The sequence below is a fragment of the Prosopis cineraria genome, unplaced genomic scaffold, assembly GCF_029017545.1.
Source record: "Prosopis cineraria cultivar Desert tree isolate PC_DT_omini unplaced genomic scaffold, ASM2901754v1 PC8, whole genome shotgun sequence".
Classification (NCBI taxonomy): Eukaryota; Viridiplantae; Streptophyta; class Magnoliopsida; order Fabales; family Fabaceae; genus Prosopis; species Prosopis cineraria.
In genome coordinates this window covers 2,933,729-3,004,460 of record NW_026555339.1, presented here as the reverse complement: position 1 = coordinate 3,004,460, position 70,732 = coordinate 2,933,729, and the positions used below count along the sequence as shown (strand labels likewise).

The window sequence follows — 70,732 nt, the reverse complement described above, 5'->3', positions numbered from 1 at the left end:
AGAGTCTAGTTGGATCAGATAACAAGCACGAGATCGGGCAACGACCCGTTAACCCTAGCCCGATTCATGCTCTGCCAAAGGCGCGTCTCTTTCCCATTCCCTGAAACGCGAAGCACGACAGTAAGCAGAGTATTGAAGTACTCACGGAATTGAGCAATAATTCCATGCCCGAGTCCCCACACATGCACCCAGTACGCCCCCGCCCCTTCCCATCCTTCTACGATCACGCGCTCACCGACGGTCCTGATTCTCCTGGGTCTGAATTTGAACGCCGTGTGCGTTGACTCCCCGGTCAACATCTTCATCATGTAGTGGCAGTTAGGAAGCCCGTGATACCACCACTCCAAGTTCGGTCCTACCAGCTTCGTAACCTTCTCTCTGTCCCCGTGACGCAGTGCTTTATACAACATCTTCACTGTCTTTCTATTCTTGTTTTCTACCTCCGGCGCCACCGACGTGCTTCCGCATCCCCCCGGCGAGATCTCGTCGCAGGTCATGTATAATAACCCAAAGCCCAATCTAGTGTGAAGAGAGAATGACTGGGTTGTTTAGGTACATACATGTTGAAGAGTTTGATCTCTTTATATAGATTGGTGATAATTAATTAATAGCCTATTGTATTGCGGTTGATCATTAGAAAAAAAAAAGTATAGTTCAGAAATATACCAAAGGCGAGCGAAGCATGATTCTATCCTCAAATAAAGACAAAAACTTTGCCCAAGACCAGAATCTTCTGGTATATTTTAAACGAATAATGGAGCTGTGCGGTATATATTAATGGATCCGAAAGAATTATAGCCGCGTGTGCTGATTTGCTTGATTATATATTGGGGCAAAATGAAAGCAACCAACGGAGGTTTACAAGTGTCGAGTGATCTGGTTCCAATATTAAAATATGCACAAACTCTACTGATCGATTACAACAATATGAGCGCGAATCAACGTTAATTTATACCAGATGGATACATTATATCCATATAGATTCCTGATCTGCTTGGCTCACAGTTTTCTCCCTTGGATTAGTTGAATGTGTTACATATGCTGCTGTCAGATCAATTCAATTATGGCTGTCCTTGAAAGCAACACTGCTACGATATTTTGCATTAATTCGTGTTAAAAAAATGTGTCGTACAAGTAGTCCTTCAAGGTCACCAAGTCATCACGAATAAAAATCAAAACTGGTTGGAAGGGATGTCTCTGGAAAGCAACAGTGTAGCTAACTAAATAGTTTTATGACGACACAACGACGAGCTGTGCACAAACATTTATTGGGGACAGAGGAAAAGTAGATGGGAATATGATATGTATTTACCAGTTGATATTTTGTTGGGGGCGATGGGAGGAATTGTGGATGTAAAATAAACAAGGCCAAATAATGGCAATGGTGAAAGCAACTCTTCAGGGTCCTGCATAAAAAAAATCAGGTACGTAGATAGCTCTTGGCAATCTTGGATGGTTTGGCCGTTTGGGTGAATAAGGCAGCTATATAGGTAACCCTTAGAAAAGGGTGCAATGTGAAAACGTCGCTGGAAATGAAAACGAATATTCGCCTTTCAAAACCTTGGTGGTATGGTGGAATATTCGCCTATGCATGTGCTGGATGGAGAGCATGGGAGAGGAACTTCTCTAATTCTTTTCACTTCTTTCATCTCAACCATTCATATTATTTTTAATTTTAAAAAAATTATTTAATAAAATAATATGAATAGTTGAGATGAAAAAAGCAAAGAAAAATGAAGAGAGAAAAAAATGAAGCTAATATGAAAAATATGAGCTATTTGAAAGGCCATTGAGTATATATGCTACAAGGATCCAAGGTAATAAGCGTCATTATGAGTTAAATTAATTACTTTGAAAAGTTGGACCAGACGAACAAGCTTGGTCCAAATAAATCATGATCTATCGACAGACTTTTCTTGATAAAGATCAAAGAAAGAGGGGCTGAAGTCCATCCGTCAATTTGATTTTGACGAGGAGATGGGAAATTCGTATACATGCCTATTCTTATTTTTATTTTTTTTAGCAAACCATGCATATTCTTAGTTTTGCACTGGAATTCACTTATTTTACACCCAGGAACAACCCAAAAAAAAAAAAAGGAAAGCCGCTTTCATGACGCATTTTTTATTGTGTGTAATTAAAGGAAGATATTTAAGGAGATATGCACATGGTACGTATATTGATTAATTTTGATAAAGCGCACTTAAAACTACGGGATTAGGCCTTTAAAAAAAAAAAAAAGTTTGCTAGTGACTCCTATCTTGACAATGATCCATGAATTGACTATATGCAGAATCTGTAATTCAGAGTTTCTTATCATCAGAATATTTTATTTTTGTTATTTGGCAGCCCATATCAACATATCAATACATTATTAGTATACTACTCACTTTATTTAAAAATAAAAGACATTCTTAGTCAAATATTACAACTAAACAAAATAGTTAATCATCTTTAAAATCAATTAATACTATACTTTCATATTTACATTTATTTAATATAATATTTTATTATAAAATAAATATATAAAGTAATGTATTATTACGATGGGCACTTTTTGAAAAAAGTATAATAATGACAATTTGAAACACTAAAGCTATTTTATATTTTTCAACAACCAACTATTTAAAAAATATGTTATATTTTTAATAAAAGTAATATATTATTGATATATTGTACAAGATACGTAAAAAAATGCTATTTAAAAATCATAAATGATATCAACTTACTCAAGTGAACGTGAGACATGAATAATTATACAAGTATGTCTTATTTTCAAGGTACGTAAAACCGGACCGGTTATTGAACCGGTTATGGCACTGGGTCACAGGTTAGTGGTTCAATTAGGGTTGAACTGGGGGTTGAACCGGTGGCAAACCGGTCATGATTAAAATAATACAATTTAAATAAAAAGACATTAATTATAAAAATATTCAACTAAATTCAACTACTCAAAAGTCTAATAGTAATAAAATACAATATTTTAAATATCTATCATGATTCATTACACTTACAACTCTTCAATCTCAAAAGTCTAGAGAAGAGATGGAAATAGAGTTGGAGAAGAGTCAGAGACTGAACTGGAAAAGAGATGAAGATAGCAAAGACAGAGATAGAGCTGGAGAAGAGATGGAGATAGAGCTAGAGCCTGAAGAAGAGACGGAGACTAAGCTAGAGAAGAGACACTGATTAGGTTAGGGTGAGAGAGGAGAGACACAGATGAAAGGCCGAAATAAATGCTGTCTGAAAATCTGAATTGGACTTAGCGTGCTCTATCTCTAATTTTTTATTTTTTGACTTTAGTTTTACTTTTTTTTTGTTATCTTATTTCTAAATTCAGCACTCTGAAAAATAAAAAATGAAAAAAAAAATTCAAAAAAAATAATCCGGTTAACCCAGTCAACCCACTGAGTTATACTGGGTTGAACCCGGGTTAACCGGGTTACACCGATTTATTTCGTCACCGGTTTAGGAATAAACCCAGACCGGACAAGGGACCGGGTCACTGGTTTTCGGGTTGACCCGGCCGGTCCGGTCCGGGTTTCAATACCATGCTTATTTTATTTTTTTCCATAAAACACATGACATTCTGGGTGTGTTTCATAGAGAGCTAAAGAGACTTTAATGAGACATTTGCAACTTCATAGTGTGCACCAACAACTCTTGTAGAAAAATTAATCACTTTAAAATTGGAAATGAACAAATTCAATATAAAAAATTTGTAACTGTTTTTACAATAATAATGGCACTAAGAATAAAATTAAGTGAAGTTATACACACTAACAAATCTTATGAAAAAAATAACCACTTTAAATAGGCAATGAACAATTATAGTACATATAGAAAATTTATAACTCTTTTTAACATAATAACAATACTAAGAATAAAATAAAATGAAGCTATGCGCACAAATAATTCTAATAAAAAAATTAATCACTTTAAGATAAAAAATGAACAACTTTAGTGTGAAGAATTTAAAACTTTATTTATTATGATAACAACAGTTCAAATAAAAAGACAAGTGATGAAGCTCTGTACACCAACAACTTCTGCAAGAGAAGCATGGAAAATAAATAACTTTAGTATAAAAAATTTATAATTATTTTTATCATAATAATAATATTAAAAATAAAATCAAATGAAGATATGCACACAATTAACTCATATAGAAAAAATAATTACTTCATCATGGGCAATGAATAACTAAAGTATACGAACTTGCAACTCTTTTTACTATAATGACAACACTAAAAAAAATTAAGTAAAGTTACACGCACAAACAACTCTCATAGAAGAAGTAACCACAATCAATATGCAAAATAAACAACCTTAACATGAAAAATTTGTAAATATTTTTAACAGGCTTAAGCTACTTGGAATGATGAGATAATTTTAGTTTGTATTTTAATTTCATTTCATTACCCTTGGTCTGTAGTTAAATTTCAGACTTTAAGAGATTTTCTTTTTAATTATATTTGATCAATGGGTCTACACTGAAACTTTCCACACACACAAAAACATTTAAACTAAATTAAAAATATGATATTTAATTAAATTAAATTTATATTCAAAACTAAAACATCACTCTCTTCTTCGTTCATACACAAAGGTAATCCGTAATCGCCCTGTAGAGACACGCCAGAGTCTGCTTAGTGGCCACTCTCATCATTATCATTACCATGAATGTTCCGTATATTTGTGTCCGTGAGATCGTCCAGTTCTTAATATCCACGCAAATTGCGAAGAACGACGGTGACCTCAACAAAAAAAAAAAAAAAAGGATCTAATGAGTATCTTGAATTCAAATAATCATTTAATAAATGTCTCACATGATATGAGAATGACCATTGGATTGAACAACGATGAGATATTTTTTTTTTTGGCAGGAACGATGGGAGATTTTGTTATACGATAATTAGCAAACATCGATAATTCTTGGAGATGACAATATATATTAGGAGTATTCTAATTGTGAGGTTTGTTTTAATTTTTTTTTAAAAAATGGATCTTAATAATTTTTAAATGTTGATAAAATATGATTGTAAATTTGCAGTTGATATACTTATTGGCTAAATGTATTTAGTTCCATCAGAGTCCGTTTCTAATTAAAAATAAGAGATACCAAGCATGCAATATCTTAAACATTATAATAAATTAATAATATCGTTAACGACTCATCAATAACTGTCGATGACTTTCGACGTAACCATCAATGACCAGACTCAGAGTCCCACGCAGTTCTTAGAAGCGGTGAAGCCACCGTCCACCACAAGGTTATGACCACTAACATTATCTTGACTCGTCACTTGCTAAATAAAGAGCAGCCTCTGCAATGTCCATAGCTTTAAGCGCAGGACCCTTGAGATTAGCCATGGCCTTCACTATCTCCTCCAATTTCTCAACCTCTTCTTCACTGGGCACTCCCTTTGGCTCTGAATCATCCTCTCCTCTCCATCCATTAAGGAGCATGGAGGTCGCCACCCCAAAAGGAGATATACAGTTCACTCTTATCCCATACGTCCCCAGCTCACAAGCCGCGTTCTTGGTCAGCCCAACAATGGCATGTTTCGACGCAGTGTAAGCGTACGGTCCCATCCCACCCATGAACCCGGCTGTGCTCGACGTCGAAATTATGCACCCGCGCCGTGCCGGAACCATCACTCTCGCCGCGTGCTTCATCCCCAGTGCGGTGCCTTTCACGTTGACGCTCATGATGCGGTCGAATTCCTCTGGGTTGAATTCCATGATACTCATCCTGTTTCTTGACTGGCTTCCCAGAATTCCGGCGTTGTTGAATATTATGTCGAGGCGTCCGAAGGTGGAGACAGTGGTGTCCACGAGGCTTCTGACGTCTCCCTCTTTTCCGACATCGCAGTGCACGTAGGTGGCGGAAGGGGATAAAGAGGAGGCGAGTGCGGTGCCGAGTGCGTCCTCGACGTCGGCGATGACCACTCTAGCACCGTGTTTGACGAAGAGTCTCACCGTCGCTTCTCCGATTCCTCTGGCTCCACCTGTTATGATTGCGACTTGTCCCTCCAGCCTGTATAACAGAAACCCATATATCTATGAAACGATAAGCGTTTTTTTCTTAGAAGAAACTATCCATACAGCTATACAAGAGAAGATCAGGCCAGATACTAGGAGCATCTGGCTCCTTCGCTCTATTCGCACGCATGATCCATGTAGTGAGCCTGAAGAACTATATAGTTTGCATAGACATTAATCTCTCACTGAACATATATGTGATCGCAGAAACCGACCAATCTCATGTGATAATTCCTCTAACGACATTGAGGATAATGATAAACGGGTGATGTGTTACTGCGATTTTGAATTAACCATGGAGAGTAAGGTGAAATAGAGATAGCCAAACCTTTTTGGTACGAGGGAATCACCATTCTTTTCTGAAGAGCAGTTTTTGATGAGATTTTTCTCTGGCATGGGAGCAGCAGCGCAGATTTTGAGATGAAAGGGATTTAATTTAATTAGTAATAGTAATGGTGTGGATATGAAGAAGGCACAAGCTTATATGCAATAGCTCAGAGCCTAAACTACACATCCGCGCACACGTGGGCGCACACATGTAACTACAAAAAATAGAGTTAAAAACGTGATTCGTTGGAGCGGATTTCCTAATCCTTTGCGGAGGGGAATTCACGAGGGTGGTGTAGCTCAAAAGTCAAGTCTCCACTATTATACGAATCTCATTAAACATTAACCACTCGAAAGTAATCGTGCCAAATTAAAAGAACAGATCAGTACAAAAGGCTTCATCAGATTTTAATCCTAGACCACACTTTTCTTTTGTATTACTACATTTGCACACTTGCTTGAATTGTTCCTCATGCACTGTTCCTTTTATTTACAGCATAATTCCTTTTTTTTTTTCTTAATTAAAATTGGATATCATTACTAATAAAAGCAACTCACAGCGGAAACGCTAGTAACGGGAAAATAAAGAACAAAAGACAGTCAGTCCTTTATCAGCCACCATTCTGCTTAAAAAGATGGGTTGTTGATCAAGGAGAACAGAATTAGAATCGAAGTTGTGAGAGAACTTGGCAAGGAGGCGGGCATAATTAATCTCCTCCCTATACACACGTTTTGATACCACGTGCTGGTCCTGATGAAGCAAGGATCTTACTTCCTCAGCAATACGGATGGTGGACATCGAACCCTCCTAAAATTAGCCAGCGAAATTGCTTCTGTACAGTCCAAAGAAACACGCTTGCTTAAGTCCACGCAGCCAACAAACCCTCAGCCCATGTACAATAGTACTAATTAACTCAGCAATAGTTGGTGGAACGGAGTTGATTTTTCCACTGAAACCACATATCCACCTTCCCTGCTCTTCTCTCAATAGTCCGTCTCGCAGCCACTGCTTCCATTATTCCATTTCAAGCGTTGCCATGGCTTCATTTCTGTCATTACTCTTGCTCTTGTACCTAGTAAGTAGATCTTTGTCCACGCAAGCACTGAAGAAAGATGTAAGGCCGTTTTGGTTCTCCTGGGATTGATTTGAGCCGAAAGGCCTATTGTATATATGCTTTTATCAAAGTACCCTGCACTTTTCATTTTGACAATTATTTCATACGTTATATTAATATCATTTATCTCATATCATTATCAAAGTAAAGTCCAATTATTTTATACTTGACCGGTTTTTAAAATTTGCACTCATCTCAATATGTTGATATTCATTTGTTAAGGATTGAATTAGGCATGCTACATGCTTCCTATGTATGCTCTCTTTTAAGTGACGTTGCAATTTTTGAACCATTAGATCATTTTGATATTTCAATTTTTGTCGTCCGTTTTTTGACTGTATAATAACTTGCCTCTCGGTTGAGAAAATATCTTCATGCCATCTCATAAATGTGAAACGATCTGATTCTGAAGTATCTTCGCTTCTATTTTTTCTCCTGCCGAATCGAATGAAACTTTAAACAAAATGGGCAAATGCAAATCAAACGTGGTCCTAATAAGAACATGAACATTAAACACGTCTCTGTTTATTCTCGTGCCAAAGAGAATCTTAAATTAAACCCTGTGTATTTTGTGGCTAGTACCCAAAGCAAGCGAGAAAACGAAGCAAACAAATGGAGTTCACTCACCGGGGGCACGCAATAATTATGCTCTTGTTCTTTCTAATCCTTTTGTTAAAAAATAAATTTCTTAAAATGTCAATGAATTCTGACGCAAACATCACAAAAAAAAAAAATTGGACAAGTAAACAAACGCAACTTTTATTCCCTGCAATTTTAACGTGTTTTTGGTTTTTATAATTTTAACATGTTTTGCACAAGTCTTTATATTTTTTCATCGTTTTAAATTCTGTTAGTTTATTCTATTCACAATATCAGATTTTTTATTTTTGAATATATCCACAAGAATGTTAAGGTGGCATTAATAATGTCAAATATGTTGACATATCACTAACGCCTGAAGGGAGACAATGTCTGACACTGACAATGCCCTTTGGCGTCCAAGTAAGTAGCGGGGGTCAAGCATTTTTCCTCCAAATAATGTTCTAACAACGTCTGATTAAGTGGCGTCACTCCACGTATTGCCTTTGTCGCTTAAGATTTGGACTTTTTTTCCCCTTCTATGTTAACAATATTAGTGATTAGTCAAACAAATTCAATTATGTTAATGCTACATTATTGTCCTTCTGACCATATTTAAAAATAAATAGACTAACATTGCATACAGAATTAATTAGAGGAACATGAAATAATAAAAAAAACTACAATAACTTATACCAAGTCACAATGAAATTGTAGGGTTAAGAGTTGTGTTTTATTTAAAAAAAAAATCTATTGTATGTCTATTCATTATGATCATCTTTCACATTTGGGCCAATTCTCCTTGTTTTGAACGCCTCAAGGCATGAGGCTTGCGAAGAAAGAGTAGGCCTAAAATTGAAGCCCAGAAAGTTTGGACGTAAAATTCTAGGGCTCTATTCGATCCAAAATTGAATACCGTCGTATGTGAGCTTGTCGCAGAACTGAGCTTTTTGCCTTGCCCTCATTTCCTCGTTCGAACCGCGGAGATCATGCTTTCAGGGGACATACCTCCTAACCAGACTATATATGTTAAGAATCTCAATGAGAAGGTCAAGAAAGAAGGTTAACTTCCTCACTTTCGTTACTATTAGAATGATTACTGTTTTGATTTTCATGTATTCCGCTATTGTGAATTGTCGCGACTCAAATCTTGTTGGGTCGGATGACTTCTCTATCTTCTTTTGTTTTTCAAATTCTCTTAAAATGAATATCAAGTTCCGAAATAAACCACCCGAAACTACTTGCTGGTTTTTTAAAACTGGACTGAGTCATAAACTCTGGCGTTTGAATTTATAATTTCCTTGCATCGCGAATGAGACGACCGTGGCACTGCTGGTAAAGCACTAATTATGGAAACGTGTTTCAAATATTTACTGTCTTGTGGCCAATGTCCAAGTATGAGGTTTTATTTTGCTTTTAGAATAGTGGACCGGTCTCGTTAAGTTTGTTTGTCTATGGATGATGCTTGGGTTCCATGGTTTAAAAGATGCAATTCGCATGTTTATAACAACTTGTTGGCACTGACAGGTGATTGAAGCACGAACTTATTAGTGGATAATATTTCTATCTCGTGGTGTAATCTCACAGCTTGTAGTCTGGGGTAAACATAAAATGGTCTGGTTGTGTAACAATCTGGAAACATATAATGTGTGACGTCATGAATGGAATCTGATAAGTTGTGTGCCCACTGCCAAAGCCACAGGTCTTGCCTGACAAGTGCCCATGGTTTGTGCTTGAGATATTGACAATATATAGGATGTTCTCTGCTTCTGTTAATTTGTCATGTTAATATTTATGTTTTACTGTGAACCTATGATGGACTTTAGTAATAAATTCTGTTTTGGTATGGAAATAGCAGAGTTAAAGAGATCATTGTATTGCTTATTCTCACAATATGGAAGGATTTTGGATGTTGTTGCTTTAAAGACACCCAAGCTTCGGGACAAGCTCAAGCTTGGGTTGGGTTTGTTTTAGTGAAGTTACAGCTGCCAGTAATGCAGTGCGACAAAATGCAGAACTTCCCATTTTATGACAAGCCAATGGTAATCAATATTTGTCTCATGAGCACTTTATTTGCATTTGCATTCAGCCTTTTATATATATATATATCTTTAGCTTTTATAAGTGCTTGGTCAGGTTATCTTACTCTATCGTTCCAACTACTGTAGGTTTATGTATCTGTCTATTGTGTATCATTTTTATGCAAAAAAATAAAAAAAAAGCATGCATATGAAAACTATTACTTGTTTTGTCTGTCTGGTTTTTGGTCTAAACATCTACCAGGCCTTATGTTCCTATCCAAGAATAGGAAAGATTTGGATGATATACCGTCTGTTTCTTCTCCTTTTCTAACATGTTTCCATGTTATTGTGAGTTCTTTAATTTTTCTACCAGTAAATATTTAAGTATAGTATTTTTTTTGTTTTATGCAGCGAATCCAATATGCCAAAACAAGTCAGATTGCATTGCTAAAGAAGAGGGAAGTTATGTTCCAAGGGAAAAGAAGAAAAACAAGAGGAAAAAGGTGAGCAGTAGCATATTTTTGCTTTCTTTCAAGTCTGAACCTCCTTGTTTTTTGATTGCATAGGCATAGTGTACTTCATGTTATCAATTAGCATTATTGATTAGTAATTAATTATCAAAAAGTGGCAAGCCATCTTACACAGCTGGATCGTAGAATTTATGCATTGCAAGCAACACACAGTAAATCAGGGTTAATACTCTGTCCATGCTTTTTGGAAATGAACTTTGACATCTGTGTTATGCATAATTGAAAAGTTCGTTACTTGCCTTTTACCATCTTTATCTGATCTTCTACAAAAGGCTCAAAGTTAATTACTTGTTATTTGAATTACATGACATTCCATGTTCAGCTGAAAGAAAGCGACGCGCCGAAGAAGCTCAGCAATCTTCTGTGCCTAATGGTACGCATGGTGCAAGTAATGGTGGCCCAACGGTATGTTTCTTACCGTATACCAACCTCCGGTGCTCGCCCTCCTCCCCTCCCCCACACCCCTTTCTCTCTTTTAATATAAATATTTGTTGTTAGTATTTATTTGGTGAATCTCCTTTATTCTTCATTCTTCTGACAAACTTTGAGTCTTGGAGTAATCTGACATGATCGGAATATAACTTGTGAACTAAAATGTATCTGCTTTTTATTTGCAGTCTGCCTTCCGCCATGGATCAGGTGCTCAAGAAGCAGCTGCTCCAAACAATATTTTGTTTATAGAGAATTTGCCTCACGAGACAACCAGCAGGATGCTTGAAATGCTCTTCCAACAATACCCTGGTTTTAAAGAGGTGCGTCTGATTGAGGCAAAGCCAGGTATTGCATTGTAGACTTTGAAGATGAGGTACAGTCCTCCATGGCCATGCAGGCACTTCAAGGCTTCAAAATCACTCCTCAGAAACCCATGGTCATAAATTTTGCTAAAAAGTAGATCATTTTTCAGCTGCTAGTTGTATTTTTCCATCACTTGCCTGTGTGCAAAGGAGCACTTTCTAGTACTTTTGGATACTCTACTCAATATAGATAATTAAGAAAGTAGCTGCAGTAGCGGTAGGTTACGGGAAAGTAAGAAAGCTGCAGGTGGGGCTATGTGTAATTTGAGGATTCGACAAAACTGGCTGGTAGATTGAGAATTTAGATAGTGCTGGTGTAATGTCTGTGCGCGTATGTGTATTCAGAAATTTCATTTACACAATTTCATGTTTGCCTTATCGGTGAGGTTTCAGGAGTCGAATGTTTTCCAATTTGCCGGGTTTTCCCAAAACGGTTTATTTCCCGTACGATTGTTATCAATTCACATGCCAAGATGCTTTAAGCATGAGGGTGGGAATGTGAAGAGATTGAGAGCTCAAACACCAGTAGATGACTCCGAAATGCAGGAGTATGATAAAGAAGTGGTCCTACGAGAGATGATTATTTATTTTCAATTAAATTAAGACATTAAATTTTTTTATAATTTATTCATTCTATAACAAACTTTTGTTAATGATATTATTAGTATATTAAAATTTTCTTACTTTAATTTGATTGAATAAAAATTTATTAAATATATTATTTTATTTGTTGGGTCTAGAATAAGATAAGATAGGAGGAGAAAAAAAATGAAAAGAAAAAAAAAGTATTAAAGAATAATGATAATAGATAAATATCAAAAAAGTAGTAGTGGTAGTAATAATAATAATAAAGAAAAATTAATCTTTTAGTCCTTTAATTTTTAATTCACTTGTAATTCAGTCCTTTAACTATGATTCGCTGTGACTCAATCTTTCAATTATGACTCAGTCTCTCAACTTTTGAATCACTTATAAATTAGTTTTTAAACTTTAGTTAATTTTTTTTCATGTTAGCTTATCTCTCACATCAATGAGCAAGGAAAAAATATTTTAAAATAATATATGAGTATTTTTTTATCCCTCTTATTTGATAAGAAATTTTTTTAAAAAAATTAGAAAATAAGGACTAAGTTATAGGTGAATCAAAGTTGTTGAATGATTGAGTCCCAGCGAGTCATAGTTAAGGGACTGAGTTACAGATGAGTTAAAAGTTGAAGAATTATAAGATTAATGTTCCCTATTAATGATGATGATGATGATGATGATGATTTATAAAGAAAAAGGAGATGGAGAATTTAAAAAGTTAAAAAGTATTTTAAGGTTAAAAAGTAATGATTGATATAATTTAGAGTTCTTTTGAAGAAACTTTAAGGGATTCTAAGATTAAAAATATGTGAAATAAAATGAGTAAAATTTAACAAGAGTAGTTGTAAAGTTAAATATAATTTCTACAAGTATTTTGAATAACTAAAGAATAATAAATGATTAAATATACATTTTATGCAGCTCTAATTCATTGAATTATGTAGAGGTAATCCCACTATAGGAGTTTTTTAAGGGACTCCTTTTGGTTTGACGTTTGAGTTCGTAGGTAGCTATTTTTATAATAGTTATAATGAATTAAACCTTATATGAACATGTCTATTATAACGTATTTGTGAAAACTCAATCTAATGATGATAAAAGGAACTTGGAACCTTAAATAAATTGCTGCTTAGTACAATCATCTAGAATCATTACTTGACTGGAATTATAAGGAATTTAGGACTGGATATGCGATACTAATTGCGACATAAGATGGCTGTGATTGATTGGCATGTGCTAACTCTTGATGGTGATATTGGATTTTGTTTATAATGGCATGCCTAACTACTATGTCATATGCATATATTGGAATACACTATCACAGGGTGATTGTAAGTTAGAGTCGGTAATTTGGGCGAGCGGGCCAGGTTTATTCGGATCGGTCTCAATTCGGGCTAGGCTTAAAGAATCCTACTCTTTTTAAAAAGCCCATATAGTAAAGCCTGACCTTAACACCTTTGAGCTTTGGGCTTATTCGAGCCAGCCCGAATACCCAAAACTTTTTTAAAAATATTTTTTATTTATTATTTTAATTTTAATTTTTTTAAATAATTTTTATTATATTAAAAAATTATTTTTTTTTAAAAGGAATAAAAAAATAATAACTTATTAACTTTTTAGTTAAGTACTTAAGTAGCTCCATTACTATTTTGTTATATTATGTGTAATTTATTCATGAATATTCTTTTACTTGTAAAATGTAAAATGATGTCTTATTTATTTAAATATTTTCCTTTCATGGTTATATAAAAATATTTATATATTTTAATTGAATCATATTATTTTAATTATGATCAAGTTAATCTCAATTCAACTACAGTTAGACCACCAATTTAAAATTATTGTTCTAATTAATTCAAAATTTTTAATAACTATTAGATAAACTGTGCTTTTTGTTTTTAAAATATGAGAGAAATAGCCATCATTATATTATATAAAATAAAATTATTTAATTATAGGCAAAATACTATTTATTTAAATTTTTTCTTTAACCTTTTATATTGTTTAAGTCCTATATATAAAGGATATTTATTTTAATTTATTCTTAATTTTAACTAAGTCTGACGTGAATGATAATCAAATAATTATCTAAAAATATTAGTTTACTTATTATGTTTATTTAATAGTAGAGCCAGAATTTGTACATGCCCAAATTTTTTTTAAAAATTATTTTTAATTTAAAATTAATTATCTTATTTTATAAAAATATAAAATATAATTTTTGGACAAGAAAATGGTGTATATGACTCAATTTTCTAAAAAAAAGATTGAGTCTTAAAGTATAAAAATTAATATTAAAAATATTTTAATTATTATTTTGAGATATTTTAGTTGATTGAAAATTATAAAACTAGGAAAATATAATATTTTTATTTTTTTAAAAATAATTATAGTAATACACTCAAATATATGGTATTTTAAATAAAATGATATAAAAATTAAAAAATAATTTATATTTATTATATTATATATATTATTAAAAATGTATTTTTTCTATTCGGGTATTCGGGACAAGTCCAAACCCGATCGGGCTTGGCCCGAATAGGCCGACCAATAAAAAATATTATTTTATTTGACCTCAGGCTTAAATTTTTAGGCGGGTTCAGGTTGGCCCGTCGGGTTTGCCCAAATTACCGGCTCTATTGTAAGTGATAGGTTAAATTGAGGAAATAAAGTTGAATCATAATCATGCACTCATCCTTACGTGCATGCATCAGGAGGCTTTGAGTTGTATATGATTTACCCCAAGCCCTTCGGCTAAGGTCGGGTCAAGCTTGGTACTATTTGGGCATCCCTTATAGTTGAAAGGGAGAGGTTAAGGCTTGATGTGGAGCAATGGGGCTTTTGGCTGGACATCATCTCATATCACCTGAAATCTTAGAAATAATAAGGAAGAGATGAGGAAGGGAATAGAGGATAATAATAAATCTTTTAACTAACTACTTGTTTCATGAGTTTTTATAATTACTTATTAATGAAATATGATCATGTTATGATTGTTGTTAATAGTTTTAGTTATGTGAACTATGAGATTATGCTTAAATATATTATAGTATGCTTGCACAACTTTGATAGTGAATATGCTAGATTCATCCTTTTCAAGCATGTCAAATTGTATTAATTATAGATTAAAAGGGTAGTGATTTCTTTTGTTTTGCAACATGAGAATCATGTGAAGTGTTTATTTATTAAAATTCACAAGATCGAGTTACCTAACAGCTATGGATACACCGTAACTTTGAAAGGTTATTGAGACTTTGTTTCACCCTTTTTTTATTTTAAATGTTACAGGAACAATGAGTAGAGCCTTAGCTAAGGAACAAATGTAGAGATTTACAACTCTATGAGGAGCATGGCCTAGAGATGGGTCTTGTTTCCATACTTAGGATTCATTTTAATTTATTTTAATTTGACTTTATTGAATTATGAGATTTATTATGAATCATATGTTCTTTTAGCCTCTGGGCCCTAGAGTGAGAGGATTTGACCAGAGGTATGGTTGAATATTTTTCATTTATTTCTTTTTTATTCATCTATTTGACATTTTGTGATCATATAATTGTGGAATATGCTTTGAAGTGATGAACTCTATGACTGATTGTTAGCATGATTAGAGTGGGCAGAGCCTACACTAGGTTGTTGTGATTATTTTTCTTATATCATTGTGTGCTAGATTGTGTGTTGGAAAATTTGCATGCTCCCATATGTTTGAGGTCTATATATTGGTATTAGTTCTTTTCTTTCCTATTATGGTAGATTGAACGAGGGGAGATTCACTCTTTCTTTCCCACTATAGCAAATGTGGACTTGATTGTTAAATATTTGAAAATAATATTTTTAACCTTTTCTACTATGATATCCAATTATTATGTGAAAATATTTTTCTGCCATAATAAGAGCTCCTATTAATTAAGTTGGCTTGCCTAAAATATTATGATAGAGTTAAGGGCAATCATTTTTCTACTATGATAGGCTATAATATCTTTTTTTTTTTAAATCATGGTAGATAAAGTCTTTTATTATCATGATAGGAGATGATTAATTGTTGTCATATGATATGAGTTATGGTGTTTCAACCCATGTAATGATGAGTTGAACATTAACACCCAATTTAAGATTAAACAAGCAAACTCATTTAACTAACTAAAAAAAAGAAATAATAAAATTATACCTATCTATTTCGGGTTCGGTTCATTAAGCTCAACCTACCAAATTAACAAGTTAAATAAGCCAACTCCAATTGGAAACTTGCGTTCACACCCATGAAAAAGAGCGTGTGATATGTTACGGCTTTAGCCCACTCAGCTGATTCTGTACTCACCTTTCTCATTCCCTCACCCTGCTCACCTACTGCGCCTATGAGAGTATGGATTGTCACTTAGAGGATCATGATTCCATGGACACTGGAGAATGATACATAATTCCCTCTTCGTCTCCTTTCATTAAGTCTTTACTTGAAGAACACACAAAAAGTACTCTGCTTTCTCTTACTGGTTGACTATGAATTTTCAACATGCCGCTCTGTTATTTTTTCATATTGGATCCTCTTTAATATTCATCTTCGCTCAACAAAATCTTACAAATTCTTCTGAAAAAAGCTGAGCAAGAACATGGAACAACCACACACAAACACTACAATTTCTTCAATCTCCGAACAGAGGAGATCATTTTGATTATCCTCGACCTTCTCCACGATGACCTATTAGCCACAAAGTCATTTTTTCAGGCCTACAAATCCTTCTACTTCTCTCGAGTTTGCCTACCGTAAATTCATCAAACCATGTTCTTTTAGAGTTTCTTCCCAACACCTTCCGCCGTTACCCATCCATATCACAAATCGATTTCTCTCTCTGTCCTCGCGTGGAAGATGACACACTGAACTCAATCTCCTTGCTTAGAGTTTGTCCTTATGATTAATTGATCTTTCTGGGTCTAAATGGTTCACCTAGAAGGGGCTATCGAATTTGGCTACAAATTGCTTGTGTTTGTTGGATATTAATTTGTCGAATCAGACGGACCTCATGAACTCTTCTCTCAAGGCAATAAGGGAGGCCAATAAATTTAAAGAAATTGTGGTTGTCGAGGTGTAAAATTAATAATGGATAAGGGGGTTGGTTGTTTGGCAGTTAATTGCATAAAATTGAAGTCAATTTGATTAAGGCGGTGTGGGCTCGTCACTGATTATGGGGTTGATTTAATTGCTATAAAATGTAAGGAGATTTGGAGTTTAGATCTCTCTTACTTGCCGGTATCCATCTTTTACTCTGTTTCTCTTTAAGCCTTCGTGGAGTAGCAAGTGAGTGTAAATTAATAATGGATAAGGGGGTTGGTTGTTTGGCAGTTAATTGCATAAAATTGAAGTCAATTTGATTAAGGCGGTGTCATGAACTCTTCTCTCAAGGCAATAAGGGAGGCCAATAATTTAAAGAAATTGTGGTTGTCGAGGTGTAAATTCATAATGGATAAGGGGGTTGGTTGTTTGGCAGTTAATTGCATAAAATTAAAATTGAAGTCAATTTGATTAAGGCGGTGTTGGCTCGTCACTGATTATGGGGTTGATTTAATTGCTATAAAATGTAAGGAGATTTGGAGTTTAGATCTCTCTTACTTGCCGGTATCCATCTTTTACTCTGTTTCTCTTTAAGCCTTCGTGGAGTAGCAAGTGACCTGACTATGCATTTGCATTCATGACTGATTGGCTCAAATGGATTTCACTTGAATGTTAATAGTATAGCTTGACCTAGAAGTTTCCAACTCAGCATATTTTTATTATTTTGTGGGATGCTATAAATTTTCGATATGACCCTAGCAACTGTTAATATAAACTTAGTTGCTCAGGTGTCAGGTTTAGGTAGTGTAGAGTATAGACATTTTGCAACACTGATCAAATTAGTTACTTTAGCATTCGGCATCTTGGACTATAATTTAGTAGAAAAGAGCTTGATATGCTTACTCAGTTATAACTTTGGCTGTTGTAAGAACATGCTATCTTGATGACAAGTACTGGGTCAAAAGGCTGCAACGCTGTACAATCAAATATCATTATTTGTCAAAAGCCTGCGAGTAGTTTAGCGGTGAAAGATTTTGTGTTCCACTTGCTTTTTGGATGAAACAACTAATCATTCGGCCATCTTTCTTGCTTATGACAAAGCATATATGTGTGCAGTTTTTCCTTGCTTTCTTCTTCTTATAAACAACATATACATTTTACAACTTAGTCAACGTTCATTTGGCTGATGCTGCAGATCACAGAAAAATGTCTTGCTTCTATCTTCCAACTTGAACACCTAGAGGATTTAGTTCTGGAGCACTGCCTTGGCATTGATGATGATGGCCTTGTATCCCTTTAAAAAGTTGCCAATCACTGAAGGTACTTTTTTAATTGCCATTAGACTTGGGCAAATTAAAGTTCCCTATGCTATTAGATGCCCCAAGAAACACGACTTGGTGCTAAGTTGTAAAAAAAAGTCCACTTTTCAAAAGAGCCTAAAACTTGTGCAAGACAAAGTCCTTTAATGTTTCTATTTTTTATCTACAGGTGCTTAACTTGTCAAACTGTCAGAATATCAGTCACATTGGCTTATCTGCTCTAACAAAGGGTGTTCAAAACTTGGAAAAGATTATACTATCATACAGCCTCTCTGTGAGCATCTTGGTCCAATAATTATACCTCTCATAATTAATTTAATGTACTTTCCCTTGTGCCATGTTTAATAAACTAAATCTTTCATTTTTCAGTTCACTACTAATCATGCAAAATGTCTCGATGATTCTCCTAGGCTACAATCGGTTAACTTAGATGGTAGTCTTGTTAGATGTTCTGGGATAATGGCCTTTAGTAATTGGCATTCCTCACTCAAAGAACCGAGCTTAAGCAAATACAGATTAGTAACAGAAGAGCGCCTCTCTTTTACTGTGCAAACATACAAAGAACTAAGGATGCTGAACATAACATGTTGTCGCAATATAACTTATACATCAATGGACAGCATAACAAGTTCATGCCTGATGCTTACTTCCCTTGGGATGGAGTCTTGTACCCTCTCCAGAGATGCATTTTTGTTGATTGGAAGGTGCCAGTTCCTGAAGGAAATTAATGTCAGAGATACTGACATTGATGATGAAGGTTTCATTTGACCTTGAATTTACTGACTTTTGTATATTTCATTGAGTAATGATTTATGATGCTTGATTTGTGTAGGACTTGAGTCGATTACAAGATGTTCCAAACTATCTTTTTAAAGATTAGGGATATGTTTGAATGTAACTGATAAAGGACTTGGCTATATTGGAAGCAGCCGCTTAAAGCTTACTTCGCTTGATCTATACAGGTTTCTTAGTGCTCAACTTTAAAAGACATATTATCCCTTTTGAAATGTTGATCAGGGGTGTTTTTCCTGCATTTTTGTTTCACCTCATAAGGAAAACTTTAACTAAAAATTTAATTCTGTTTTGTTTACTTTCACAGGTTCTCAGAATTAATTGATGTGGCCATTACTGCAATTGCTGATGGTTGTCATTCACTTGAAGTCATTAACACTGCTTACAACCCCAATGTGACTGATAATTCATTTCTATCTTTGTCAAAGTGCTTGAAGCTTAGAATACTTGAAATTTGAGGATGCCCTTACATCTCATCCAGGGGACTCTCAACCATTCCTGTTAGATGCAGGCAACTGGCTTTTCTTGACATCGAAAGGTGTAGTAATGTTGATGATGAAAGGATGATTCATCTTACTCAACATTGCCAAAACCTTATTCAGGCAAGTTCCTTCTCCCTTAGTTGTCTTGTCTAAATTTATCAAGTATCACATCAACTCAAGTTTAAGTTGTAAATTTAACGTTAGTGAATAGTTTTATTATAATCTTCAAACAATATCCCTTTCATAAAAGTTTATTTGGTTTTAAATGTGGACAAAATAAAGGCCTACTTGCTTCATTTAATTTTAAAAAGGGCAAGAGTGAGTGGCTGATTTTGAATCCTCAGCCACTTAAATAAAGGCTTTGGTAGGACACTTGATGTTGTGATCTTTTACAAACACAACTATATTTAGAATTAAGTAGCACTCATTAATTTTCTTGTGTTGCAGATAAAATTGTCACACTGCTCAGTGACTGATATGGGGCTTTTAGCTCTCGCTAGCATGAGCTGCTTGAATTACATATCCATTTATCACTTAGAGAGGTTAACTTCAAATGCCCTAGCAGCTTTTCTTATAACATGTCAAAGTCTAATTAGAGTGAAGCTGGACACATCCTTTAAGTTACTACTACCTGAACATGTTCAAGAGTATATGAAAGTTTGGGGTTGTGTGCTTGTTTGGAGAAATAAAGAATCTCAAGCTTTAAGGTATTAACTCACTCATATTCATGTTTACAGGAATATTTTTTTGGGTTAGAGATATAACATTCCATTTATTATTCAAGCGGTCACTAGTTGAAAGCTACAAACGTATTAACAGGTGGGAATAGGTCCAAAAGGATAGGGCAGGATGTTGAGAGGAGTTTTGAAACTCCATAAGGTAAATATGGCATCCTAGTTTTTACTATTCAAAAAAAGTCAACTAAGATGATTTTATGGTTTAAGTCATTAAATATTATTATGCTGACAATGGCTACTCACATGATTTAAATGTTCAAAATTTTCAAGCAATACTATTTTATATCTATTAAAATGAATGGAAGGTGAGGGTTCTGGGAGCACAGTGCTCAGACCCAAAGAAAGCCGTCGATCAAGATATTTTTGTGCTAACTCAATCCAAATAGATTCATTTATTAGGGTTTGCCTTTAATAATTGATTCCATCATACTTTCACCTTGACAACCAATGGGAGATTAAGGTTGTGATTGTTGGGCATGTCTCAACGTAGGATGGAACTAAACAAAGCTTGACATGAGCTCCATCACACGTTTTCGTTACTACTGCTGAAGACTGGTGGTCAACATGGACACGATAATAGGCCTTTAGAATTTTTGACTTTGACTGTTTCAAGAGAACACTCTTTGGAGAAAGTAGGAGGGTCAGTTAAAACTGTTTTTATTTTATTATTCTAAAAACTAATGTTTTATAGAACATATTTTGAAAATAAAAAATAATAAAAATAAGTATTTTTTTTCATTATTTGTTTTATAGAATGATAATCTCAGAATATTTAAAAGTTTTTTTTTCTGTTCTTCAAAATAAAATTTTATTTTTTTATTTTTTAAAATATTTTTTAAAAATATATTATTAAAGAGATTTTTTTATTCTCTTGTTAGAGAAAATAAAAAATTATTTTTAAAACAGGTTTTTAAACGGGCCTGAAGCCTCTCTCTTCTCTCCTCTCTCTCTTATCAATGAATCAAAGATGAGTACTGGCCTACTGGGGAACCTGCTTTCTTACGTCACTCATGGGCGAACCGATGCAAATCTATTGTTTGTGTCACACTCGCACCCTTTGTGGCTACGTCTATTGGGTTCCTTAAATATAACTTGCAATATTTTCAGTTAGTGGCCAAGACTATTGCCTACTGGTACTTTTCCTCACAAACTCGGAATATCGGCACTCGTGGGAGACGAGTTCAATGCTGAAAACACCGTTCCCGACTGGAACTCTTATCTTTTTTTGAAAACAAAAAAATTGTCAAATAATGTCCATACCTTCGTGTATATATCAAAACCAGCATCACTAGGAAGATCAAGAGTTTGGCGTCATTAAAATGTAAACTTAACGGTACATCATCACAAGCTTATTTCTGCAATCAAGCTGATCCTTTGGGGTTCGGGTGATGAGAATATTGAATGAGCTGAATGGGGGGTGGGGGTCAACTTTGGAGCCCATTAGTTCTTCCGCAAAAAAAAAAAAGGTTAATGTAATCCTTATACAAAGAACGTATTCCATGCTCTGAGAAATGCAAATATTGGTCTTTGACCGATTCTTCGGCCAACAACTTCATGGAGGTCACGAGGACCGATCCCGTGTCCCAAATGGCAAGGCCAGGCTATGGACTACCAGCAGCAAATGTGAATTGAATAAATTTGGATCGATATAATGTTATATTTTTTTAAGTACAGGAGAGTAAGCTGAAACTAGCTTAAAAGTTTTTTTCAACAAGATTGATCTATTTTTTCTCTTTTGTGACATGGCTTTTGTGACATGGGTACAGTTCAGCCGAAAGAAACCAATAACACTGAGAAGCATATATTTAATTGATTGATTGATAGGGAATCTAAATTTGTCTAGATTATTAAGAGTATTGATTAGCGAAACGTTTTATTTGGTGGAAGAAGCTTTGATGATGTCATTTAACCACTAAATTGTGGTTATTAGAGAAGCGAGCAAATTGGGCGTCAGTCAAAAGAATATGGGTTCTGTTTTTTTTTTGCATGAAGGAAAAAAACAAAATGAGTTTATGAGTCTGCGTAGGTTGCTTTAAAAAACATTATCTCTCAAAAGCTTAGAACCCTCAAAAAGCGGCCACATGTGTGAATATGCAATCCATCGGGATCTGGATCCTCTCAGCGGCCACCTTCCTCGGCGACTTCGATCAAAAATCTCATCAATACATGTATGATGGCTTTTGAAAAAATGTGTGAATAATTTATTTTTAATTAGTAAAAAAATACATTTTAAAATATTATGTAAGAGTGAAAATAGACATGACCTATATCCAATTTTGACTAAATATATATAACTTATTTATATAAATATGGCTAATTATAAATTTAAATCTAGCATTTTTGTTAAATAGGTTAAGCCAAAATTTAAACAGAACAAATTGTACGTGTTTATAGGCCAGGCTAGATTTATTTAACAAAAAAGGCTGATTAACTTTTTACCCAAAAAAAAGCTAATTGCATTAAAATAAGTAAATAGACAATAAAAAACATATAACTTGGCCTGTCTAAATTTTAACATGGCCTAACAAAATGATCAAACTTAAATTTATAATTAAACATATTTATATAAATAAGATATGTTTGTTTGGCCAAAGTCTAACATATATTTTCATCCTACGTGATTTTTTAAAATATTTTTTATACTGTTTAAAAATAAATTATTCACTTATATTTTTAAAAGCTGTAATTTGATATGTACGTTGACGAGATTTTGATTATTGAATGGAATAAAAGGCTGAGGAATGTGGCGGCTGAGAGGATCCGGTTCCAGTCCATCGTTTCTAGATGTCTGTGAAGTACAATGTAGCTCGCTGGCTTAAGTGCGGCAACATGAGCCTTTATATATAAAATACACGAAATTATAACACTCCCACATCTCAAAAATATAATTTTTAACGATAAGATGTTTAAAAATATAAATTTTTAAAATTTTAATATATAATTTATGAGGCTTTTTTAGAAAAATATTTTCAGAATGTAATTAATAAGATTTCTCAATCAGTACATCCATTAAATATAAATAAATATAAAATTGTGCTCATAAACTCATTGATAGGTATATATTGTGTGAAATTTAATTTATAAAAATGGTAGGACCCAATTTAATAAAAAATAAAAATAAATTTAATTAAAAAAGAAAATAAAAAACTATAAAAAACTAAGCTTTCATATTTTGGAATTTATATGTTGAGTGTAATAATATATGAATGTAGATGAATTTAATTTTAATAATTTATATTTTAAATATATTTAAATTAAATTGTGATCATATTTTATATTTTAATTATTTAATTATATATTTTTAAATATTATTTATTAACATTGGTAAATTCTTACAAGTTTACGATTCAAATCTACATTAATTTGTATCCCCATCATGAGTTTAGTTAAGCTTGAGAGTTTAATAATCTTGCTTTGACTTCTAAAAAATATAATTTTTATAAGTTAGATGTTTAAAAATATAAATTTTTTAAAATTTTTAATACATAATTAATATATAATTTACGAGGCTTTTTCAAAAAAAATATTTTCAGAATGTAATTAATAAGATTTTTCAATCCATAAATTTATTAAATAGAAGTAAATACAAAAAAGATATATATAATCTTATAATAGAGGGAATATTTAATTAAAATCCTCGTCAATTGAGAAATTTAATAAAGAAAATATTAATAAAACAAAATCACTCCGGGAACATAAAATTAAAACAAAGATAGATTGATGCATAGCCTCTCTTGCTTAATATTGAAGCAACGCAAACTCACGAGCAAGTACTGGTCAAAAAAAAAAAAACTTTTTAAAATACAAATGTGTCTTGGATACGCTGGCTTGTCGAAGTATTATCTGAGATCGTCCTCACGAGCTAAAATAATATTATGAATTAAAAAAAAGAATGAAGGAATTATAAAATCTGGTTTTCTGTCAGTTTTATTTAGGAAATAAATGGGAATAAAGAGAACAAAATTGGTTAGTTTCCGTTAGGCGGTCAGACAAAAAATAGTTCAGGGGGAAAAAAATGACAGTAAAAAAGGATAATACAGCAATACAATACACAGTTGGGGCATGACACACAGATAGTTACAACTAATTTGTAGCAAATATTAAATTAAAAGATGTGGATCTTTCGATTTCGATGTATATAGGCGAGAAAGAGAGTTCTCGTACGTGTACGATGTAATTTCGTGATTAGTGCTTCCGTAGGAAGTACGTTCGCGGTGACGAAAACCAGACCCCACAATTTTTTGTTTTTGAATTTTTTCCACTCTGGATAAAGATGCGTTCCGGGAAGTGGGTTGCTTCTGGGGTTAATTTAAACGACGATTGAATTTTTTTTTTCAATAAAAGAAAATATATTATTGAAGAATCACAAAAGGACAAGAGAGGGGTGGATGCAGGGCACACAAGAAGGCGAAACACGCTGAACTGTTGGCGTGTGGATTGGAGAGAAGCCACTTGGAATTATGGGGGAAACCATCGCGAGTTGTTAAATTGTCCATATAGAGTGATTTCAATAATTTACATCTTAATTTAATTGTTATTATTTTCTTGAACATGTGTTTTACCATGTGAGAATCTCGCCAGAATAACAACTTAAATGAGAGGCATGCTGTGAAATACAAGCGTGACATGGGGAACATCCGCGACGCGTTACATGTCCTAATCCAATCCCCAGCAGGAAAATTATGAGATAGCATCGAAGTTTGTGTGGTCCTTGACACATCATACTGTGGTAAGGCTCCATGTACTCGTCTCCTTTCACAAGCAATGCTTGGCCATCCTCCCCCCCCCCCCCACCCCAAAAAAAAGGCAAAAAAAGTCACCTCATTTTGCCCAGTATCTCTCTTTTATAAACTGCTTGTTTCTCTCGATGGAAAAAAAAAACAAAAGAAAAAAAAGAAAAAAAGAACTGTTTGTTTCTCTATCTTTCCTAGATTCCTGCCTAGAAAACAATGCGATCGGCCGAAAGATCTTCACCCTTTCGACATTTTGGAATCTCATGGGCCACCAATTTTATGGTTCCATTTAGTGACATCATTTATCTTCCTGTCCTATCTTTGCGTAAATTAAATTATTCTTTAATAAAGAAATAGCCACATAAATCTGGAGCTGCAGGCACGAGACACGCCAGACATGATCTTAAGCTGCTCCGAACAAGTGTGGCAACTGTCAATCTGTCATCCATACTGTGGCTTCCAACAGCAGAAAAACATGGCATCTTCTCTCGGGCAGCGGCTACAGTTTCGCGATTTAGAAAACAAGACAATACTGTCACAAATCGAGAAAGCAAGACAATACTCTCACAAGAACCCCCCCTCCAAAAAAAAACAAGAAGATCTTGATTTTGTTATTCGTGAATCATCTCTGCCTTTGTTGCTCTCAGCCAGCCACCACCACCCAGTCAAACCCACGAGCTTTGACCGGCATTATTATAATACCAAGACTGTCCACCGTGGCATATTTTCCACGGTCAAACCTTCCCCACCTCTCCGCCTCCTTCCCAGAAAGTGCCTACTTCCCAATAGAAATCAAAGCCTTGCGCCATACGTGACCATCTTCTTCACCTCTTCCTGCTCTTCTTATTAAACCTTCTTTTCTTTATCTGTCTGAAACTTTTCCTCTCCACCCTCTCTGCTTGTCCTTCTCAATTCCTCTCTCTTATGGCATCTTCTTCTGGAAGCCTCGACACCTCTGCTAACTCCCGCTCCACCTTCACTTTCTCTACGCGTTCATTCATGAACACTTCTTTTTCCGACCTTCTCGCTTCTCCGGCCGCCGCCGACATCCCCGCCTCCGCCGTCGATAAGCCTCGCGGATTTTCGGATCGTATAGCAGAGAGGACTGGGTTGGGCATGCCCAAATTCAAGTCGACCCCGCCTCCTTCGCTGCCTCTCTCTCGTCCTGCCATTTCTCCTTCTTCTTACTTCGCCATCCCTCCTGGGATGAGCCCAGCGGAGCTTCTTGACTCGCCTGTTCTCCTCAATGCGTCTAACGTAAGTTTCACGCTCTTTCTTTGGTATTTTTGACTGTTTCGGTGCTCAAAAGATTAGCTCCGTTGAGAAATGAAACAGATATCTGAAGGTCTAGAGCGAGACTTGGTTTACTTTGTAATTTCATTTCTTGCATTTATTTGGATAATCTCTTAAACTGGTATATTAGATTTTGAAACAAGAGGCTTGATCAAAACATGGAAATTTAACCGTGTCAGTCCCTGTTCTAGATTTTTCTTTTTTGGTGATTTAGCACCTCCTGTTATTATAGTTTGCCCTATCGATTGTTTTGTGATTTTTTTCTCTTTCTTTATCCGGTAATTTGACCAGATGATGGAATTGACGCTGTTTGTTTCTTTTTTTTTATTTGTTTTGGTGTTTTTTGAATTCAGATATTGCCATCTCCGACCACTGGAGCATTCTCTGCTCAGGCCTTCAATTGGAAGAGCAGTTCTGGGCAACAGCAGCAAAATATCAAAGAAGAAGACAAGAACTTCTCAAGCTTCTCGTTTCAACCCCAACCCAGGGCTCCTCTTCCATCCACCACAACGTTTCCATCTTCAGCTGCCTCGAATCAAAATGTACGTGATTTATTTCGACGCAGATGCTCATCTGTGTTTTACTTTTTATAATCCTTGATCTCATGACCTTTCATCTATAGCAACAGGCATGGAGTTTTCAGGAAGCCACCAAGCAAGATAACTTCTCTTCAGGAAAGACCATAGTGAAAGCCGAGAACGCTTCAATACAGAGCTATTCCACTGAGATGGTCAGCAATGTCCAGACAAACCATAACAGTGGGTTTCAATCGGATCATAGCAATTACCACCCACAACCTCAGACCTTAAGCAGAAGATCAGATGATGGATACAACTGGAGAAAATATGGGCAGAAGCAAGTGAAAGGAAGCGAGAATCCTAGAAGCTATTACAAATGCACATATCCTAGTTGCCCAACGAAGAAGAAGGTTGAGAGATCTTTGGACGGGCAAATTACAGAGATAGTTTACAAGGGAACACATAACCATCCCAAGCCTCAGGCAACTAGGAGAAACTCATCAAATGCATCTTCTCTCGCCATTATTCCTGCTACAAATTCTGTGACCGCTGAAATGCAAGATCAGTCATTTGCCAGCCATGGTAATGGACAAATGGATTCAGCTGCAACACCAGAGAACTCGTCCATATCGATGGGAGATGATGATTTTGAGCAGACTTCCCAGAGGACTAGATCAGGAGATGAGTTTGATGAAGACGAATCTGATGCCAAAAGATGGTGAGTATTAATCTTATGAATAATTACACCATGACTTTCCTTGTTAGATTAAATTATTTGTGAAATTCACTCCATTACGAGATTAATTTTTCCGTTAACTTTCCAGGAAAATGGAAGGTGAAAATGAGGGTGTATCGGCAGCTGGAAGTAGAACAGTGAGAGAACCCAGAGTTGTAGTCCAGACAACCAGTGACATAGATATTCTAGACGATGGGTACAGATGGAGAAAATACGGGCAAAAAGTAGTGAAGGGAAATCCAAATCCAAGGTAAATTAAAAAGCTTCGCTTTTGCTATTCCTGAAAAATACAAACGTCTAAAAAATCTAACCTTTGGAAACTTGTTCTACTTTAAGTTCGATCAAAAATAGTAGTTTGATAAGCTAATCCATCACTCATGCTAATGCTTATAACAGTACTCAGTCTTTAGCTACATGATGAGTAGAGTAGTGGGCACCGGGTACTATATTCGAATATGCTTTTTTTCTGATTCTCTTGTCTTGGCTGACAAGCTCTGTGTTTACCACACGTGTGGAATTTCCTGTCTGATTGTTGAGTCTAATCGGTGTGAATTGTAGGAGCTACTACAAATGCACACACCCAGGATGTCCAGTGAGGAAGCACGTAGAGAGAGCCTCACACGACCTGAGAGCAGTGATCACAACCTACGAGGGAAAGCATAACCATGATGTCCCTGCGGCCAGAGGGAGCGGCAGCCATTCCGCGAACAGGCCTCCGTTGAACAATTCCACAAACAGCAACGGTGCAATCCCCACAGCCATAAGGCCATCGGCCATCGCACACAACGCCAACAATTCAATGAACAACGGTGGTATTCAGAATTACAGGGCAGCAGCGTCAGGACCAGAAGGTCAATCATCATCGCTTGCCCTAGGGATGATTCAGGGCCCAGGAAGCTTCGGGTTTTCGGGGTTCGGGAATCCGATGGGGTCTTTCATGAACCATAGCAATATTCAGCAGCAACCACAATCGGAGAACGGGTTTTCTTCCAGGGCCAAGGAGGAGCCCAGGGACGACGTGTTTCTGGAATCTTTACTGTGCTGAATTTTAACGAATTGACAGCATGGTGATGGAAGGTTCCGTTAAGTTTTACTTGACCAAAGAAGACAAAAAGGAGGAGATAGATTCCATTTATTGCATTATTTAATTTAAGTTTGTTGTTGTATATTAGCCACAGGATCGACATATACTGCTGTATATTGCCATAATTGTTGTATGTTCGCGCGCGCGGCGTTGGTAAAATTTTTTGATTGTTTTTAGGGAGAGAGCCTCCATGTAATCTTGCGGTTGTCTACTTTTTTTTTTTTTGGTTCTTGATCATGACGAGAAAGGAGGAAATTTTGAGGAAAAAATCAACAAGAGTGTTGTATGTACAAGTAATTGGGCAATAAGATAGAAGATGACAAAGGAGAGGGGGGCTGAGTCAAAGATGGAGGGCAGGGGACAATGTCAACTTTGGGGGGTTCGATTAAATTAACAAGAAAACAAAAGGAAGGGGAGGGAGGTGGGACATGGTAATGGTAATGGTTATGGTGATGATAGCCCACTTGGATGACGCGTGTGTGAATATGGGATAGACACTACAAATAGGCCAGATTCCAAGAATGGGGCTGTGGCCAGTGAACGGGGCGTTTGTCCGTACGACTCGGATTGAGACAGCCTTGCGTTCCTCTCGCCGCCCCTCCCCGTTCCTCTCGCCGCCTATCTGTTTCGTCTTCTTCCAACTATTTATTTCCGTCTTCGAGATTCAATTAAAAACTCTGCTGATGAGTGATGGGTGATTTATATGCATGTTTACTAGTATTGTTTAGACTCCAATGTATACTCTCATCATGGTGAATTTTTAGAATCAACTCGTCTAAATTTTGTTTATTAAAAAAAATTACTCATTCCCTGGCTAAATCTAGCAGTCAGTTAATTAATTCGAGTTAGGAAAATTAAGCAACTTAATTAGTTATAAAAAATGCATTGGGTCCCTTCCGGGACACCCATTCAAATTGAACAAGACAGAAAAAATTAGCATGGCTCCTCTGCAAGGATGGCATGCAAAAATAGAGAAACAAATGTATTGGTTCTTCTTTTATATTGGAGTAACAACATATCTTGTGCATCGTACACTGAAATCTATTTACAGTGACAAACTGGAAAAAGATATAAAAAAATGTGAATGTAATAATAGATATTTTTTTATTGTTCATAAATATTCTTCTACTAAAAGAAATTCTATTTAAGATGGGATTGAATATTAAGTATAATAACTGTTATTAATATTGTATACTGCTTTAATCTTATTTATAGAGTAGAGAGAAGATTTTTTTTATCCTATTTAAAAGTCATCTTATTAAGTTTTTAATACAATTTTTTTAGTTCTCATTAAATATTTGAGAGAGAAAATATATTATTCAATAAAAATAAAATTAAAAAATTTTAAAATAGGGTTAGTAAAATTTATTTTTTTTACATTTTTATAGAATATATTGAAAATAAGTTGTAAATAAAATTATAGAAATATTTAAATGCAAAAGCAGGACAGGCCGTCCAGGCCTCGACTAGCCCATGGATTTGGATCTAGGAGACGAGTAATAGTGATTGAGAGTCCTGTGGCCGATCCTATGTGAACCGACATTGTGATTCATATATTTCGAATAACATTATTTCGTATTAAAGAATATTGACCTGATTTGCATGAGCCGCCTCCTAGTTTTTAATATTCCGTGTTTGCAAGACCTGGGTTCTGTAAACGCCAAGTGGCCAACTCTAAAAAACTTCATCAATACGTGAGTTAACAGCGACAGCAAGACAAATAATAATAGATTAATGAGATAGTTTGATTTATTTTTCAGTATTATAAAATAATAAAATCTACGACAATTTGCGTTGTGTATAGCATAAGTTGTCAATATTATTAGCGATTAGTTATGAGATGCCGTTCAATGGAGTTAGGCAAAGCAATACAATAAGTCAGTAACTCCTTGCAATAGAATATTTATGCTTATTACGGATTTGAAATGAAAGAGCCGCTCCATGATATGCCGGAAAACAACTCCGACGAGATCTGGAGGCAGCTCTAAATTAAATCCTAATAAATACTTCAAAAGGGCAGGCATAAATCCAATGAAAAGGAGCTTTCACTTGATACTTTTCGGCTGAATCTTCGCACTTCACCTTAGAGTACTTTGTTAGCCCAATTCAAGCCCATTGACTGCCGGAAGTGACCTATTTTTGAAGCTGAACTACTTTGTGGCCCAAATCAGAAAGGGCTTCACTGTTGTGCTTGGCTGGAGAGAAAAGTGATATATGTACCTTATTTGGCTATAGAGAAAAAAATAGAAAGAACATAACACGTAACATTCACATATTTTTACCTTTAACTTTTTTTTTTCTAAATATGAAAAGATTTTGTAGAAAACTCCATTTTCAAATTTTCCCCTCAATTTTTAAATTTTTTATTTGCAGCAAAGTTAGATTTTGATTATGGACTTTTGTTAAAGAAACAGTATATTTAATTTTAAAATTAATTAGATAAGTGATAATTCTAAATTTTTAGTTAAGTTTCTTATATTTGGTTGTAGTTTCAAAATTTTAAAATTATTACATACTTAATAATTTAATAAATAAAATTATAAATTGGATAAAATAATTTTTGGTTGGTATTATATAAAATAATTTGTAATTATGTTTTTATTAATCAATAATGTATAAAAAAATTATTATTATTACATATAATGTGTTAAAATATTAAATTTTATTATACATAAATATTTTTATAAATAATAAAGTTATTATTGTATATATAAAAGTAATAAATTTTCTCTCCTTGTTTTTTCTTACTCAGTCAAAGCATGATAAAAAATTACATCCTTTTATTATTATTTTTTTTTTCATTTTTTGGCCTTTATGCTTTTCCGTGCGAGCCAAGCACAAGAAACATAAATCATAGTATCATACTACCAGTAATCAGCTGCGCCGCCATTAGTATGAATCTCCCACGTGTGCCTACATGATTTCCCAATCTTACCCTTAAAACTTGGCTTAATTTCCTATTTCTCCTATCCCGCTCCTGAGCCTGACAGTGACGCCTCCCTTTCTTCTGACATTGCTCAAGCTTTAAGCGAATGATTCATGGAGCCCCTTATAGTAAAGCGCAGCTACTTGAGGAATGTTCTTGTTCGTTCCTTTTTTTTTTTTTTGGGATCTCTCATCTTTTTCGCACGGTTCTCTCACATCATCACTGTGAAAGTCGGATCTTGCGCCTCCTCAATTCTGCTTCTTTCAGCAGCCCGAAAACATGTGTCTGCTCCTCCTCCTCTACTATCTCTAGTAAAGGTGGCAAATTGTCAAGTGAAAAATGGCTCAGTTGAATACAATGCCCTTAAATTCCAGGAATTGGTAGTTGAGGGGTTTCCTATTTGAGTCGACGCTCCCACCAACAAGGATGTCTTGGCTCTGAAAGAAGTTGGTGTCTTTGATTTTGTTAGAATCAGGAAGAAACCGTCTCATCCTTTGATCATTCTTGGAAAGGGACGCCGGCAACCCTTCAATAAGGACACCTTCGATGTCGTGTTTTTTTTTTTTTTTTTTGTAGCAATAGCCTGAAACAGTCAACTCGGTCAACGGAATTTGCTGTTGAGACCTTTAGGATGCTTAAGATCCGTGGGTTCTTTGTCATTCATAAGATGGCAGGTACAAATGATATATATAATTTCAATTATTTTCTTACTCTATTCTATTGCTGCGAATTTATCAGGTCTCGTTAACAGAAACATCTCTAGTGACAATTCAATCACCAGTGCTCCGTTCCAAGCTAGAAGCATCACTTGGTAGAAAATGTAAAACCATTAATATTAAAGGAGCCATTGAAGCCTTGGTCACGCTAAACAGATATATAAGGAACATAATACATTACTTCCATGGTTGACACCAGCTTTAAGGATAGGGGTATGTACATTGATATTGGAGCTAGGAGTTACGGCACTTTGACATATATCTAGAACAGTTTTTTTTTTTTTTTATTCCAGTTGTTATTCACGCTAGGTGTGTATAATAACAATCGGAATAAACAACTATTCTAGATATCTTAATGGCCAAACATTCCAATCTTAAGATTTTTTGTTTATTTCAGTTATTCAAATTAAGTTATTTTTATCATTTTTGCCTTTTTACTCCAACTTCATTTCTATACTGGTGGTAGCACTTTGACAAGATTCATGTCTGTTGTCCAACAGCAATGCTAAACGAGACAAAGTATTAGAATTGGCTTGACAGACTGCAAATGCAAGATCAATTGCGAGTGGATATGCAAGTTCCAGATAAAACTTACCTGGAGTGTGGACTGTGGAGTCATTGGTGGGGTCAATTTTTTAATATTTTGGGAGTATGAACGTGAGATCTCCTTTAATTAACCACACTTAACTCCATAAAGATAGTAATTAAGAGATTAATCCTCAAAGAGTTACCAAAGTTGTAAAATTATAAGAATGAAAAATTCTTAAATAATTAACAATGGGATCTAAAATTTAATATTTTTAATCTCAAACACATTTGAAATGCTCAAATTAAAGTTTGAAAATGTACGGAAGCTTAAAAATCACATGAGACCCAAAACAATGAATTTTTAAAACTCAAAACTGTTTTGTATAGAAAATAACCCATGCGCCATGACTCACTCGCCTCTATGCCATGTGTTGCGGCATGAGGCTTCACGCACCGCGACACATTGCACGAATTTGACAGCAACAGCTGCTATCATTTGACAACAATAGGAGTGAATTTCAAATGCATCTCAAAACTCCATCCGATGTCCGACTGAGATGATTTCATTGTCTATACGAAATTTTCTCCTAACTTTAGCTAATAGCACAGATTTCACACTTAATTTCATTTTCTACAAAAAGTTGGATACCAAAACCTCATTTTACCACTTTTCACATAAAACACACAACTTTGGTGTCTTAATTCAATCTCACATGCAAACATTTACACTGACCATCTGACCATACTTAATGGACTTTAGCGGACATGTGCATCACACCATACACAATAGAAAATACATATTTTTTAAAATCATCACTCAACCCTAAATTTCACAAAACACAAGGGGTGAGAAAATCATTCAAAATATAAATGATCGGGCCAAGGCACATATACATATCCATAAAATGTCAATGTACATCCTGAAATTGCAATAATACCAATCATGTATCCGTAACACATGTCGGACCACAATACTAACAACCATGTGGCTGGATTTAAATACATGATCAAATGCCAATTTTATATCCTCTTGTTACCTCTAATATGAAATTGGTAGCTATCATGTGGCTACATCCCTTCACGGACTAACCCAGCTTTTTACTTGTGAGGAGCTACCTGATCAGGGTTAACTCATTTACTTATGTAATCTAATTTCTCTCAATACTAACAACCATGAAGTGTTATACCCCTAATTTAGTCTCCTTATGAATAGATAGAGACTAGTTATCTTTAAGTCCCTTGTAGAACTAGTGGGACAGTTCTGAATCAACTATGGGATACGAGTTACCTTTTGATTTCAATGATCAGTGCTAAGACAAGTTCTCAATTCCAACGATCACTGTCAATACCACGTGAATTTAAATAAACTACTCCCCTCCCTAGGTGAACTCCCGCTAATGATTATACTATGCACAACTCACATGATTATGCATTCAAATTGATCAATTCTTGTCATATAAACTCATATACTCATTTTCATATGCTTCACGTTATAAATCACAATTTTCACTCACAATAACATGCCAAGATAAATTCATAAATCACAATCGGTTGGCATGTAAAAGGTTTTCATTTATCAAACCATTCATAAGTTTATCATTTACCAAAATTTGCATCCAAAGATTATATCAACAAATAAGCTTCAACATATGAAATTCAATGATTAACTTAATTAATATACAACTATACAAAAATAGATTTTTTTCGGTTACTTTAAACCTTTGAGAGGGCAAAGGTATACCCCTCATAATATCAACTTCTAAAGCTTCTCACAAGTTTAAATGGTGCCAAATTAAACCACACTATAAGCACAATATAAGGATATCATCATTATCCCATTTTATGAGTTTTCCAACATTAATTTCCCCCCACTTTATTCTATCAATCCATAAATTACTATCCATTCATACTCAATGAATTCATTAGGTTTCATTGACTTACATTACTATCAATGAGTCATTAAACTATCATTAATATATATCAAACTCTCCCAATTACCTCATTTACGTTGATTTTCAGACATTAAATGCTTCACTCCACTAACCATATTCAAAATCATTAAAGTAGGGTTTAACCACCTAAAATAACTCCCATTGTATCTATTTTATCTGATGAAATCGGACCTATAACTCCTAGAGATCAAAAATCAACTTCCAACTCACACCCTAACTCAAACTTTCATAAGTGAAGAAGAGGGCATAGATTGCTTACCTTAGGTGTTGGAAAGCTTTAATCTATTCCCAAGGACTGCAATGTTTGTGCCTTAGCAGAGCTTAACCGTGTTTTTCAGGTTTTCTCCTTCCTCTTCTCTGTTTTTTGCACACATAATTGTATCTGATAAATTAGATTTTGACCATGTGCCATGATGCACGCAGCCCTCCACCATAGTGCATGGTATAGAAAGGCCATTTAATTTAAAATTTACCTTTGTGCGTTGCGGTGGATTGACCATACATTGCGACATGTGGCACGGAGGGCATATCTTAACTTTTTCTTCCTATTTACTTTCTCGGGTGGCCAATCATTGATTCGAACTTACTTTTAAGGTTGAAACTACAATAAATTACATCAATTAGACCTATATACACACCTCATTAACTCATTAATCACACTTATTAGAGTAACTAATCATACTTAATTTTCTCGAATGTTACAATAAACTTATGGTTAACGACAATTCCCGTTCAGCAAATTCAAACCCAATACCTAAAATCCCATTAGCAGTGTGTCATAGAAAAATGACATGATGGTAGAATCAATAAGGAGCACACTAGTTTGACTATGGAAACATTGTGAATGGGACACAAACACAAAACAAGCTCATGGCTCTCAATCATCAAATTTCATGTTGAGTAACCCCCCTCTTTTCTTGGTTGATATTTTGTTATCCAAGAAATTAATATGATAAAGTGCTATTACTTATTTGTGGCCCATCATGTAAACTTGGATATCTCAAAATGTTATTCCTTGAATAGAATATCATCTATTTTTGTATAATAAATAGTTATTGAGATTTTTTTTTTGAAAGAAATGATTTAATATATTGAAGCTGTAAGGCGTGATCCTTGAAATCTTTACACCTTTTGAGCGCCGAACATTTAAAACCAGTCCCATTGTTTTTTCCATTAAAAAAATCTTCTATTTTAGAATGGCCAAATATATCTATCCATTATTTTAGCATTTGCCTTATTTTCATTTTCATGCAATCATATCGTAAAAGAAGCCATTACTCGTTGTTCTGTTTCTCTCTCCCTCTCATCCGCCCGTGATTTCTGTATTCTCTCCAAATGAGTCCTCTGACGTTTCCTCTATTCCTCTGCTTCTCGCTCTTTTCGTCACCCAAATGGCTCTCAATGAGTCTCACGCGATTCCCCCCTCCATAGGAGGACGGGTAAAGCTGGTTCAGAATGCAATTCAGGCGGCAACGCAAGCCAACATCAAGTTTGAAGATTCATACATTTGCCACGCCTTCAATCTTCTCAACTCCAAGGGTTTCTTTTTGGGAGATGACCCACTTAACTTCTCTGTCCCTCTCATTTTGATCCAGCTTTCACTCATGTCCATATTCACTGGTTTTTTTCTCTTTCTCCTCAAGCCCTTGGGTCAACCCTATATTATTTCTCAAATTCTTGTAAGCTCGCGGCCTGCTTGTTGTTAGTTTTCATGTTGATGTTAAAATCACTGTTAGGATTTATTTTTGGTCTTCCATTGGTTTTTACGTCTGGTAATTGGAAACCCATCATAGTTGATCAATCTGGGTCCTATAATTTGATTTTCAAGACCCATTGCAGGCTGTATGACCACAGAGTATCTGTTGACATATTCAGTGCAAACACAATATTATCAGAAACAGAAACTAGTAAAACCATAGTAGGGAGCTGCAAAAACAATTCTTCAATTGGAATGAACCGCCTTTTGCTTTTCTAGACGCTAGATAGAGAGGATGAAGCGAATTATAAAAAAAGAGAGAGTTACTATATTTGTAACGACTCTCACAAAATTACTTGGTTCAAGTAATTTTGTGAGAGTTGTTACAAACCAAGTAATTTTGTAAGAGTTGTTACAAATGTCCTTGTAGCCAGAGTGGTAGGTACTCTCAGTATTCTCATTCTTGTAGTTGCTTAAGCACTGGCTAGCGGCTCTATGCACTTGTTAGTTGTTAACAAAATTATAGAAGACTAACTGACTGACATCCACCAAAGTCTTTTATGACCTAGTGTTGTTCTGTTATCTGATATTCTATTTTTAGTTGGAAACATGCAACCTTACTACTTGTAATTGACACAATTATTTTTCATGGTTTACAGTCGATGCCAGTGATTTGTGTCTAATTTCTTCAATGATGTCTGTTCACTAGGGCGGCTTGACTTTAGGACCTTCAATTCTTGGGCGCAACTCAGAATTTGCGAAGAGAGTTTTCCCACCCAAAGGAAAATGTGTGCTTGATACCTTTGCGTTTTTTGGTTTAATGATATTCGTCTTCCTAGTTGGGGTAAAGATAGATCCAACCATCATTTCTAGATCAGGTAAAAGGACCTTGGCCATGGGAGTTTTAGGCTTCATTATTCCTTACACCTTAGCTCAAACGGTTGCCTTTATCGTCGGTCAATATTTTCCATTGGATCATGATATTTCTGAGATGCTTCCTCTTGTGGTGGCAATTGCATCTATGACAGCGTTTCCAGTGATAACTTGTTTTCTTGCCGAACTCCAGATTCTCAATTCAGAGATTGGGCGCTTGGCCTCTTCTTCTTCACTAGTTTGTGATGTTTTCCATTGGTTAGTCATGGCAATGCAGTTTGCCTCAAGATTAGCCCACACAGAGTCAATAGGAGTATGTTTCGAATTTTTCTTTGCAACTGCTCTTCTTATTTCATTCATCATGTTTGTTGTAAGGCCAGCGGCATTATGGGCAATTCAACACACGCCAGAGGGGGAACCTGTTAAGGAAATCTATATTTTTTGGGTTCTTGTGACATTTTTGATCAGTGGATTCATGGGCCAGGTGCTTGGCATACATGCGTATCTTGTGTCTTTCGTGCTAGGTTTGGCTATACCAGACGGGCCGCCGTTAGGAGCTGCACTGGTGGACAAGATTGACTGCTTTGTTTCTGTAGTGTTCCAGCCTATTATTTTTATCGTAAGTGGATTAAGAACAGATGTTTTTGCCATAAAGGAGCTGAGGAATGTGGGTGTAATTCATTTAATAGTTTTTGTTGCCTTCTGTGGGAAGATTGTAGCAGTACTATTGCCTCTTCTTTTGTGTAGAATGCCTTTCCGAGATGCTCTCTCTCTTGGTTTTGTGATGAATTGCAAAGGCATTATTGAACTAGCCTTCTTGATTGACTGGAAATTAGAAAGTGTAAGCCATTTACTTTCGACTCATGCACAATTCACAAAACTTTGTAGGGTTTGTCTTTTGCATGCCAATAACAGGAGTGCTTCTTCGCATTTGCAGACCTTGAGTGAGGAATTTTATGCAATTATGATCGTTTCTGTTGTGCTCGTAACTGGGATTGTATCACCAGCTGTGAAAGTCCTTTATGATCCATCCAGGAGGTTTCTTGCTTATAAAAGGAGGACAATTTTGCATCATAGCAATTATGAACCATTGCGAATTCTTGCTTGCATTCACAAGCCAGATAATGTCTTGGCAATTCTGAACCTCCTTGCTGCTTCCAATCCCACCATGAAAAGCCCAATTGATTTAGCTGTTCTCCACCTTGTTAAGCTTGCAGGTCGTGCATCCTCTCTACTTGTTGCGCACGTGCCGCGTGAAAATCTTTCCCAACATCCAACTGAATCTGATAAAATTTTCAATGCATTTATGAAATTTGAGCATGAGCGTGGAGGCTTGGTTACTCTGCGCTGCTATAAAGGCATCTCCCCATATGAAACAATGCACAATGATGTGTGCTACATGGCACTTGAAAAGAGAGTAACCTTTATAGTCATACCTTTTCAGAAGAAATGGATATATGGTGGTAAACCAGTGTCATCATTTCCCTTCAAGCACCTGACCAAGAATGTTCTAGAGAAAGCTCCTTGCTCAGTTGGAGTCCTTGTGGATCGTGGCAATCAACCAAATTTTTGGTGTGACCATTTTGTCAGGGAACCGTTATATCAAGTAGCCGTGTTCTTCTTTGGAGGAGCAGATGATCGTGAAGCCCTTGCCTTGGCAAGGCGAATGTTGGATCAACCCAATGTGTATATAACTCTGGTTTATTTTTCTTCTTCAACAGAGATTGCTGCTGGTACAGAAAGGAGCAAAATGCTTGATACCCAGACCTTGAGTGACTTTAGGCTCAGCGCCTTCCGGAACCAAAGAATTTCTTACAAGGAAGCGCGAGTAATGGATGGGAGGGATGTGCTTTCCACGGTGGAAGATATAGACAATGTTTATGACCTTGTTATGGTTGGAAGAAGGCATGGAGATTCCAATCTGATGTCTGAACTGAAGAAGTGGAAGGATGGAGAATTGGGAACTGTGGGAGAAATTCTTGCCTCCCTAGACATTGGAGCAAAAACTTCAGTTCTGGTGGTGCAACAGCAAACCAGATTATGGGGACTACGTGACCCCGAGGAATCAACACGGCTGAGAAGAGAGAGAATAGAAACTTCTGGGGTTTGACCACGGTCTTTTTCTTTTCTGTCTTTTGTTTTCGGTCCCCACCTTTTTGTTTTTATTTCCTTTTGCATGTTGCTTAAATTCATTCTAAATACTAAGAAGAGAAATGATAGGTTTATCACGTCCATCATTCCAATTACCATTCCTAGCTTCGTGCCTGTGGGAGAAATCTAAATCTTAATGAATCACTGTAAACCCATCTGCCTAAAAAGAGCGAGACCCTGTAGATGGAGGCTTTCTTTTCTAGGTACAAGATGAAAGGTTTTATTTATTTATTTATTTGAATATGTACGGTGAGGTTCTGCAATAGAAAACACGTGAAGGATTTTCTTTAGAAAGAATCGATTATGCAGTGCTATGCTAAGAGGTGAGAACAAATCTAACTTAATTAATCTGATTTACTACAAATTAATGAGACATGTTTGACACAATGTTAAGATATAAGAAATGAAGTTATATTTGTTGACAATATGGGTCACGAGAATGAAGATATGTTTGTTAAGAAATAAAAAAACTAAAGGCAGATTTGTCCTGAGTTAACCGCGATCGATGAGATATGGCAAATGCATTGCTGCTTCATGCGATCAAAGGAGATATTGGATGTTAAGTCGGGGAGAAAAAGCGAAGCAAGCGGTCTCCAATTAAGGGAGGCAAATATACTAAGGATCTGAACAAGAATTAATGTCGGAATTAGGATGTGAGTGTGTTGGTAAAGTGAAGAAAAGGAAGGGAGCATAATGCAGAGTTACGGATTTTGTAAGAGGATTAGGCACCCCAGCTGAAGACATAAATCTGTTCTTTTCAAGTCGGAGATATTGCATATGCCACCCGCTAAGCAAACCAAAAGCAAGCACAGTTACAGCCATGAAATACGAGGATGCGTCATTGTTAAACCTGCGAAATCAGCTTCAATGGCACGCAGCACCCGGTTTGATAATGCTGCAACTCTACAACAAGGAGTACTCGTCATGGTACGGATAGGAGCTTGGACGGATCATCAGGATCATGGATGACAGCCTGCTTGTTCCTTATTATTATTATTATTATTATTATTATTATTATTATTTTCTAGAGCCAGTTTCCCATTGCCGAGCTATGTGTGCCCAATCCAGGTTAACATTTGAACCTTGATGAGCCTACATATATACTTTAATATTTATGAATCTTCATTAATAATAATAACCTCACGGCATTAGGCCAACACAATTATTTACCCTAGCTAGTTTATTTATTTTGAAGTACAGCTGTATAGGAGTTTCACTCTGACTTTCATTTCATATGTTGCTTGAAATAAAAGTAGTGGTTAGAGAATTCGTTTTAGATCGTAGATTATACTGCTCGAAGTATTTATTATTTTTTAAGCAACTAATTAATTTAAAGCGATAGGTGATGGTGTGAAGATAAGTTTTTATTATTTATTATACAATCCGTCATCTTAATTTATCCTCCAGTTGCAAAAAATATATATATATATATATGATAACTTTATAGATCTCAAAGTAAGGCTGCAAAAGGGCATAGAAATGTTGATGTGTGATATAATGTGCTTGGTCATGTCACAATTATGAGCCTCGATTCCCAAAAAAGATTAGAAGCACTTAGAAGTTGAAGGGAATCACTTTGTCGACGTCTCATAGTTCATGTCATTTAAAAGATGTCTAACCTACTAATATTATTCGATTATTGATAGGCGAGTGAGTAATAAAGGAAAAGAATGAATGGAGGTGACGGGGAAAAAAGAGATAAAATAAATAACATAGATTGATGGATCGAGACATTGCCCTGAAAAAGAATGATTCCCTTTTATATGGTGGACTAATATTTTGCCACCACCAGCAACTTATTAGGTTCTTCCTCATCATGTGAGATTGGGTCTACTCACTTTCATCCTCAACTTCTAATCAATCTACCAGTCGCTCCAAATCTTCAAGGGCAAGCTGCAAAATATTATTCTTTCCCCCCAACATTTCTTTACACTCTAAATTATATTTATAATGGCATAAAAGAAATGTAATCAAAATTGAGATAGAGATAGAGTGAAATCTTTAAAATTAAAGAAAAAACAAGACTTACGTACCATAAATTTCATGCAATAAGAAAGAAAGATGTTTAGCTATAATTGAAATATATGGGTGAAAGAAAATCTGTACAATTGTTTTTGCTGTCTATTTTTGTCCCCATACAAACAAAAGGATAGTGTTGTTTGGTTTCATTTATGTAACGTGAGATTTCTTTAGTTACTTTCATCCAACAAAGTGAATGAGAATGATCCAATGAGAAGGGAGAAAAGAGGGAAACAAAGTGAACGAAGAGAAGGAGAAGATAGAGGGGAAGTGCCCGGTTAAGGCGATGCATGAGAGTGAATTAATGGCGTAATCTTAGCGTCCTGATCTCCTTTCTCCAAACCTCTCCTCGGGATCTCCATTATCTTAACCTTTCTTTTCCTTATATTAATCCTTTCATTAATCTCAACAATCAACATATTATATACATACTCCAAACTCTAACCCAAGCACTCAACTGGTTAATTGCACACAACTGATCAATATAATTATATTGTGGGACGCAGACGACGGAATCCCACGTGAACAAGCTTTTTTTGTATTATTTACAACGCCATATATATTGCCAGCTTGTTCCCATTTATTTTTATCTCTCGCTCGCTATTCCTTCACTTTTTTATTCTTTTTCTGCTCCTTCAATATCACTGTATCCTATTATCCTTTTCTTTAAACTTGGTTACTTACTTTTACATACCTAGTTTAAGAAAAAGTTTCCCCAACTTAACATCATACAGTCATATATTACACTACATATTCAGCATGCATCTGTGGCCTGTGTAGATCTTGTAATTAAGCTATGTTAATCTAAATTTAGATATACATGTAAATTAAAAATAACTGCTATGATTAGCTTCGTTAATATTAAATAATCCCGATTGCCGACGACCTGTAGCCTTTGAATTGACCCAAAAATGTATCAAGATTTAATAGACAAACAAGGGTGGAACATGAAGTGCGCAGGGCGGAGACTCTTAATCCTTAACCTTAACTAAGACATAATCTACGGTTATGCACAGCATTTAATTAATATGTTTTTTCTTACCGAAATTCCCTCCCTTTGTTGCCTTCAATTAATATATACTTTATTTTATTATCTCACGTCCTCGGTCTTATTTTTTACTTTTTGCTGTATGCAATAATTACATCGCGTCTCTCTTTTTATTCGACCATTCTGTTCTCAAACTTGATTATCACCAAAACACTGCGTAAAATGTAGATAAAAGTTTACTTAAGCCTTTTATTAATGTTAGTTCTATATACATATATAGTAATAGTTTATTTACACAAGCAAATATTAATAACCAGATTCCTCGGGTATAGACATATTTGTCCAGCAAGCATGTTCCATTTGATTAGATCGTAAGCTAATGGAACTTAAACTCGGCTTCGTCGTCTGAAGTTATGGGATCTGACATTCAAATTGAACTCCTTCATCATTTGCACCATTTATATATTAACTGGATCAGCCCTAAAGAATTTAAGGTGAACAAATATTTCAAAGTCAAACATTACTTATTAAAAAAAAATCCATGTATACATATGTGCAGATTTTGAAGTGAAACACAGATTTTGAGTTGCCTGTGAAAGTTAATATATATATATATATGTGCTCCGTCTTTACTACAACATGACATACCAAAGATCAAAGACGAACAAAGAGGATGATATTTGATCACATGCATGCAATTTGAAGTTGTGAATCTGCAATTTAAAAGGCAAAATCTTGAATCTCCGGTGGTTCCCCCCCCCCTTAGAACTGAAAAGATAAAAACTTGATCAATTTCAGTTGCATCGTATCAATCGAATAAGCAGCCAAAAACAAAAGAAAATCAAAAGACAAATGAAAATTGACAAGGTAAATTTTTGTTTATCCACAAAACCAAAAACCCACATACATTTCTTTCCAAAAGGGACGCCAAAAAGGGAAAAAAAGAGAGTGCATCATTCTTCGCTCTCTTCCAATAATTGAAACCATTTTTGGTTCCCCAAGAAAGCCAGATTCCGTCACCGGCAAACTCAAACCCCACCCCCTTGGGTGGGAATTAAAAAAAAAAAAAAAGGACTAGCTAGTCCTCGGAGATACTCTCTAAATGAGGCCTCCAGATTCCAGCATGGCCACTCCGGCGATCCCGGCGGGAAGATTTCTTCTCGGAGGAGGCAATATCTGCGGAGAGTGGGAGGCGCGCATCACTTTGGGAGGAGAAATCAGTAGGAGGAGCAGTTTTCTTATGGATGATCTTGGTCTTCTTGGAGGAAGAAGTCTTCTTGTTGTCGGGGACGGAGGAGGAGGGGATCAAGAAGTAGATGCTGCCTCGCTTGAGTTCGGTGTCCGGCGAGAGGACGAGAATCCGGCGAACGACTCCCTGAGAGGTAGGTCTGGTGAGGACGTGATTGGGATTGGCCTTGAGGACTTCATCGGCAGTGATGGGACCGGTGAGTTCTTCAACGAAGCCGTTGAGATGGACTATTCGGATCAAGTCAAGAGCACCGCAGGGAAGAACGCAAGCCAGACAGCACCTTAAGCTGTTACCCATTGGACTGAATGGAATCGATAACGTTTTTGTGGAGAAAGTGATGGAAGAGATAAAGGATATGCGAATTCGAACGGAGAGAAGGTTTGCACTTTGAAGGATGAGGCGTGTTTATATAGCAACAGCCCTACTCTCTAACCTTACAATCATGGTCGTAATTAGTATTAGTTCTTTTGAATTTACCAAAATGCCCTCCCATTATCACATTGGGTGCTTTTCAATTCAATTCATGCCGTTTTGTTTTTTATAATATAATTCTCATTTCTGCTGCTTTTATCTCTCCCTTGAGGACATTATCATCTCTCTTTTCTCAAATGCTCGTGTTTTAAATTGTACGTAGTAATTATTGATAAAAATTTACTAAAACGATGTTATGTGTTAATTTGTTACACATTTCCTTGGCATTTTTGTTTTATAAAATAGAAATTTTGGAATTTTATATATTTTAATTTAATTTTATATACTATTAATTTTGCGCTTGAGATGAAGTAATATCTAGGACCCGCTCAAAGGTGGTGGACCAGGGTTGCTTGAAGTTGTTATATTCAACTTGAAGCCAAGCCGCCTCGCGTGTTGCTTCTCAAAAACAAAAACTCGTGCAACTTTTTTATTATTATTATTATTATTTTGGCCTGAAAACTCAAGTAACTTCATACTCTTACTGTTTCAAATTATAAATTATTTTGAAGATAAAATTATATATATTAATAAAACTTATTAAATATAATTTACACTCATATTTTTTTAAAATAAAAATACAAAATTTTAAAAATATTATTAATTTAATATTTTATTTGTCAAAAAATATTAAGGATGGAGAACATGTGAAAGGAGTAATAGTATAAAAGTATCATTAATAAAAATTTATTTTTCTTAAAGTATCTTATATTTTGAGAGGTTAAATCTCCCTTAAGAGTGTCTTATAATTTAAAATAAAAATAATATAATATAATTCTTTCATCTTAAATTATAAAATACTTTTGAAAAGATTCAATATTTCAAAATATAAGTTTATTTAAAATTATTAAGTTTTATTAAATAAATTTATTTTAATATTATTCTTTCTCTCTTTCTATTTAATTATCATCCCTCTTTCTTTTTAATATATTAAATGACAGATATTTTTAAATATTTATATTTTTATTTTAAAAATAATAAAGTTAGTAAGTATATTTAATGAAATTTACTGATGTGTGAAATTTTGCTTTAAAGTATCATATAATTTGAGACAAAAGAAGTGATATTTTGTTTAATTGATTATATTTTCTTAAAAAATAACAAATGAAATTAGGTTTAATGTAATGTGCTAATTACTCACAAGATGTCAAATAAAACTTTGAATCATGTATCATGAGGAGACATCGAATATGCCTCGAATAAGTTTATCTTTAATAACAAACATATGCACAATCAAAAATAAACTTCGATTGTATCTTTCATTCTAGCGAGAAGCCAAAAAAAAAAAAAAGTAATTGTGTAACACACACACACACACACACACACACATATTATTCTATGCTCCCTCTATTTAATTATTATCATTCAAAAAATAAATTTCATTAATAGTGTTTAATAAGGTTTTCTTATGGGTGAGACAATAAATTAAATAAGTATAAATATGAAAAAATATATAATTTTAAATATTATTAACTAACTTATTGGTAGTGTAAATTAATTAAAAATATCTTATGATATTGAATTGAGGGAGTATTATTATTTCTTTTAAATCACTAAATACGTTAAATATTATAAACGTAGGGGATTTCTTTTCAGCAAGGATAAGTAATATAAAAAATTTTGATTAGATTAGATGAACACATTTACAACGTAATTAGGAATCTAAGTAGAGTATCAATGTTTTTAGAATCAAATTGGATAGTAAAATGAAAAAGCTAACAGTTTACGATTCATTTGATTTAACCGGATTGGACCAATAAACAAACCGGTGATATAATAATTAAATATAAATAATATTAAATGTATATATAAAATATGCACAAGAAAAAATCTACAATATGTTAATAAAATGACATAATATGATTGTAAATTAATAATATTATAAATTATATTTTTATAACTTCTCTAATATAGATGCATCTTGATTAAATTAGATAGGTGTATACTTAAAAATGAACTTCCATCTATAATTGCCAACATCTTAATTAAAAAATTAAGTAGGATTTAATTTTTAATTTCTTTAATTTTTTAATCTTTTTTCATATTATGTTTAAAACCGTCTAATTTTTTAAAAATCGCTCTGGTTTTTAATTCAACTCTATTACAATCTAACTCAATTATGAAAATAATTTTTTAATTCAAACCAAATTGTTAATGACTTTGGTCAACGATTCAACTAATCCAACCATTCGATTCAGTTCGATTTTTGAATTAGTGTAGAGTACTTTGAGTTCATCATTTTCCTGCTCTAACTTCTAACCATAACCATACAGCATATAAATATAATGTACACAGACAGATTAAAATTACTTTAATATAGAAAAGGAAGGAAACAAATCACAAATTCCAATGAACTGATAACTTAGTTTATTATTAATTAAAAATGAATATATATGTTAGATCCAGAGAAATTGCCATTGAAAGTAAATGTGGGGGGTCTGAGCAAGAAGCACATTCATGGTTCATTGACATGATAAAACGGACAAAGAAGGAAAACAAAAGAAAATAATAGGCATTAAATTAATAACCTTTCCCAATTAATATAGTGCACCGCGATTAACAAAGACAAACTCGAAGACGTGAAAACACAGTGAAAACACGCGTCTAAATGTGTCGTGAAGTAGGATACAATTTATAAAATGTTCATAGCAGTCATAATTATTAATGAATACAGTACATAAAATAAATATCAAATAACAACAAGGAATTAATCACTGAACATGATGGCTTCTTGAAGATATATATGCAAGAACCGAAGGAGTAAGACATGGCGAATATTGGCAACCTGATTCTCCTATTTTATGAATTTAGATTCGGTGACTGTATTTAATATAAGTATTCAGTGCCTGTACCACCTGAATTATTAAAATTCATATCAATAGTTATGAATTCATATTTCACTTTAAATTAATAAATGAATGAGTTTATACAAATCATTGATCTAAATTTTAATGGCTCAGATGTATTAAGTACAATCACTGAATTCAAATCTCCCATTTTATATGTTATTAGTCATTGTTAAAGCTCATCCTAATCTTCGCATTTCAATTAAATCTCCTATTATTGTTTGATTGTTGATCAATATATATATGTGCATTTACCTTACAGTGTAAAATTAAATAAATGAAGTCCAATAAATCATTATAAGTTAACATATTTAATTTTCAATCATATTGAACAAGTGCCTATATATTTTAAAAGGAAAATGACAATAAGATCTCCCTAATTATATAAATGATAATCTTCTTAAAATGCCATAATTTCACTAAAGTTCCCAAAGATTTTTGTGCCAATAAATTTTAAAATAAAAAAATTATTTTATCCTTATTGACAAGTTATCATCTCTTGTTCAATTCTTGTCATTTTTTAAATAAAAGTTGTTATTTTTAAACAAAAGTTGCAATTAAGACTTGTTATTTTCAAAACTTATTTTTTAATAACAGAAATTATACTTGATAAGTTATAATTTTTTTATTCAACTCTTACAATTTACACAACAAAAATTATTATTCCATGAGCAAAAGTTGTGATTGAGCTTGTTATTTCAATACAAGAATTACACTTAATAAGTTGTAATTTTTTATTCAAGTCTTGTGATTCACAGAATAAAAGTTATTATTTTTTAAACAAATGTTATAATTAGAATTTATTATTTTTAATAAAAATAAAATAATATTTTCACTTTAAAATTTATTGACACAGAAATCTTCAAGGACTTTAGTGAAATTATGATATTTTAAGAGATTAGATTGTCATTTTTCTTTTAAAACCATATCTAAGAGTTCAATTTGAAATTCACATATTTCTTGCAACTAGAATTTTTTCTGTCATATAATTTTATTTGACTTGATTTAATCAACACTCAAAAAAGTTCAATAATATAAATTAAATTTTAAAAAATATAAGCTATGATATAAATTTTTAACTAAATGTTTAAAGGTATAAAGATAAAATTAAAAATTTGATGAAGTATTAAGAAAATAGTTTTCTCTTAAACTAGTGTTTATTCTGCAGGTGTGTGGTGGAAAAGATTTCTCATTGGACCAGTCTGGCTAGTGACTGAACGTAATTATTGATCCTATTATCATGTTCATCGATGTGGCCCTAAAATATAATTTTTCATGAATAATTGTAAACATTTTTTTAATTTAAATGTGGACCTATTAATTAGGCTAACAGTTTCTTATAATTGTAGGAAACGGGGGCTACAATGATGTGATGTGCCATTTTTGGGGTGAAATTGAATTAGGTGATGGAAGTATTATTCGTGATAGAGATAACTACGTGTGAGTTTGGATGAAAATACGCGTTTGTGAGAAAATACCCCATTATTGTTGGTGTCAAATTCATTCAATTAAAATTAAAAAAAAAAAGAACATGATTTCGAATGATGTATACTATTTTTGTTGTCCCTTTTTCACACCGGAAATTAGGCATTTATGGACGGGTACTAAGTGGCTGGATATTTCAATTATGGACATATAAGAGGCAATGAATGAATTGAACATGATTTTCTGCAGCGGAGTTATTCTATAAGGGTTGTGATATATTATGAGTTCAAGTTCTTTTGTGGTCTAATATATAACTTAATATTTCTATCCATTTATTTAATGTCAGGCCTTATATTATGAGTTATAGTACTTGTTGATTTGTGATATAACTGCGCTCGATCAACATTTCTAGCTGTTTATTTAATGTTAGCCCATATCTGTTCCTTTTATTTTTCTTTGCAATCAGAAAAGCAGAAGACAAATCTACCCACCTCTCCGCACCCCAAACAGATTCATTCATTAAAATAATATCAATGACATGCATGCATACATATATCCTTCTATCTTATACATACATACATATACATATATATATATATATATATATAAGATATATAAACTCAGATTTATCATACAATCTAATCAAGATTATTAAGTTACTAATTCCTATACTTATTAGCATTCTTAAAGTAGTCTCTCCATTTCACTGCTTTATCTATGTGACAGTGGAATATAATATGCAATAAATTAGTTGAGGAAAAATTAATTATTTGATCCCTGTACTTTTAACTTAATTGTAATTTAGTTCCTAAATTTGTGACTCAGTGTAACTCAGTTCTTATAGTTTTAGCTTAATTGCAACTCAATTTATAAATTTTGTCTCTTATAATTTAGTCCCTATAATTTTAATAACTTAAATATTGATCCTTATATTTTTAAAAATAAAATTATAGATATTTAAAATATTTTAAACTTTTAATATTTATAATATTTATAAATATTAAAAGGGTTTAGTAATCTAAAATATTAGCAATAAATTTTAAAATAATTTTAATCTTTATAATTTTATTTTTAAGATATAGGGATCAATATTTAAGTGGTTGAAACTATAGGGACTAAATTTTAAAAATTAAAATTTTAAAACTAAGTTACAACCAAGTCAAAGCTTTAGGAGCTGAATTATAACAAGTCAAAATTTAGAAAGTGAATTACAACTGAGTCAAAACTATAAAGATTTAATTAATTTTTTCATTAATCAATGTACATACATCAAACTATATGAACTTTATCCCTACAGAAAACATTTTTCCATCTTCCCAATGTTATATATACATATATATATATATATATATATTGGTCCTATTATGATGTACTTTAACGACCTTGCTAATATAAAAAGAAAAGAGATAATTAAATTATTAACTTCAGCTAAAAGTGAAATCAATTTTTAATTTTATTTTTATTTAAATAAAATTTTAAATTTTTATTGTATTTTCTCTAGTAATTAATTGCTTTAAACAGGGATAATATTAAAAAAGTAATTGTTATAATAAAAATCATTTATTTCTTCTAAGAATAAATAAATATATATATATATATATATATATTGTTCTTGGGTCGAAGGCGAGAAATAAATTAGTTACATATTATTTAACCAGCATCGAAGGTGTTAAAAATATTCCACATACACGTATGTTAAGAGGTTGTGTCAGGTACTGAAGTGGTGCAACAAAGGGAAGGAAGCTTCGTGGCACTGAGGTTTCCGGCACCGACCATGGCATCAAAAACCTCAGTACGTTAATTGTGTCGTTAACGATAGTGGTGGTTGAGGGAACGCACGAGGCTTAGTCCCATTGATAAGATTCCCAACTATAGTGACCATTTATTAATTATTAACACTAATTAAAAGAGAAGGGCTTTGAGGGCTGTATACTATTAATCCAATATTATTGAGCAACGTGACCTTACTCTGTCTTTGCACTAAAGCCAAGGTGTAAACCCCTTTTAATTATCATGCCTTTAATTATTATTCCTTTCTCCGATCCCTCGCTATTTTATTGCTTCTCAAAACTGCATCATAATCTCTCAATTAACTGTATCAATCATGGGTAATCATCATCATCATCATCGTCATCTCTCTCTACACTTAAGAGAAAACTTAGAATTCAACTCAGCTTATTAATTCTCTGTGTCAAATTCACCCAACAAGGTTTTTCCTATCATATACATACATCAGTAAGATTCTTCGAATCAGTGCTGTATAGTAAATATAGGAATTTTAATTTGTTCTAATAATAACTGACCTGCTTCTTGCATTATTAATTTATTATGACATATCGTCAGCTTAATAGTCACACAAAAATCCATAGGTTGTTTGATATACACGTCAATCAAGTGCATGTTCTTTTACTGATGAAGTTCATGGATCCCTAGAAAACCAGCATCTCCAGGAACAGGAAGAGAGAACAATAATATATATACTTACTATATACTAATATTTGGCATTCATATGTATAGCTGGCAATGCTGGCTCAAAGCATGAAGAGAACTTATTTATTGCCAAATGGCAACAAGAGCCAAATCCAATCGCACTAGCTTTTACCTCTTAATTTAATGAGGTTCAATGTATTCAGAGTGACAAAATACCAAAGTTGACGCGTGACCTTAAAAGACAAGACATTGTGAAGTCCATGAGTACAGATTTGATTCAAAATACAATTGCCAATTTTGCTAACCATTCCAACATGAACGTGGGTAACTGCATTTTTTTTTAAAAGAAAAAAAAAATTATACGTACGTTTGTATACCAACGTGGGGATGTACTGATTAAAGTACTTTATCGTGAATCCGAGTTAGCTTCTTCATTATTAGTTTTCACTTTTCTCATAACTTGAGATTAGATTATCTTACAGCGCGAGGATATAAACCATGAAAACTACGATTTCTTAGTTCGCAAGCATGTTCCGATTCCCATATCCCAACAGATCTTGTGACTGTTTTTTTATGAGAAGTTCATTGTATTAAGTGAAAACAATGTATTTTACAGATTTTTGGCAATACTTACAGCTCTGAACGATCCGCATAGGGACTTACATAAGATAGTAGTTTAAAGGATAGATTTTATTTTGTAATTTTTTTTGATAAAATTCCTTAGTGCGTCTTTGAAAGTGAAAGCACTGATATAATTATTATGTGACGAATTTTTTAACAAAATACGTGATGATGACACTTTCCAACATGTTCATTTGGTATCAATTTAAAGTATCTTTTATATTTTTATTTCAAGCTGATCACTATATTTTGACAAGTCACTTTCTCTTTTTCCTGAGCGTACATTATATAGAAAATTAAAAATTTTGCTCCGGTGTAATCTATTTTAATATGCACCAGAGAATTTACAAAATTTCATACATGAATCTTCAGCAGTTTAGCTCAAAAATTTAAAATGAAGACACATGGATAATTATTTAAACTTCATGATTTTAATTAGAAAAACAAGGAATTACAGTGATCAAACTCTGGTACCATATTAGTTAAAGACCAACTCAAATTAAAAGTTCAAGTTATATTATACATGCAATTTCATTTTTTATCGCAATTTTAATTTTATTTTTTACATTTTAAAGCATAACTATTTTCTCCACACAAGGATTGTTGGCCACATTATTTGTGTAGAAAATTCGGCTTAATGACCAGTCAATTAAACTAAAAGTTAGATACATGAAAAAATAAAGTAATTTTATCGAGAAAAACAAAGGGTAAACTTTTTATAAGAATGAGACGTGAAAAACATGGAGCAACAAATTATAGCAGCATAATTCAATTGATGACCTAAGGCACATAAGGCACTTTCATCCACAACTTTTTGGTGAGATGGCTTTGTAAAGATCAATTAATAATTGACAAGTGTGAAGTATGTATATTCATGTGTATATTCATATATCGGAAGCAGAAGTTACATGGATGATAAGGAAGAACATGAAATTAATGTGGGAAGGGACCCAGAAATGCAATTGGTGAAATGAGGATCACTAAGTGATCAATGAGCAGAACAAGCAAGGCATGATTTCCGGCACCATCCAAATCATGAAATAGTTGGCCCAGATTATTAGGTCACCACCTTATGGCTTTGCTTCCTCAGGGACCCACTCATGTTAAAAACTTGTGTTCCTGAATGCATGGTTTTTGCGTTATGATTTTCTTATGCTTGAATATCATGCACAAGGGCAAATAATGTGAATAGCTAGTTAGATTTTGTGCATTCAGCTTCTGCTGCTTTGTGGTATATGGAACCCGCTTTTTCTTCCATCAAGCTGATGTGTGCATATGTCTAACCTCAATATCCAAACATAGTGGGTTCAAGACGAGCTAGCCTGATTATCGTTGCATGCAATTGAAATTTTTGAAATTGACCTTTGATAGTTTTGTTTCTGGTCCGTTGTATCTATCGATGCATGGGCTTGGTGGGAATTGGCTTGTAAATTTGTACGAAGTGATACAATGGTATGATCTGCATGTACGTTACAGCGACCAGATCAGCATATATCTGAATCAAATGGTATGTATATATGTATGGAAAAGAAAAAAGTCCAAGGCTTCAATAAGGCAAGGCTGGAAAGCGATGGAGTAGTGCTAATTATGTTGCATTTTAACACACAAGGAATAAAAGGTGCAGAATCATATTGAGTGGATCAGACAGAGATCCTATGTGTATAATAATTAGATTACAAAGATCGTTCGGCGCATTTTTCTTAAAGCTCAAAGTGTATAAATGCTTCTTCAACTTTTTGCCACATCTTTTAATTTGATGAGCTGAGTTAGCTGAGTTAGTATAACAGTAGTAGATGAGATTGCACTGCCTTCTCTTTCTGATTATTATTACATACCTCAGATGTTTAGAGACATTGAATGGCACCTTGAAGCCTTTTTGAAAAGTGGTGTTACAGGCAATACATATATGCACATTAACTAGCATATAAACCAGCCATACCCTGACCAATAGGCATTTCCAGGACCTGCAAACTTATGAAATATCCTTATGGGAGATATCCTGGGCACAACTACATCAAATTTGCACAATCTGCTTACTAGTTACTTTATTGTCTCTTCATTTCAGAGATGTAATCTAATGCAACCTAAAAAATTATTTATCCTTTAATTTTCATTTATATCTTATAAAGGAGAACAGTTTGCCACCTCCGACTTACTCTTTACAATTGGATTTTTTGTTTTTTTATTTTGGGGGTGTGGGGAAGGGAAAATTTCATTACTGGATGAAATTACAGAGCGGCAATGCAAACCCAAAAAAACATTAGCATCCCCAGATATTTACATATATTCTTTTCAATTGGACTTTCAATGGCCTAAAATTTTTTTATCATACTGGACCAGTAATAAATGATGTTTTTAATGGTCTGTTTGGTAGGCCTGCAACTTATGGAGCTCTAAATTAGACACTGTACATGTCAGGCTCGTAAAGGCCCTCAAAGCATACCAGATGCATAGGAGAGAGACCACATCTCTATTAATGGCCAGCCCAATTAGGAAATTACACAAGAGTGCCCTCGCAGAATCTCATCTGTGCTTACTGCTTAGCCTATAAGACGACAAGTCAATTCCATTACTGCATTTTTAGGCCATTTGACTTGCAGCTTCTTCTTCTTTCTTGTTTCATTGATTACATAATAAAGCAGTGTTATCCACTCCTGCATACTTAAATTAACAAAAGTTTACACTAAACTCACTATCTAAAACTTTTAACACTAACCCTAGCCACCTCGTGACAGGTTGAAACTAACGCTAGCCACCTCTTGACGGGTTGAAATTATTCATTATTAGATATATATATATATATATATATGAGAATCTCAAGATTAATCAACAGGCTTATCCATCAGTGATTCGGATTTTTTAGTAGATAGATAATCTGCAGTCTGCACGATGCACATACTCTGTAATTACTGTGTCTCTTTTCTTGGTCAACAAATAATACCTGTCTTTAGCTTGGTTTGATAATTGATGATATTGTGTTGCGCGTTTGGTTTTCAGTTTGCTTCTTGTAATACCCATCCTCTAATATTGAAAGCTTGACAGGTAAAACAGAATAATGCTAGCTTTTTATGTTGGCTAAATGATGCTAGGTAAAGCTCACAAAAATTCGATAGGGAGACTCTGTTGAAGCAACAGCATGATCATTATAAATGAGAAGTTCCACAAATTTCCATCATGTCGTTCTCGTTACCTAAAATGGTTAGCTTAGCCTCTATCTCACGTTTTGGTTCCTTAAAGATGGTTCTCTTGCAATTCACAAATTTTATCAGAAAGGAAGTACAACTTTTTGCTTGACATTAATTACTGTCACTAAAGTGAAGCAAATTAAAACCTCGCTTACCGGCTGAGAGAACATTCAGCAATGGCATCCCCCACGACCCACTTCATTGTGGTGCACATCTTCACCATTCTGGTTGCCACAAGCAATGCCTGGAGACCCAAGTTCTCATCCATTCTTGTGTTTGGGGATTCAACAGTCGACCCAGGCAATAACAACTTCCTGGAGACATTGTTTAAGGGAAACCATTCCCCGTATGGCAGAGACTTCCCTGGTCACAGACCCACTGGTAGATTCTCCAATGGAAAACTTGTTACTGACTTCATTGCCTCTCTTCTACAAATCAAGGAGTTCGTCCCTCCTTATCTAGACCCAAATCTATCAGATCTTGAGCTTCTAACCGGAGTCAGCTTTGCCTCTGGCGGATCAGGAATCGATGACTTGACCACGATTTCTTCTGGAGTGGTCCCTGTTTCCAAGCAAATTGAGTACTTCAGAGAATATGTAGAAAGAATTAAGCGCATTGTGGGGAAAGAAGAAAGTCAGAAGGTACTTGGACGCGCTCTTGTTATCATCAGTGCTGGAACTAATGACTTCAGTTTCAATTTTTATGATCTTCCCACAAGAAAATACGAGTTTGATATAAGTGAATACCAAGATTTTCTGCAGAATAGGTTTCAAATCTTCATAAAGGTATTTTCTTCACAAACTTTGAGCAATACCCAGTTCTTTTATGAGTAAACAGAAGAACAAGGTTTGACACTAAAAACTAAATATAACAGATCTTCTTGTGTAAAATTTCAGGAACTTTACAGCCTCGGATGCAGGAAGGTAGCTGTCGTTGGGCTTCCTCCAATCGGTTGCATACCCCTTCAGATAACAACAAAGTTAAAGAATCTAAAGGATCGAAAATGTGTAGAGCAAGAGAACATAGACTCAGAACTCTACAATAAAAAATTGGAAAGGCTATTGCTTCATGCGCAAGCCATGCTTCCAGGAAGCAGAGTTGTTTACGTAGACGTGTATAACCCCTTGATCAACCTCATCAATCAACCTGAAAAATACGGTAAGATGCATCATAATTACACATGCTTAAATCATGTATAAATATATTTGCGAATTAGGCCTCACGGACATTGATCAAACAGGTTTTGAGGTAACGAAGAGAGGGTGTTGTGGAAGTGGCATTTTTGAAGCAGGACCGTTGTGCAACGAGCTCACGCCGGCATGTGAGGAGGCTTCAAAGTATGTATTTTGGGATAGTGTGCATCCAAGTGAAGCAGCGTACAAGTATATTGCAAAATACGTGGAGGAGGAGGTGCTGCCCAAGTTTGTGAATAATAATAGTGATAGCAGCGAATTGTATTTGTGAATCAGGTCCATGCCCTGGCCGCGGTAAGACGAGTCACATACATAAGCTTGTGTTATTTGTGGGTGCCCGATTAAACAACTAGTTTAATTAATTTATTAATTAACTAATAATGGAGATAAATAAATGAATATCATTCCACCATTTTTACAATGCTGCTCCTGCTATGTTATGTTTACGTTTTATTCACAAATGAATTCAAATTACTTAATAATTTAAAGCATTATATGTGAGTAAGTGTAAATTGAAAAAAAATCTTTATCTTCAAGCTTAACAATATTCAAATATGACACAATCAGTGTGTAAATAAAAAAGTATCAGACGTGACACTATAAATCAGATACTAAGAATGTGTCTACTGTCTACTCTTCATCGGCAGAATGGCATGTTTTCATGTAGTGTATCTAAGTTTATTGTTCGTATTGTGCCTAAACATGTGCAGAAAGCTATTGCAAACGAAATTATGAAAAGTTTTCACCTTTCACTAGTCTGGAATGGCGGAGACTCTTTTTTTTTTTTTTTTTCTTTTCCCCTCCTCATGTTAGCACGAGAACTCACATCCATTTGATTTTATGTCAGATAACAGAACCATGGAGCATGAATACAAAATATAAAACTTACAGTAAATAGCATTTATATAAATTATAAACCGTTTAACTTATCCCTCAAATTTGATACAATTATTAGCCTACTTTTTTAATTTTGAAATTGAATGTCGTGTTGAGTAGCGGGACTAATACATATGGGATTGGATTATACTGATTCAGTTAAGGTTTAGAGAATAACAGAATTTGACAGGTCTTTCGTTCTTTTCTCTTGTCCTCGTGTCTTGGCGCAGCAAGATTTTTTCGGATTTGGACAAATCTGGGCCGATTGAATGATCCTTCGTCATTCTTCGATGCTCATTCATTCATATTCGGATTTTCAGAGGAAGCAAATTCAGAGAATCTTCTTCTTTTCGTCTTGTCTTTCTTTTCTTTTTTTACCTTGTTCTTTTCGTCGCGCGCCCATGTATATGTATCACACATAAAAGCGGGGTAGAATGGAATGCAGGGACAGATGGGCAGCGTTTGGTGTCTTTACTTTTAATAAAGCTCTATATTCTACATGAACGAACTTCTCGAGCTACTCAATTTGACTAGCTTTTGTCTCTTTTTCTACTAAGAAAAGCAGAGATGAGAAACCAAATCTTGTTTGCCGCCAATCAAAAACGAGTTTTAGAAAACTTCTTTGAAAAAATTGTTTAAGTCAAATATCACTCTATTTCTATTTATAAAAAAAATTATTACTTTTTATATATTTTTTATATTAATAAAATTATATATTTTAATAAATATTTATTATATATTTTTTAAATCATCCCTCATAATTTATATTAATAAGTTGATTAATATAAAATATTTTAATTTAATTTTTTATTTTTAAATATAATTATTATAGTTAATTAATTTTTTAATTGTATGATATATTTTCTTTTTTCTTACATATAAAAAACGGACGGAGTAATAGTGAATGCTCACTGCGTGAACCTTCTCTAAACAATTTTCCAGTCTGGAACATTTGAAAGAGAACGCCAATTTGTAATTTAATTTTACAGCAAAATCGACAAGTTCAGATAACTTTCCAAGCCATCATACTTGATTTGATAGGGGAAATGAAGAAAGGAAAGAATTATGCTCAGCAGGAAAGATACAAGTGTACAGATAACAAGAACACAATCCTTGAAGATTAGATTCTGATGAAATCAAAACTTCTAGCACTCTAACTTACACTACCAAATGCATACACACAACATGTAGTAACTTTAGCTTTTACCTTCTCCCCATTGATCCACTACTTCCCTGAAACAAATCGTTCAGTTTTGCTTCAAGTTCCTCCTCCCCATACCTAATATACTTATCAGCTTGCTTCCCCACTTCTGGAAGACTCCGAAACCTTGAAATGAAGTTTACATATGCTGGCATCAATATTTTTTCCAGGGAAATTCTAATCTCTTCCCTTAATTGCTCATCAAACACAAACCATGTAGATTGATTCCTACATATTTCCTCAAACTGCGTGTTGAACAATTTGAGCTTCTCTTTCATAGTCTTTGAAGCAGCATTAGGTCCCCCCAATGAACCATTGTCTACCTTCAACAAGCTCAGAATCTTGTTCCACGAGTTTCTCTGATAGTTTACATGGTATTGTCGGACTTTTGCAGCGTGTTTCCGGATCCAATCATCGCCCAATAGGGTTCCCAGCTCACTATCCTTTGCCTTCTGAACAATGTACCTTCCGTTGTTCATCATGAAAACAGAACACAATGCAGAGTCCTTAAAGATTTTGGACTTGGCTTCGAGATTGCTCTCTAGCAATTCCATAATCCAAGCCATTTGCACAGATAGTGAAGAGGACGAATCGTCAAGCTTGGGGTAATCCTTCAATGGAAGCCCACTGTCTTCGAATACTTGCACCAGTGTCTGCCGGGACCGGCACGCTGCGCGGAGGTAATTCATCACGTAGCGGGTAATTGGATGAAGCCCACCGCCGGGAACAGCCGCTTTTGCCGGGTCACGACGAATTAAATTCTCCAGTTCCATAAAAATTCCTCTGATTGCTTCGCCTAGCCTCTTCCAGATTGTGAGTGCCTCGTTTCTGAGAGATAAACAGTACTGATCGGAGAATAAAGATTCAAATTCTGGAATTAGGTCCCTCAACGTCTCGAAAACGTCTAAAATTCTGAACAATCGCTCCGGAGATCGGCTCCCAATCGCCACGGCATCAGCGAAATTCAGAAGTTGAATAGTTGATCCTCGGCAGACCTCCATAAAAGAGTGATCTGAAGCTGCAGAAAAACCGAAAAAGACGCGATCGCAGAGTCGCCGCTCGCTGGGGAACAGTATCCTGAGAGCCACATTGGAGGCTTTAATCCATCTTTCAATCTCGTCTTCGAGGTCCTGCCACTGCATCTTGTGGACGTCTTCGATGCTTAGCTTCTGTAACCCCAACCTCGAAAAGCTCTCCTCCAAGAATTCTCTGCGGCAGCTGCTATAAACGTGCGAGCACTCCTTCCCAAACCCAGCAACTACCATGCGCTTCGCAATTTCGTGAAGGTCATTGATCGTCGCCGATGGCAGCGCATCAACGACGATGTCATAATCGGCCACAGGTTGCGCAACCGGAATCTGGTCATCCTCACCGTTCCCTACAACGCCTTCAACTTCATGGTCCTCGTCCTCCTCCGAGTCAAACGAAAAGTTCCCAGTCGACTCGCCATTCCCGTACGCTCGAGTCAGGTCAAACGACTCGCCACCATGTTCCATCAGAGTCCTGAACTCGTCCTCGACGCGGAACATAGCCTGCTGGAGTATATCCTCGGCGCGTACCAAGCACGCGCTAACGGTCTTATCCGCCGCCACCGGGCTCCACTCGGCCAAGGTAGCGATTAACTCGTCAATGGCGTCAAGGAAGGCGGCGGAGTCAGCAGAATCAGCCCAGATCGGGTGGTCGGAAGACACGTACTGGGAGATCCGACGGTCAAGAGACTTGAGGGTGTGATCGAGTGCGGCGCAGCCCCTGGGATCATCATGAGCAACTTTGTCGGAAAGATTCTCTCTGGAAAACCTGCCATCGAAGGTGGAGAAGATTTGGAGAATATCATCGGCCATGTTGTTATTATGGCCAAGAGTCTTGGCTATGTGGCGCGCCACAGCCAATAACTTCTCCTCGCCGTTCTCAGCCATTAAGAAAAAGAGGGGAAGCTCAGAGGCCGGGGGTCAAACAGCTCATGGCAGAGCACATGGGAGGAGAGGAGGAGGGTCGTGTATTGAGGATAAAAGAGAAGGGATAGCGGAAAACAGACTCAGCAAAAACGCGGTTTCTGTTGAGAAAATTTAAGGGCTGGGAGTAAAGTCAGAGATAGAGATAGACAGGTAGATAGAGAGAGACGAGGGTGGAGAATGAGAGAATAAAAAGAAAAAAAAAAATGGAAGAAAAAGAGAGACAGGGGTGAGGACAGGAGCCAAGAAAATTCCAAAATCACAGTCAACTCGGCCATAGAAAATGCTCCCGGTAAAGGAAGAATTGCAATAAAAATAGAAAAATACGAGGGTATTTAATATTAATAAGGTTTAAAAATTTTTGAATAAAAGACTGATTTAAAAATAATTTTAAACAAAAAAAAATATTATAATACCCTTACACGTTCTTTTTTAATTGATGAATGATGCTTTGTGAATTAATAAAAGTTATTTTTTAATTGATAAATTTAAGAATATGAAGGAACTTAATTATGAAGAAAGACAATTATAGATCATATTTAATAAGTAAATATTTATTAATTAACAAGTACTCATTTATATTTAATAAGAAATTATTTGCTGATTGATAAATTTAAAATTTGAAAGAACTTAATTATAAGAAAGAACAAGTATAGATCATGTTTTAATAAGTAATCATTTATTAATTAAAAATACCCATTGGCATTTAATAAAAAGTCATTTATTAGTTGACAAATTCAAAAATTTAAAAGAATTTACTTGTGCAAAGGGATAAGTGTAAATCATGTTTCAATAAATAGTCATTCATTAATTAACAAATATTCAATTATATTTAACAAGAAATTATTTTCTTATTAGCAATTTTAAAAGAAAAACAGCAGGGATAGTATATTTTTTTTCCTATCTAAAATTATATTTCCTCATAAAAATACAGTATTGGGTTCATTAAAATATACATAATATCAGGAGACTAGGTTAAAACACACACACACATATATTGACTGTAAGGCACTGCTTGCTGAAGCAGTTTTACAGGTAAAACAAAAGAACTAATTCAACAAAGAAATAAATTTAAAATATTAAAAAAATTAATTTTTTAGTCCTTCAACTTTTAACTTATTCATAACTCAATCCCTCAATTATGACTCGTTGCAACTCAGTCCCTCAATTATAACTCACTGGAATTCAGTCTCTCAACTTTTAATTTACCTATAACTCGATCCTTATTTTTTAATTTTTTTTAAATTTTTTATTAAATAAGAAGGATAAAAAAATACTTATATATTATTTTAAAATATCATCTTCTTATTCATTAATGTGAGATATAAGTTAATATGAAAAAAATTAATAAAGGTTTAGAGACTAATTTATAAGTGATTTAAAAGTTAAAGAATTGAGTCATAGATGAGTTATAATTAAAAGACTGAGTCACCATAATTCATAGTTAAAGATTGAGTTAAAAGTAATTTAAAGGATTAGAAGATTAATTTTTTTAAAAAATATTTCATATATAAGGGCCCAGCCATTTGAAGTAGTTGAAATATTGTAGATGAGCCAGACATGAGTGTTAGAGGCGAGCTAGGGTGCAGTTAAATTTATTGGAAATTGAAAGGGGAAAGTACGATGATTGCAGGGGCAGTTGATGGCAAATTGGACACAAGTGGAACGATGGAATGGCCATGGTATTACACCAAAAACATTTACTTCCCACAATGCTATATAATTTCAAAAGATATTTATATAAATGAGAACCTCATTTTTATCAAATTAAATTTTAATTTTTTTTTCATGAAGTTTGACGTTTTCGTTTTGTACTAAAGTCGATTTGTGTCATATTATTTTCAATGCAATCATATAAAATAAAATATTATTCAAGAATTTTATCTTTTTTTTTATATAAAACATACACTTAATATTTTGAGATTGCCTCACATCAACTTGAAGATAGTAATTTGAGCCAATTTAAATAAGTCTAAAAAATTTAAAAGTACAAAATGTACAAACTAAAAGTCTTGAAGAGGATTTACGAATATTAAATGATAATTTAGATAAATGTTAATTTCATATTTGTGCTAAGTTGATTTTAGTCCACGTTGGTCCAGTTTTCTTATGGCTTATTTTGGCGACCTGATTCAGAGTAAAAAAAAAATTCTCTAAACCCTCAAACTAAATTTTCAAATTTATTCAGAATGACCTGTTAGGTTTAACCTAAGTTATTATCCCTACCTCAACGTGAGGTAGACTCAAAATATGAAGTGCTCTGTGAGGAGGGTAAAAAAAAAGGTCTAAGCAATTTTTTATTTTATTTTGCATAGTTGTATTAAAATTAGTCTAACACAAACTGATTTCAATGCAGTGTCAAGAAAAAAAAAATTGAAACTTGATTTGATAAAAGTCAAGCTCTCATTTTGTAATGTAATGAAAATTATTTTTGAACTTATAACATTTTAGAAATTTTTTCCTTTTTTGTACAGTACCATGGTCAATTTGCCGAATGAAAGAAAATGAGAACGAGTCCATAGACTGGAGAGCTGCAACAACTTTATCTTTTTCAGTTGTGTCGTGCACTCTCTATTTCGCTCTTTGTAATCTCGCCTTGGTGTCTCCTTGTCTTGTTCCCTTGCAGTCTGCTGCAATCCTTTCCATGCAGGTTGCAAGTTGCAACGGTTTCCTCTTGGTGTTTGTCCATCTAAGGAGTTCTCTTCTTTTTCTGTTGAGATAATAACATTCAAGGATCTTATAAAGAAATTATTTGTAAATAAAGACTGATACAAAATTGTTTGTCTACAAATAATTTTACTGAGAGATATTTAGATGTGATTTTCTCTTTTCCTTTTGTTTTGAATGAGTTTGAAAAGACAAAAATGAGGATTTTACGCTTTTAAAACTTTAGTTTTCCATCCACATATCAAAATATACATACAACTCGTAGATACTACAACTTATTTTAATATTCTATGCTAATCCATGATTTTAGTAATTCTTACTATTTACAAACCTTACTTTCTCCCCCCCCCCCCGGCAGCTCTTCAAATTTTATGGAAAAGGTGTATCGTACATAAGAATGCGTCTAATTTTTCAAGAAACGATTGATAGCCTTGGTGCTTGAATATCAATATCAATAAGTATAATAAATGTAAAACTTATAGTAGACAATACTATTTATAAGTCATGAAAAAATAATTTACATTAATTTTGATGGGGTTCATGAAGAAGCATCCATGGTCGTTCTCCAAAAATGACAAAATTCAGATGAGCAAAAATTGTTAAATTTATTTTGATAACCTTAAGAAGTAAGAAACTATTGTCAAAATGAATAATTATAAATGTCTCATATATTGAAACTTAATATTTTTTTTTAATCATTTTTGAAAGGGAGAGAGCACATGAAATTATTTATTGATCCCCAACAATATTTCTACCTTTCGAGAACACGACAAATTATAGATCTTGGAAGCATTTGAATTAGTTTATGAATTGTACTTGAAGGATGATAAATCAAACCCAGCAAGTCGAACCTTAATCGAAGGGGACATTAGTGGCCGAAAAAAATATTAAAGGTTACTTTTATTAAAGGGAAACTCAAGTTGCACCGATCCAATGTCACCTTGCTAATTAACGACACCCAACATATCGACGCCAAAAGCCGATTGATACACTTCAAAAGAGGTGGGTAGTTTGATTAACATGAAAAGTGAATTAATTATCAATCAATATCTCCCTAAATTATTTTACTACGAAAAAATCTCCTTAAATTATCGGTAGAGGCAACCTGGTTCTGGTACAATAACAAGGCCACCGCAATTGCTGGCACTAAAATAATAATGATGAATAGACATTCAAAGAGAAAATTAATAAAGCTCCTTGACGTGGGACTAGTCAGCCTCCTGCCAGTAAGGAAAACTCGTGAACAGGCATTTTCATGATACCAGCTTTTTAACAAAAATATAATTCAAACATAAGTAAGAGAAGAACCCTTGCCAACAAAAAAGCTAGTTTATTGATTGAGAAAACCTACGGGATTTATAAATCTTACTCTACTTTTGAGAAGGCTCCAGATGTCATAACATAGATATTTTAAAAAATATATTGTAAATATTAATCTAAACAATAATAAATTTAAAAATCTTGATCATAATTAAAATATTTAAATTTTAAATTTTTTTCTCAGTCTATAGCTGAAATTTTTACTTATATTTATTTAAATTGAAACTCGTAATTCACTTTTTTAAAATTTTTAAAGGTATTTTTTATTTTTTTTAAAACTTAAATATCATATTTTGGTCAAATTAAATATTATTCGTGTCATATGTTACGCTGGACCTTAAGATTCTGTGCAAGGGATGAAAAGTAGCCATAGTAGGCAGTAGACTTGACGGAAGGCACCCTGCAGATTTAGAATCAGATGGTTCACTTAAATTTGGAATGCAAATTTAATATTTTATAAAACACACTATTAAAATAAAAAATTAATTAATAACAAAAGCAGAAATAATAATTTAATTCTTGTTCATGTGTGCATGAATTATAACAGAAGCCAACATAATCAATTTTATAAACGAATGTAATTTGCGCGCTTTTTCAATCATTTTTTCTACTACTTGGAGCTTGAGAAATCAAACACCCCCAAAACAGATCTGGATCTCAATACGCTGAGAATGAATCTTCATGTCACGTCCAACCCTACACGTATTTTTCAGATTAAACATGCTGATGTCGTTAAGTCTAAGGAAATCAATAAATTTCAATCACCGAATCTTGCTGCCATGTTACCTCAAAGGCTCAAGCACCTCTTACTCTCCAGGCTTAAAGCTGACATAAAGCAAACCAGATCAAAAGATACAAATCTTGAACTTCACTGTATCACAGTTTCTCTTCGTCGCCGCCACCAATGGCCCCTTCTCGTATCTCCTCCTCCGAAAAGCCCACCGCCAGCATTGTGATCGCCACACCAGAAGCCTTTCTCACGCGCCTATCCAGCCACGTCCAGCACGCGTGGGCAGATCGCCGCCCCTGGACCGAACTCATCGATCGGACCGCCATAACCAAGCCATAATCACTGGCCAAGCCGCCTCCTGGATTCGGAAGAACTTGCGCTGCTTCCGCATCAACTAACTCCTCATTCTGGCCTTGGTACTCGCGGCTTCCCTCCTCTCTCTCTCACCCTCTTTCCCTTCTGCTCTTAATCGCCCTGATCGGAGCCTGGCTATTCCTCTACATCCTCCGGCCGCCGGATTAGCAGCTCGTGATTTTTGGCCACCCGTTCACCGATTGCGAGGCTCTGATGGGCCTGAGCCTGGTTACCGTTGTCGTGATTTTGGTGACGAGCGTGTCGTCGCTGCTCGTCTCGGCTTTCGCGTTCGGGGTCGCACCAGCGTGCGCTCACGGGGCTTTTCGCGCCCCCGAGGATCTGTTTGTTGATGAACAAGACAAGTGGCCTTCTGGGCTTTTTTCATTTCTTCGTAACAATGGGCCTGCATCTTCTCCAGGCATCCCCGTGGGCCCAGCTGCGGTTTGATTAATGTATTTTTCTGAATCTTGTTATGGGGGCTTCTGGGAGTGAGTTCCATTCTTTCTATTTTTAGTCCAGAATTTATAGTCAGCTCTTGGAAGCAAGACTTCCTGGAGCCACATACATTATTCTTCTGTAACTTTGTTCAATTCTCATTCCAATTTTTTTATTGCTTATACAAATTTTTTTATTAAAGACAATTCTATTCAAGAGACAGTATCAGATACTCATTATGGACACTTCTCCTAATAAAAATTCAAACCTTAGCTTATCATGTTATGAGGAGCTTATTCTGATATTAAATATAAGACAAGTTTTGAAGTATTTTATAGTTCTTAATATAATATAAGATCATAGTAATTAATTTTTCTTTCAAATTTACCCCACATTTATTTATCATGATTTGAATTCTCAAACAAAATTTATTATGATTATTAATTATAAAAAAACCAAAAATTATATATATTCTTTAACAATATTAAGACTACAAATATAATTACTACTAAGATGCTTAATAAAATGGTTAAGAAAAATGAATAAGCTTACCTTAAAATTTCAATTTCAAATCCTTGTATGTTAAATAAATTCACAGGTGATGCCATGTCATTGAAAGCAAATTAACGAGAACAGATTAAAATTTAAATCCTTTAAAATTTGGAATGTTAAATTTATATGAAGTTTTTTTTAAGAAAAATATTTTCATCAATGTTATTATATTTTATAAAATATAAAATATTCTATCTTTTAAAAAAAATTCATAAAAATTCATCAATCCCAATTTTATATGATTTCAATGCAACGGATTATGGCTGAACCCACACCTCTGGGAACGACAATACTAAATTGCTCGCATAAAGATACCAACCATGATACCTCCGGTGTATATAGAATCATGAACAAAATATTTCATTCATCTTAAATTATAAAATATTTTTAGATAAAATTTTATATACCAATAAATTCTATTAAATACTCCTAACAAACTTATCTTTTTAAAATAAAAATATAAACTTTTAAAAATATTTATTATTTAATATATTAAAAAGAGAAGAAATAAAAATTAATTATAGAAAGAGGAAGAGTAATATTAAAATTAATGTATTTAATGATACATTAATTTACCTGTTTGCACCCAAATTGTGAACATGAGGCCCTGGCCCAACTCAACTTAATTGGTTTTAAAATAATTATATCAAAAAAAGAATACTTATGAAGTTTTAGCTATTAAGTCAAAACCACCACCCATAATGAGTGAATATGATGGAGGAAATGCTTCTTAAATTTAAGGAAAGTGGCAATCATGGGGCTTGGATACCAAGTCAGGATCATCTATAAATAGAGGAGCTCTCTCTCAACAATCATCATCAGCATCAACAAACTATCAGTCTCAGACTCTACGTCTGCTACTTTATTTTTTTTATCATGTAGTTTTAGTCTTTATTTTTCGTTATACAGCTAGCATAGCCCACCACCCTTTTTCTTTAATTAATGCATCTCTACTTTTCTGCATCTACATTAATACTCTTCACTTCACATTATTACATCTGGCTGAACTGTGATAAGGGAGCCTGGGGTTCCCTGCATTTGATTAAAAATCAAGTTCTTTCATTCTTTTAAGACCCCACATCTCTAGCACACCTCGCGACACCACGCCTTAATTGTTTGTTTTTTATGAATAATTTTTGACACGCCTAGTGGGACTCGTGCTTAGGACACACAAGAATCAATATGTTGTTGGAAAAAATAGATCTGAGCCTTACGACTCAGAGAATGTTGCTGCACACGCAAAACGTGAAGTACGAGCTAACGAGAGGCAAAGAGCTCTGCTGCCAACTTTGAAGGAGGGGCTAAGGAATATCTCTACTATGTTGTCTAAATCATCGCAGGAGCAAGCTCCGATCGGCTCACACCTTCATAGAACAAATGGACTCGGGGGCCAATCTCCCAAAGTGTCCTTTGACCAAAAGATCAATAATAAGGATCACCATAACATCTCTCAAAAAATAAATAGCAGGTCTAATTTAATAGCAGGCCCGTTCGGCTACAAGGGCCAAAGCCATTAGGGCTTGGGGCCAATACCAGAGGGGCCGGAGCCACAAGAGTCAAAATCATTAAGGCCGGCACTATCGGGCCTAAGCCATTGAGGCCAGCACCAGAGAGGCTGAAGTCATTAGGGCTGGAGCCATTGAGGCTAGCACTAAAGGGGTCAAAGCCACAAGAGCCCAAGTCATTAGGACCAACACCATCAGGGCCGAAGCTATTAGGGCCAGCACCAAAAAGGTTGAAGCCATTGGGGCCAGTATCAGAGGGGCCGAAGCCATAAAGGCCGAAGTCATTGGGGCCAATACCAGAGGACCCGGAGCCACAAGAGCTGAAGTCATCGGGGCCAACACCATCAGGGCCAGCACCAGAGGGGCCGGAGCCATAAGGGTTGAAGTCATTGGAGCTAACACCATCAGGGTCGAAGCCATTGGGGCCAGCATTAGAGGGACCGGAGTCACAAGGGTTGAAGTCATAGGGACAACAACCAAAGGGCTAGCATCATAGGGGCCATAACCACAGGGGCCGAGCCATAAGTACCGACACCACAGGGGCTAAAATCAGAAAGGCAAGTTTTGTAAAGGCCCTTTTCACGAGAGCTCTCTCTTAGAAAGCTCTTTCCACAGGGGTCTCGCAACAAGTAGATTTTACAGAATCAGTCCTTAAAGTTCAAAAACTCGAAAGGCTAATTCCAAAATCAGCTTTTGAGGTCCTAAACCTTGAGAAACTTGATCCTAAGCTGGACTACATGGTCCTTAATCCTCAATCACAAGAGTGTCCTTTAAGAAAAGTACTAGATCAATCATTAATTAGAATGAGAATGAGCTAGTCCTTCAAGATATATCCATGCAAAATTGGCCTATAAAGACTCTAGCCAATTTGTATGCCGGGGACATTATTTGCACTCAATTTGTGAACATGGAGGCCCTGGCCCAACTCAACTTAACTGGCTTTAAAATAATTATATAAAAAAAGAATACTTATAAAGTCTTAGCTATTAAGTCAAGACCATCACCTATAATGAATGAACATAATGGAGGAAGTGCTTCATAAATTCAAGGAAAGTGGCAATCATGAGGCTTGGGCATCAAGCCAGGATCATTTATAAATAAAGGAGCTCTCTCTCAACAATCATCATTAGAATCAACAAACTACCAGTCTCAAACTCTGCGTCTGTTACTTTATTTTTCTTTTTATCATGTAATTTTAGTCTTTATTTTTGTTGTACGACCGGTATAACCTATCACCATTTTTCTTTAATTAATGCATCTCTACTTTTCTATATTTACATTAGTATTATTCACTTCACATTATCACATCTAGGTGAAATGTGATCAGGAAGCTCAGGGTTTTTGCGTTTGATTAGAAGTCAGGTTCTTCAATTTTTTTGAGACCCCACATCTCTGGCACACATTACGACACCACGCCTTAATTGTTTATTTTTTACTAACACTATTTGAAGTATTTTATATTTTAAAATAATTTTTTTAAAAAATATTTTATAATTTGAGAGGAAGGGGTACCGTAATCTGTTGCTCGGATTTCGCCTTACATTAAAGATTAGAAAACACACTAACAAAAGCCCAAATTTTCAGCATTCGTGACGGTATTACTCATCCATTGCCTTGACTTGTTTCCCTTCCCGATCCATTCAATATTTGGAGAGTAAATAGTCTCCTATAGAAGACGAACTGTACCGTTTCTTTCCCATCATAATGATGACTGACTTTCCAATTTCTGATTCAATGATTTCGTTATAGATAGTTTGCTCCCTTTTTACGATCATAAACTCAAAAAACAATAGACAACGACTAGCCCCTTTCCGAGAAATTTACTTCGGTTACAAAATCTAAAACAAGAACAAGATTGCCACAGTGGGCTCTAGATTTCACCTTGCAATTATAAGCGGAATGTTAAAAGCCAAGTTAACCGGTTTCTGTGGCGATATTATTCATGCATGTCCTTGCTTGACTTTCTTCAAATCTCGGTCAACCCTGCTATTTATTGTTTATAATATTACAACCCATATTATAATATCTCAAATTCCAAAATCTCTCTAGCTCAGTAGGAGCACGATGGCTTCGGCTTCAATTCGAAATTTCCTAATGCAGCCTAAGCTATGGAGGCTTGTGGGTTCCGTGTCGGGTCTTGTTGGGCTGCTCTGTTTTCCTCTGAGTTCGTCTTTCGAACTCTTACTCGGACATCGGAATTTTCATACGATGTCTCTCTATGCTGCGATCAGTGCCATCATCTTGGGCTTCATGCTGTGGGCATACAAGTGGCAACTTCCCAGGAATCTCTTGTTCAAAGCCCATGTGGGTTTCTTAGTTCTGATGTTAACCTCTTTGTTCTCCTTTTTCTCCAATGGAAAACTTGACTCAGACCCATTAAGCTTGATTTCTTGTGTTTCCTTTGCTGTGGCGTCTCTGAGCTTGTCCATACAGATTGACCTTGGCTTTGAAACTGAATTGTTCAACTTTATTCTGGGTTTAGTCATATTTTTACTCATGACGAGGAACCTGTTGCTCGCTTTTATCGGAATGCCCATCTGTTATGTGCTCGTGCTTCTTCATTCTTATATGGATTCCCAGCGTCAATCCCTACTGCATTCTGAGAATGTTAGCATCAATGATCATGTGGCCCTTGGAATCGATGTGGACGAAGCTGGAGCTGGAGCTGACAATAACAGTGAGAATTGCTATTACACCATTGAGGAGAGACTTCAATTTCCGGCTAACATTGAAGATAAACTGAAGGACAAAGTGGCTGCTGGCTTTGCGAATGAGTGCTGTCACGTCTTCATTGGTTGGCGAAGACAGTTATTGAACGACAAGCTTTCGAGAATTCGGATACAGAAGCTGAACCTGGACGAGATCGACAAGGTGCCGTTGAATTTCCTCGAGGACAAGATCAAACGTTGGAACACGATTTCCTACTACGTTCTAAGGACACTACTCCCGGACGAACGGAATCTCTGCAAGCGATTATTCTCCGAATTCCCATATTGTGAGGTTTTCTGTTTCAATGAATTATGTCAAGAACCCATGATTCAATTACTCAACTTCGCGGATGCCATCGCCGCCGGGAAGGGATCGCCAGAGCGATTGTTCAGAATACTCGGCATGTTTGAGATACTGAACCA

At 34.7% G+C, this 70,732-nt stretch overlaps 10 protein-coding genes and 1 non-coding gene across 17 annotated transcripts in view; 7 read left to right on the top strand and 4 right to left on the bottom strand.

Annotated features, from left to right (window-relative positions):
• Positions 1 to 541, bottom strand: part of LOC129317042 (senescence associated gene 20-like) — a 734-nt gene extending 193 nt beyond the window's left edge. The window contains exon 1 of the mRNA XM_054961358.1: positions 1 to 541. This exon is cut by the window's left edge and continues 193 nt beyond it. Within this exon, the coding sequence (XP_054817333.1) occupies positions 15 to 497 (483 nt within the window). The 5' untranslated portion in view covers positions 498 to 541 and the 3' untranslated portion in view covers positions 1 to 14.
• A 4,558-nt stretch (positions 542 to 5,099) lies between these two features.
• Positions 5,100 to 6,499, bottom strand: LOC129317066 (short-chain dehydrogenase reductase 2a-like). The gene is given in 3 exon segments (XM_054961403.1): positions 5,100 to 5,291; positions 5,293 to 6,040; positions 6,374 to 6,499. Coding segments are annotated over 3 exon segments (885 nt in total). The 5' UTR covers positions 6,442 to 6,499; the 3' UTR covers positions 5,100 to 5,222.
• A 2,469-nt stretch (positions 6,500 to 8,968) lies between these two features.
• Positions 8,969 to 11,789, top strand: LOC129317068 (U2 small nuclear ribonucleoprotein B'' 2-like). Its single transcript, XM_054961404.1, is given in 10 exon segments — positions 8,969 to 9,128; positions 9,925 to 10,022; positions 10,024 to 10,074; positions 10,076 to 10,108; positions 10,499 to 10,514; positions 10,517 to 10,590; position 10,779; positions 10,940 to 11,022; positions 11,235 to 11,400; positions 11,403 to 11,789. Coding segments are annotated over 10 exon segments (702 nt in total). The 5' UTR covers positions 8,969 to 9,055; the 3' UTR covers positions 11,510 to 11,789.
• Positions 11,745 to 19,615, top strand: LOC129318331 (F-box/LRR-repeat protein 3-like). The gene is made up of 6 exons (XM_054963059.1): positions 11,745 to 11,975; positions 18,242 to 18,334; positions 18,535 to 18,639; positions 18,735 to 19,122; positions 19,273 to 19,327; positions 19,465 to 19,615. The coding sequence occupies exons 1-6, from the start codon at positions 11,745 to 11,747 to the stop codon at positions 19,613 to 19,615; spliced, it is 1,023 nt and encodes a 340-aa protein (XP_054819034.1).
• A 6,319-nt stretch (positions 19,616 to 25,934) lies between these two features.
• LOC129318307 (WRKY transcription factor WRKY24-like) lies at positions 25,935 to 28,916 on the top strand. Of its 2 annotated transcripts, none has more exons than XM_054963037.1 (5): positions 25,935 to 26,366; positions 26,756 to 26,944; positions 27,031 to 27,638; positions 27,745 to 27,906; positions 28,215 to 28,916. In XM_054963037.1, the coding sequence occupies exons 1-5, from the start codon at positions 26,034 to 26,036 to the stop codon at positions 28,699 to 28,701; spliced, it is 1,779 nt and encodes a 592-aa protein (XP_054819012.1). In that variant the 5' UTR covers positions 25,935 to 26,033; the 3' UTR covers positions 28,702 to 28,916. The 2 variants fall into 2 exon arrangements, with proteins under 2 accessions (XP_054819012.1, XP_054819010.1); XM_054963035.1 differs by having other exon boundaries at positions 25,936 to 26,366; positions 27,025 to 27,638.
• A 713-nt stretch (positions 28,917 to 29,629) lies between these two features.
• LOC129319121 (U6 spliceosomal RNA) lies at positions 29,630 to 29,731 on the top strand. The gene has a single exon (XR_008595432.1). It is a non-coding gene; the product is annotated as a U6 spliceosomal RNA (small nuclear RNA).
• A 6,410-nt stretch (positions 29,732 to 36,141) lies between these two features.
• LOC129317984 (cation/H(+) antiporter 15-like) lies at positions 36,142 to 39,825 on the top strand. 5 transcript variants are annotated; one of them, XM_054962443.1, is made up of 3 exons: positions 36,142 to 36,541; positions 37,268 to 38,272; positions 38,369 to 39,825. In XM_054962443.1, exons 1-3 carry the CDS (start codon positions 36,254 to 36,256, stop codon positions 39,539 to 39,541), a joined length of 2,466 nt encoding a protein of 821 aa, XP_054818418.1. In that variant the 5' UTR covers positions 36,142 to 36,253; the 3' UTR covers positions 39,542 to 39,825. The 5 variants fall into 5 exon arrangements, with proteins under 5 accessions (XP_054818418.1, XP_054818417.1, XP_054818421.1 ...); XM_054962442.1 differs by having other exon boundaries at positions 37,268 to 39,825; XM_054962446.1 differs by having other exon boundaries at positions 36,347 to 36,482; positions 37,268 to 39,825.
• Positions 39,826 to 43,448: 3,623 nt separating this feature from the next.
• Positions 43,449 to 44,224, bottom strand: LOC129318950 (uncharacterized). Its single transcript, XM_054963962.1, has one exon. It carries the CDS (start codon positions 44,133 to 44,135, stop codon positions 43,668 to 43,670), a length of 468 nt encoding a protein of 155 aa, XP_054819937.1. The 5' UTR covers positions 44,136 to 44,224; the 3' UTR covers positions 43,449 to 43,667.
• Positions 44,225 to 54,917: 10,693 nt separating this feature from the next.
• LOC129319083 (GDSL esterase/lipase At2g30310-like) lies at positions 54,918 to 57,213 on the top strand. Of its 2 annotated transcripts, XM_054964126.1 has the most exons (4): positions 54,918 to 55,601; positions 55,713 to 55,974; positions 56,057 to 56,303; positions 57,116 to 57,213. In XM_054964126.1, exons 1-3 carry the CDS (start codon positions 54,993 to 54,995, stop codon positions 56,278 to 56,280), a joined length of 1,095 nt encoding a protein of 364 aa, XP_054820101.1. In that variant the 5' UTR covers positions 54,918 to 54,992; the 3' UTR covers positions 56,281 to 56,303; positions 57,116 to 57,213. The 2 variants fall into 2 exon arrangements, with proteins under 2 accessions (XP_054820101.1, XP_054820100.1); XM_054964125.1 differs by lacking the exon at positions 57,116 to 57,213 and having other exon boundaries at positions 54,919 to 55,601; positions 56,057 to 56,457.
• Positions 57,214 to 57,893: 680 nt separating this feature from the next.
• On the bottom strand, positions 57,894 to 60,158 carry LOC129317196 (exocyst complex component EXO70B1-like). Its single transcript, XM_054961564.1, has one exon. The coding sequence runs from the start codon at positions 60,000 to 60,002 to the stop codon at positions 58,089 to 58,091; it is 1,914 nt and encodes a 637-aa protein (XP_054817539.1). The 5' UTR covers positions 60,003 to 60,158; the 3' UTR covers positions 57,894 to 58,088.
• Positions 60,159 to 69,665: 9,507 nt separating this feature from the next.
• Positions 69,666 to 70,732, top strand: part of LOC129318330 (exocyst complex component EXO70B1-like) — a 2,692-nt gene continuing 1,625 nt past the window's right edge. The window contains exon 1 of the mRNA XM_054963058.1: positions 69,666 to 70,732. This exon is cut by the window's right edge and continues 849 nt beyond it. Coding sequence (XP_054819033.1) covers positions 69,666 to 70,732 — 1,067 coding nt within the window.

Excerpts from the sequence above, each read along its gene's own strand:
- LOC129318331 (XM_054963059.1), top strand. The coding sequence starts at position 11,745 with ATGTGTATTCAGAAATTTCATTTACACAATTTCATGTTTGCCTTATCG. Across the intron at positions 19,123-19,272 it reads TACTGACATTGATGATGAAG|GACTTGGCTATATTGGAAGC; the intron begins GTTTCATTTGAC and ends TAACTGATAAAG. Across the intron at positions 19,328-19,464 it reads ACTTCGCTTGATCTATACAG|GTTCTCAGAATTAATTGATG; the intron begins GTTTCTTAGTGC and ends TTACTTTCACAG.
- LOC129318307 (XM_054963035.1), top strand. The coding sequence starts at position 26,034 with ATGGCATCTTCTTCTGGAAGCCTCGACACCTCTGCTAACTCCCGCTCC. Across the intron at positions 26,367-26,755 it reads TTCTCCTCAATGCGTCTAAC|ATATTGCCATCTCCGACCAC; the intron begins GTAAGTTTCACG and ends TTTTGAATTCAG. Across the intron at positions 27,907-28,214 it reads AAGGGAAATCCAAATCCAAG|GAGCTACTACAAATGCACAC; the intron begins GTAAATTAAAAA and ends TGTGAATTGTAG.
- LOC129317984 (XM_054962442.1), top strand. The coding sequence starts at position 36,254 with ATGGCTCTCAATGAGTCTCACGCGATTCCCCCCTCCATAGGAGGACGG. Across the intron at positions 36,542-37,267 it reads ATATTATTTCTCAAATTCTT|GGCGGCTTGACTTTAGGACC; the intron begins GTAAGCTCGCGG and ends TCTGTTCACTAG.
- LOC129318950 (XM_054963962.1), bottom strand. The coding sequence starts at position 44,135 with ATGGGTAACAGCTTAAGGTGCTGTCTGGCTTGCGTTCTTCCCTGCGGT.
- LOC129319083 (XM_054964126.1), top strand. The coding sequence starts at position 54,993 with ATGGCATCCCCCACGACCCACTTCATTGTGGTGCACATCTTCACCATT. Across the intron at positions 55,602-55,712 it reads GGTTTCAAATCTTCATAAAG|GAACTTTACAGCCTCGGATG; the intron begins GTATTTTCTTCA and ends GTAAAATTTCAG. Across the intron at positions 55,975-56,056 it reads CAATCAACCTGAAAAATACG|GTTTTGAGGTAACGAAGAGA; the intron begins GTAAGATGCATC and ends TTGATCAAACAG.
- LOC129317196 (XM_054961564.1), bottom strand. The coding sequence starts at position 60,002 with ATGGCTGAGAACGGCGAGGAGAAGTTATTGGCTGTGGCGCGCCACATA.